Below are 72,089 nucleotides of genomic sequence, written 5' to 3'. Positions count from 1 at the left end.
ATGCTGACTGGATCCCTTCTGAGAAGGCTTGTGACGTCAAGACTTTGGTTGTAAGCTTACTCTTATTTCATAATTAATGCAATCAATGATGTTTTCCTATGTCTTGTATGTAATGTACTTGATAGCTCATGACTTCTTGACTTTGTGAGTAAATAGATCATTTGTTGTTCCGGTTACGTGCTTTGTTGTATTTCCTTTGCATTGTTTCAGGTTGATTACTCATTAGGAGAAGGAAGCAGAAGCTAGAGTAGTGCAACGGAACTTCATCGACCATCGGTTGAGGTAGGCCTCCAACTATGACTGTTTAAGGAAAGCTATCGTTGATTTGTCCTTGTTTGTGACTAGACCCACTCTAGGGCTAGAGGTGTTGCCTCTGTCCGCAGAGGGAAAACTTTCCTGCATCACTGTCACTAGAGAGTCTTAGGCTCCTAGGGAGGTTGGTTGTGTCCGCACTATCGACTCTTTCCATAATCCCCTCTTTGGATGGGATAGCTCCCTTATTGATGGGATAAGTTCCTCTTTGGTAGGGGTACATGAACCATCTGGAGGCACTCAACACACGTCGAACAATCTTCTAGAATGCTCTAGAAATGACCACAAGTAACTTTTTAAAGATGAAACTTGCGCATTTTGACTTTTACAGGGGGACACACCTGCCCCTTTACATACAGAGCGTACAAGTACGCAGCTTTTGTGAACATTGGGTGCGTACCCGCAGGTAAGGTTGAGAGAACCTGCGTACCCAGAGATAAATACATTTATAAAGACTTTCTCTCTTTTTGGAGTTTGACATGGAGAGCAGAGGCATAATACTTGCCTAAGAGGATAGCATGACTGTTGATAGAGCCATACTAACTGTAAATAGTCATGGTGACATTTTTTAGTGTAACAGATTGCCCCCTAAAGTGCGAAGCCTGTAATAGATTAGGGTTTTGTTTTATCTAGGAAGGGTGAAGCGCTTTATCATTTCAAGGATTATCTCGTGGAGAGCCTGGTCATAACCTGCAATTTTCAACACAAAATACATGTATAAGATTGTATCATCACTGAGGTAGGCATTCCCATACTCAGATCAAAACTTTAATTAACAGACTAACTACTCTGATACAGGAATGATCTTGTAGTACATCATAATCATAGACTTTTGTAGACACAGTATGGGCGCAGCCATCTGTTTATGATTAGTCTACTTAGATAATGAATACAAAACTCCTCGCAGCCTGGATGGTGGAAACTAGATCCAGGGTCTTTATTTCTACTTCCTAAATTGGTACGATTCTAGCCATGCGAATAAATGAGTTGATGTCGAACATGGTAGAAACCACTTGATTACTAGTCGATGATGTAAACTGTTAACAAGTGTGAGAGAGGCCACCAGTAATGTCAATGGTTCTCAAAGTACCCAGTACAATCCATGAGATGTGAATGAATGAGTTGATGTCGAACATTTCACGGAATCCTTCGATCGAAAGTCAATGATGTAAACTGACGTCAAAGGCGAGAAACCTACCATTGATGCATGCAGACTTCAAGGTACTGACGATTTCTAAGTCATCTCTCTAGATAATGTGCTGATGTCGATAGAAAGCGACTCATTGCAGGTAAGCCCACAACATGAAATCATTGTTCAAGTTGACGAAATGTTGCTGTAAGGACTGACTCAGGGATGGTCAAATGGATGACAAGTATTTTGCAGATGAAAGTTTTGCTTGCAGACCTCTTGAACACATAACGACACAACAGATGGCTTGGTGATAAACGACTCAAAGTTAATCCCCGGAACCCGGCTGAAGACTTTCAATGTGGTTTGATCAACTGTGAGGTAAAGGATTTCCCAACCCAGGTGAATGAAAAGTGTCATGTCCAAGAGTGGTAATAAAGTTTCTTCTGAGACAAAGGATAACAAATAGGCTCATTCCTCTCTCTTTTCCCCCACCATTTCTGGCAAGTACCTCTTTATTTTTAACAAGCTTGAGGAGGATAACATATGCTTGATTATAAGCTCATCCTTCGGATGAGTCCAACCTAGTTTTGATTCGAACCCTAGGAAGGAGTGGTTCGTTCCTGTTTGTAATTGAACAAGTCCTTTACTGTGAAATTTTAACGAGCCCAGTATAGGAGAAGCTCGGCGTTTTTCAATTTTAGAGAGTCTGAAAAACTTAAGAAGACTCCAAGTTGAACTTTTTCGTAGATTTGTGTCCCCCAAGCCCGAAAAAGTATAAAATAATACCTGGGAGAACCGCTTGATCTTGCGACCAAGGAGTACTTTCATGATTAGTGTCTCTGACCTGAAAAGTAAAAAGCGATCAAGGACACGTCGTTTTATTTCCAGTATCGAGTTTGAAACGACAAAAACCCGGCAATCTTTTCCTGTTTTTACGGTCAGAAAAGGGCTATAAGGGGACCGTCTTTTAATTCCGTTTTAACGAGTGTAAAAGAAACGCTCGGCAATCTTTTCATATTTTAGGAGTCAGAAAAGGGCTTAAAAGATGACTCTGATATTTTGGTTCGTGAAAAATGACAATTTTCCCCCTAAATCCCTTTGTCCTGCACAAAAACGACACATTACTCATACTTGTTTAAGATAGGCAAAAATACATTGAAAAATATCCTTCCATGGTGAAAAATAAACAAACCTAGCATTCATTCATCCAAAAAACCTATAAAAAGACTTTTTACCATGTCATTTTTACCATTTTACTGTTAAGGTTGAGAAAAGGGCTTTTGGCAAGAAACTTCCCGTGGTCATTGCGGAGAATCCGACCGTCAGAATCGAACGCCGTCTCTTCCAGGTATTTCACAACATCCTCCTCTTCAATTTCATCCGATTAAAATTTTGTTTTAGGTTTTAGTTTTGGTTTTTGGGGGGTTTTAGGTTTTAAAAACCGCTCTGCGGGGTACGCAGGTGCCCTAAGGGTGACTTGCGTCCCCCGACCTTTTCCTACACAGGAAAAAGGTCGGGGTACGCAGCCCACCTTCAGGCCAGCTGCGTACCGGCGCTCTGTGTCCTAAACGCGGGGTGCGTACCCCGCGAAGGGCGGAATTTGAAACCCCAAACCCCAAAAATAACCATTTAAATTTTCCCAAATTAATTCTAACCTTTATTTCTTGGTGTGTAGGGCACTCACCATGTTGGATTGGAGAGAAAGAGAGCACGAGGACGTTGATTTAGCCGCAATTGGTCACCAACCTTCCATTGATGCCCTAAAAGCATGCGGACTATATAAATACTGGGCCATACCTGGCATGAGGGCTCAGGTGAGATTCTTGGAGTGGCTGGTTGAGAGATGGAACATTCATGAGCAATGTTTTTACATCGGAGGGCACCAGCTCGAGATAGAGCCCTCTGACATATGCTTTCTCACTGGCTTGCCAAATGGGCGAGCAACTCAATCTAGCCGGGACTAGGCCGGGTGGCCAATCCCTTGCTAGTCTCCGGGCAGATTGGTGCATACCCAATCAAAAACATGCGAAAGGCATAGAAATCAAATACATCTCTCGGCGTGAACTCATGGTTATAGCTTTCACGGTTACCAGAATTTGCGGCGCAGCCGCTCTACATATTGCCACCGGGTCCCAAATGCGGATGGCAATTGACTGTTTTCGAGGCACCATCTTCAACTGGTGCGATGCTGTGTCGGCCAACATGAAGGGCCAACTGACTAGGGCAAAGAACGGACAACTGAAGACCTTTGGATATGGGCCTCTAGTTGTGAGCTTTGCCTTAGAGAGAGTTCCGATGCTGATCCCTCAGCATCTCACTGTTGATATCTTGGGTCCTCGGGAGCCAAAGCTGATACGATGGGTTACGGTGATGGCCCGGCATCCTGACGAGGGCGCGACAGTTGTTCGATTCCCTGCTGGTTATTTTCACTGGTTAGAGGACCAGGTTTTTGCGATCCAGGACTTTCCGTATGCCGGAGTAGATTTTCGAGGTGATCCGGACATGGTTCTTCCACAGGGAGAACAATGGGACGACAGAGGTACTTCATTTTCCACGAGTTTTTAAATTATGTATTTTTTTTTTTTGTTTTTTATATCGCCTCAAAACTGACAGCACAAATTTTCAAAATGCAGATGTAGGTCCACGGCGTCCAGCCAACCTCCGGGCTTTTGAGAGGAGAGTACCAGCTGTACCAGCGCCAGCCCCACAGGATGCGGCCGCAGAGACCTTAGCCGAGCTGGAACAGGATCTAGAGCGTCTGACGACGGATATACCAGAGACCACCATAGATGATATTCCCATTCGACTCCAGCGCTATGTTGTCGCAGTCCCAGGACCTTTTAGGAGGTTCTTGTGTAGGGTAGCGCGGGCAGTGGTCTCGTATAGAGAGCACCACCAGTGATTGGCTAGTCACTTTTGTAGACACATATGACATTTTTGGTTTTTTGTACTTATCATTTTTGGCGATCATAAGGTGTTTTTCAACCTATGATCGAAGACGATGTATATTTTTTGACACACTCCTATCTATATATATATCATTATTACCGGCTTATTTTGTTTAACATATGTGATGAGATGTTTTTAAATTTACTTGCATGATTATCGTAAATGTCTGTCCAACATTTGAGAAGCAATTGCATCTGCTAATGTATTTAAAGACCTTGGAATATGCTGATATTCAATGTAATCAAATTCACGTTCCAAGAGACACACTCTCAAAAACAACCTTAATAACACATGATTTCTAATGGCATATACTCTATTAAGCTGTAATACAACGAGTTCAGAATCTAACCTCACTATCAAACGTCGAATTCCAAATGTAATAGATTCAGACAATAATTCAACCACTGCATTGTATTCTGCAATGTTGTTCGTCGTTTGACCGAGGCTTACCCCATGCATAGAAACTAACTCGTCAGAGGGCGAATAGATAACCCAAGCTGCGGAAGAGATATTCCGTGTACTACGACAAGCACCATCAGCAAATCCAATGTATGTTTGGAGAGGCGTCGACATCTGCAATATTAAGAGTAAAACCAAGATAAGCCAGAATAACGACTAAAAACACACTTTCCAAGCTAAGCACACTATCTAAACTAACAAACATACTAGCTAGAAAGAAAACCTAACCTAACTAACATTCTCCATACCCATCATTTAAGCATAATACCTCTTAAGGTAAAGTCCATTTCTGGGTTTACCCAAAGAGTCCCCATCAAAATCTACCAACTCATAGGCCCCTTTTGCTAGCTTTTGCTTTACAATGTAGGGTCCATGCCACATAGGAACGAATTTCCCAGCACCTAGTTTATCGTTAGCTTGATCATATAATAGTACTAGGTCTCCCTCCGAAAAACTCCGAGGGGTCACATTTCTATCATACTGAGCTTTCATTCGCTTCGCGTGAGTCTCGATTGCCAATGCAGCATCACGTCGAGTCTCATCTAACTGAGCTAAGTATAATAAACGTTTCTCCTCTTCGGAAGTGGCTGGGAGTAATTCGACAGCCATTTGAAGTGATGGGATTTCGCATTCAATGGGTAACACCGCTTCCAAGCCATAAACTAGCTGGAAAGGAGTGAACCCTGTTGAAGTTTTCACTGAAGTTCGGTATGCCCATAGCGCTGAAAATAACATGTTGTGCCAATTCGACCGATGAATACCAATGGTTCGTCGGATCATGATAACCAGAACTTTGTTGATAGACTCAACCAAACCGTTGGCTTGCGGATAATAAGGAGTAGAGCTATCGTGGCGCAAACTAAGCTGGCTTGTAAGGTCAGTCATCATGATGTTTCGAAAATGGCTCCCATGGTCAGTGATGATTGCTTGTGGGACACCAAACCTAGTTATAATATGATTGAATACGAAAACTACAGCTGTTTTGCCGCTTGCGTCGAATGTAGGCATCGCCTCGGCCCATTTAGTAAAATAATCAACCGCGAGGATGATATACGCATGCCCCCCGGCCGAGTGAGGGTTACAAGTAATAAAATCGATACCCCATTTGGCGAAAGGACCAACGGCAATTATAGGATGGAGAGGAGCAGGTGGTGCGCGCATCTTGCGATCAAACACTTGACAGTTGTGGCACTTCCGGACCGCAATGATACAATCTTTAAACATGGACGACCAGAAATAGCCAGCGCGCAACACCTTCTGAGCTGTGGCATACCCAGACATATGACCGCCACATGCTCCAAAGTGACAATCATTCAAAACCCTCTCAGCCTCTTCGTGAGTTAAACAACGTCGAAAAACTAAGTCCGCCCCCCGGCAGTAAAGTGTATCTCCAATAATCTTGTATTGCTGGGATTGAAACCGATTTTTTCGACGTTCTGACTTTGAAGCTTCAGGCCGAAAGGTTTGGGTTTGGAGATAGATGATTATATCCCCGTACCACGGATCTAAAGTACTGATAAGAAACAAAGATTCGTCCACAATGGACTCCTCTGCCACAGTCTCTGTGTCAGCACACGGGAAATCACACATCAATTCCGCAAAAACTAAGGATTTCTTAGACTTGGACTTCTCAAACTCCAAGTCGAACTCTTGCAGGATAACGATCCATTTAGAGTACTTGCCCCCTAGCAGTTGTTTTGTCAAAATATAAATCATAGGGTTGCAATCCGAAATAACTGTAGTTTTACGAAGAAGAATGTAGTGACGAAAACGCTGGACAACTTGAACGGCTGCCAGGGCCAATTTCTCCACATGCGAATATTTTAGCTCAGTGGGGTTTAACGTCCTACTAAGATAATATATCACATGTTCTGTTCCGAATTCATCTTCTTGGACTAACACCATTCCAATAGTGGAATGCGAAGCTGTGAGGTATAAGAAGTAGTCCTGGTTGTAGTTGGGAGGATGCAACAACGGTGCATGGGTCAACGCGTGTTTAAGTGCATCAAAAGATTGTTGGGCAATCTCGTCCCAAAAGAATTGAGCGTTCTGTTTCAACAACCGTGTAAAACCCTTAGTGACCTCGGCGTAGTTTGGAATGAATCGGCGTAAAAAGTTTGCTTTCCCTTGCAAACTTTGGAGTTGGCGCAAACTCGAAGGAGGAGGCAATTTGATGATGGCTTCGACCTTCGAGGGATCGACGCGAATGCCGGCTTTTGAAACAACAAATCCCAGCAATCGACCCGCTTCTATACAGAAAACACACTTGTGTGGATTCAACCGAATACGATAATGCCGACACCTCATAAAGATTGCTCGTAAGTGGACAAGGTGATCAGCTCGATGTAAAGAATGAGCAGGCAAATCATCGAGGTACGGTTGCACAATGTGCTTGATGTCATGAAATGCGTAAGACATCGCCCGTTGAAAAGTGGCTCCGGCATTCTTAAGCCCAAAAGGTAATTTGCAGTAAGCAAATGTCCCCCATGGACAAATGAATGCCATTTTTGGTTGATCAGCAGGTAGAATATTGATTTGATTATAGCCCGAAAAACCATCCATAAAGGAAAACATTTCACTTCCGGCACAATCATCAATTATTTGATCGATATAAGGCGTTGGATAGTTGTCTTTTGGACAAGCTCGATTTATATCCCTGTAATCGATACAGATTCTTATTGTTCCTTGTTTCTTGTTAACCGGAACAATATTCGATACCCAATCCGTTAACGGGATCGGATAAATGAAACCTGCTTCTCGACTTCTGCTTTAATCGCAGCCGCTTTCCGAGGGTGAATCTGACGCAACCGTGGCCGGACGGGTTTAGCGTCCGGGTAGGTCTTTATTTCATGAACAACAATGGCAGGGTCGATTCCTGGCATTTCCTCGTAAGACCAGGCAAACACATCGCGGAATTCTTGGAATAGGGCCTTGTAAGTTTGAATTTCATCTTCTGTACATGAGGCGCCTATATGAATGTTTTCCTCAATTCCGGGCTTCACTGAAATGTCAATGGGAATAGTACGAGAAATATTCCCTAAATTCAACTCTGAATCAGGATGTTTCGTTGGATTCTGAGCGTCTTTGACATATTCAGCGATAAAGATAGATGAAAAATCGTTTTCAAAAGCATCATCCTCAGGTAAAAACGAAGATCTATGATGAAGATCTTCCCATGGTAGATTGTCTACACTTAGGATTTCGCGAAGTTGCTCGTCAGATGACACGACTTCGGGAAACGCTATCCGTTCTAAGGTTGATGTGAAAAGTGACTCTTCACTGACCACATTCATTTGGTCGATTTGGGTTGAACGCGAGTCGGTAAAAGACATGAAGGCTTCATAAGCAATTTCATATGGACTCAAAGGCATAGCATCACCGAATGAGTCTATCTCAGATTCAGATGTGACAATCCAAGGATCATCGTAAATAATGGTGTATGATGTGATCATATGAATTGATGCAAATGAAGGGTCTGCGTTGATTGGAGGGAAAGGAAAAGTTCCCAGTAAACCGGAATCTTTAACTAAACCTACGCCAACGTCCCTATAAGGAATTGTCGTCTTACCGACATGCTGGATACTCTCTGAAGAGGCTGGGTCGGATGAAAAGTATGTCAGCTGATCAATTGTCACGATCTTACCGTTATGTGGAAACTTTATTATTCTGAAGACCGATGAAACGACCGCTGTCATAGCATATGACCAACTTCGACCCAAAAGAAGGTTGTAGTCTAGAGGGGCATCAACCACCTCCACATCCAGACTAACGGTTTTACCTTCTACCCCTATAGGCAATTCCTGTAGAATACCAAACGGACGGAACCCACAGCCATCAAAGGCCTTAAGGATGGTCGGGGATTGGTTCAGCGAAGGAGAACCAAGCGATCTCCAACACTGAATCGACATAATACACGTGGAAGCTCCCTCATTAATTACAGTCCGATGAATAGGCCTGTTTTTGACTATCACTGGAATTTGGAAAGCCATTTGATGGGGTAGACGCGGTGTACTATTTTCTAGATCGAAGATTATCAGATTCGGGTCCTGAACATCAACAGCTCCGATAGCCGACAAAAGTAATTTCCGTTGTGCTGGGCATGATTGCAGCACTTCTAAAGCCGACATTGCTGAGGGTGAAACAGCTAAGTCCTCAACAATGTTGTAATTCTGGGCCGCTCTCGCATGTGGATTGAAAGCAGACCTTCGAAGTACACCCTTAGCGGGCGGTTTGATTACTAAGTCCGGGTTAGGTTTTTCGATCTGTAGTGGATCGGAACCAGGAGCTGAGGTTGATGGATTAGAATGAGAAGATTCTGCTTCCTTACCATCAACAGGATTCTTACTACCATAATCTTGCGACCGAGTCGCAATCCTCACATGAGACATCATCAAAATGGGTTCTTCACTGGCAGTCGAGGAAGAACCTATCATCTTACTCTCCTAATTTGGAAATGGATCTTTCAACACAGCAGGAGTGGGAGAACCTTTGACTATTTTCACAACCTCGGCCCGATGAGGGCAGTCTCTTGTAAAATGATCCTCTTCACAAATAAGACAAGGATATCGAGGTTTGCGCTTTTCGTCATTGGTTTCTGACTTTTCTGTTTTCTCCTTCGGAGCCTTGTCTGCTTTAGCCTTCTTCTTCCCTTTCTTCTTTCCACCGTTTTTTGATTTGGCCGTAGATGACTCTACAACGTGAATATCGGCGGAAAGTTCAGGAGAAGACTCTCCTGTCGGGGAATCAGGAAAGGTGATTATAGGAGTAGTAGAACTCTTGGAAGACTTCTTCTTACTCTTTGTGTTCACCGTACCAATCATACCATCAGCGGCATGAGATCCCGAAGGAGCAGCAGCGATTTGATTCGATTTTGGAAGATCTGGGATCTTCTCGTGTAACGTACCTGACTGAGTATAAACTAAGTCAAGGTACTGCGCCTGAGCAATGACTTGCTCCTCAGTAACTACTCCGGCCTTAGCTACATCTTCAGTAATCTTCGGTAATAATGATTTAACAAACCATTCAGCTAAGATTTGGTCCGGAATAAAAACTTTCACTAACCTCCTTCGACGTCTCCACTCATGAATGTGATCAGAAATATACGTGGACGTCGATTGTTTTAGTGAAGTTAATAACTCCGTGCCGTTATCTTATCTGACCGGCAACTGAAAGTGAGTTAAGAACGAGGTGGCTAACTGGCTAAAATTGTAAAAAGAGGCCCGTGGCAACTCAATGTACCACTTGGCCGCGAGACCAATGAGTGTACGCTGGAAAAGACGTAAGCGGATCGAATCATCCGAGATAGAATTTGAAGCACACCAGAGGTGGTAAGTCATCACATGATTCGACGGGTCCTCTCCAGGCTTACCTTCGAACTTGGGTATATCACTGGGCAACTTATTTGGCATTGGCGGCCATAACTGAAGATATTGAATTGGATCATTCGTTAGGCTCGTCAAATCTGGTAAATCCAAAGTTGCGATAAACGGTAATTGCCGGTTAGGATCTCTAAAACTCTGGGTCACAAGACCAGTCCCAGGAGGAGGATATCCAGGATAACTAGGAACAGGAATCGCATTAGGGATATTATATCCTCCTGGAAAACCAGGATTAACCGGACCGTACTGGGGTTGTTGAGGTTGTTGATAAGTGTACCCAGGATACGGTTGATACTGGTAAACCGGCTGTTGGACAGCTTGCCCTTGTTGGTACTGTCCCTGGTACGGTTGTTGAAAAAATTGAGGTTGGGTAGTGACAACCGTGCTTATACCAGGCTGACCTATAGGCATCTGGACCGTGGTTTGAATCGTAGATCCAGACAACGGTAAAGATGCCTGAGGAGTGGTTGCAGAGACAGTAGAAACCGGAGCTGTCGATACTCCAGAAGTAAGTGCGGCAGATGTAGCGGTAGTTGCAGCAGCCGTTTGAGATGGAGTACTAGGTGCAATTGGCGGCTGAGTAACTACCGAAGTTACAGAAGTTTGAACATTTGACTGGACAGGTTGCGGTTGCTGGGGTGAACCAGAAACTACGGGTTGTCCAGCTTGAGGTAACAACTGTATACTTGGCTGCAACACCTGTTGACCTTGGGATGGATCCCACACTATCATTCCGGGGTATTGACCCGTAACAGGTTGAGGATACTGAGATCCGTAACCAGGTTGAGGGTAGGGTTGATAATTGAAAGGTACATTTCCCGGACCTTGAACATAAGACTGACCCTGAGGTGGTTGATAACCTTGACTCGAGTATTGACCTTGAGGTTGATAACCTTGGGGTAAATACTGATACTGGGGTTGACCTTGACCTTGAGGTTGATACCCTTGAGGTTGATACCCTTGAGGTTGATATTGATACTGAGGTTGACCCTGGGGTACATATTGAGGCTGGGGTTGACCTTGAGGCATGTATTGTACCATAGGTACATACTGGCCTTGAGGTTGCCCCCCAGACACAATTTGTGTACCTTGAGGTTGCCCCCCAGGCGTTAATTGAGGCTGCCCCCCAGGCGGTAATTGGCCACCTTGAGGTTGAGAAACGGGAACTGATCCTGACATCATGTAAATGTCCCCTACACCCAACGGTCTATTACCATTGTTTCCAGCTAATAACCCATGATCGACGGGTTGAGGAGATGCCCCCGCAAAGGTACCAGAAAGCGACTGATACCCAGTGGGAACAGAAGGACCGCCGTGTAAGAAAGATTCAGGAGTTTGAGTAAACACGGACGACTGACCATACATATTTACAGGAGTATAAATACCTCCAGGTGGAAAAGGAGTGCAAGGTGGAGAAAAACTTAACCCTGAGTTGTCTAAATAGTTAGTTAACGAAAGGTACCAAGTAGTACTTCTAGGAGGACTGTAAAAGATAGATTCACGCTCCCTTAGATCAATAGTAAGTTGATCTTCAAGGTTAGAGACGCCTATTTCTTCCTCTGGAGCAAGTTCTTCAATAGCAATCAAACCAGTAGGAAGATTTTCGGTGATAACTCGTTCTACTCTTGGTGAATCTGGAACACTAGAAGTCGGAGTAACAGGTTCAGATATTTCAGGTTCTTCGCCTATATCACTAGTAGACGAAAAACTACCAGCAAGCTCAGAAACTGTAACAGCTTCGGGATTATAACCTGTCTCTAGACTTTGGTAATCTGGATGGACTACCAAGGAAGATTCTCCTTCTTCAGGTGATCCTACTCTACTGCCACTAGGAGGAGTTACAAGGACCTTCAATCCTTCGTACTGACCCGGGACGTCTTCGGGAGATCCACCCCGTGATCTACGGAGTTTCCTCAACAAATCAGTTCCGGTAACAATCTCAGGTGACTTGCCCCGAAGTCTACGGGACTGTCTCGGTAATTCCGCCACAGCTAAAAACTTTTAACTACTGCACACGAAAACAAAGTAAAATCTCAAATCAAACCACCTAAAGTCGCTAAAGAACCAAACAAATTTGAATCACACGCCTAAAGAATCTAGGGCGTCAAACCAAGCACAAACAGTAGCCTTCCAGACCGAAAACGCTAGTTGGAGATGAAACCCAACATCGCCGGATTCAGTACAGAAGTGGCGGGTGGAACAGTTACCCTAGCAACCTGCTTAATGAATAGACCGGCACAAGTTCCTTCACTTTAACCATCTCGAGTGAAGTGAACCCCCCGGAAAATCCAAGTGAGTCTAGCCGACGTCTGCTCCAGGTACAGTGGGATCTTCCCTCCACCGTCACCTCGGTAGAATCCTAAAGATAATGGTCACTAAGGTTACCAACCGCAACAAATGCACCTGGGGGAACAGTCTACACTCCGACAGCACGCAAGGGCAGAGTATCAAGCTCAATCCCCTTGCCGGTTCCTTGACAATAATCCAAGGTTTACCAACAAGTGACCCCTGGCTCCTCGACAATGGTTAATCCGAGGTTTACCGTTTGTAATACGTGCGTGTCTGGCGTCGTTCCCAACGAGGGAGGATTGATCCCCTCACTGGTTCGGACACGAGCTCGTGCTTCTCCTTTAAGAGGAGCTTTCCCAGAGTACAAATGAGACAATTGGATTTATTCTATCACAAGATAAGCTACTTGTTTGGTTTTGTTGTCTTGGAGAGTTAATTACTCTCCTACTCCAAGACACTAGCCTGATCTAAATTGGTGTTTCAGAGCCCTAGTAAATAAAAGTTACTACGTTGATTTTACTTTAAGCGTTAATTTTATGGTTTTTCTTAAAGACAAAAGGTAGCGGAAGTGAAACCAATGGTGTGTAGACTCGACTCAAACCACTACAAAAATGCACCTAGGATGATTTACGCTACTTTTCTCTTTCAATGAAATTCCTAACTAAGAGAGTTGAGAAATGCAAATTTTATAGAAAACAACTTTCTTAGTAAAGACAATCAAAGAAACAATTCTCTTTATCTTTCCAAGCATAAAAACATGACCACTCCTTACGTGCACGAAAAATTCTTTTTCTCTCAAAATCCCTCAAAGCTACTTGAAACAAAACTTTTCAAAGGAGATGTTTTTGTATTTTCTCTTATTTAATAAAGCATATAAATCTATTTTAACAAAAATCAATCTCAAAAGCTATAAAATCTATGAAAACTTGACTCACAAGCAAATCAAAAAGAAATTTACTCTAAGCAAACCTAACGAGGCAAAAGCCTACAAGGATGATTCTAGGTTGTTTTACTTGACCACAATCAAGTCAAGGACCAGCTAATGCAGAATCCAAAACCAGTCAAAACAAAACTCAAATCTTTTTGTTCTTTTTGTAAAATGGAATTCAATACTCAATCAACAAGTATTTCGAAATTTGCCAAAGAGACAACTCAAAGGTAAGTTGCTCTCACAGGTAGACTTTATGACAGGTCCGACTTCTAAGAAGGCTGACAAAACCAGAGAGATCTAAGGCTTGACAACTTCTACCGCCAAAGTCACTACAAGACCTACTCAAAAATCAAACCCTAGGGCTTAAACTTCTATGAAATCCACTAAAACACTCAATGCTATCGAAACAAGTTCAGGTGAAGATCTTTGACAAGAGACTAATGGATCTGGGCAGTAAAAACTAATAAAAAGCAAAATCTAAGAGAAAAAATGCAAAAAATGGAATTTTCTTAATTTTTAGCAGGGTACGCAGGCAACCGGTTAAGCCAGGTGCGGGCCCGCTCTGTGCACACAGCAACAGTGCGTACAAGTACGCACTGTGCAATACTCAGAGGGTGCGTACTACTGAAAAAACCAAAAAAAAAAACTAAATTGAATCTAACCCTAAGCTAACCCACCCAAAAACAAAGTCACAGAGCCAAAAACCAGAAAATAAATGACTTTTCTCAGATCAAAGTTGCATACAAAGGAAAAGACTTTCACATCAATGGATTCCCCAGCGGAGTCGCCATTTTGTCAGGCGGAAAGAGTCGATAGTGCGGACACAACCAACCTCCCTAGGAGCCTAAGACTCTCTAGTGACAAACAAGACAAATAAGAGCAATCCTTCTCTAAACATGCATTTACTATATAAGAAATCAAGTGTTTAGATCCTACCTGTAATCCAACGCTGTTGTAGCAGTCCAGCTCCGCTGATCCGGATGAGCTCCTCCTTCACTTTGAAACCTACATCCACTAACAATCAAACAATTAAATAGCACTTGATAATCTCATAGAATAAAACATATTTAACACATAGACCAAGGAGTACATGAAACAACTCATAAATAACAAGTTATTGAGAAGAATGGACTCATTTGCATTAATAGGAAACAAAAGGAACAATTACAACCTGAGCCTTGGTGTTGTGCAAGTCCCTCCCAGGGTCCATCAAGAGTTCTCCTTTACTTTGACAAACCTCACCCACTTCCAAATAGAACAAGCAAAGATGGCAATCTCTCCTCACAAGCTTCTAAATGGGAGTCCTAATTCCAGCAGCATCTACCCTTAGAAATGTTTAGCTTCCAACCTCCCCTCCTTCTGGCCCAATGCCTGTATTTATAGTGCTCTAGAGGAAGTTATTCAGGTCCACCATCAATGGGATAATCCCCTCTTTGGATGGGATAGCTCCCTTATTGATGGGATAAGTTCCTCTTTGGTAGGGGTACATGAACCATCTGGAGGCGCTCAACACACGTCGAACAATCTTCTAGAATGCTCTAGAAATGACCACAAGTAACTTTTTAAAGATGAAACTTGCGCATTTTGACCTTTATAGGGGGACGCACTTGCCCCTTTACATACAGAGCGTACAAGTACACAACTTTTGTGAACATTGGGTGCGTACCTGCAGGTAAGGTTGAGAGAACCTGCGTACCCAGAGATAAATACATTTATAAAGACTTTCTCTCTTTTTGGAGTTTGACATGGAGAGCAGAGGCATAAGACTTGCCTAAGAGGATAGCATGACTGTTGATAGAGCCATACTAACTGTAAATAGTCATGGTGACATTTTTTAGTGTAACAATCACAAATTGGCGACTCCGCTGGGGATCCCTTTGTTCTTTTCTTGTTTACTCTTGTCTTGATTTTTGTTTTGGTATCTTTTGAAGTTTTGGGGATTAGTTACCAGTCCTCTGAGTTTCCTGGCCTGATCTGGAAAATCCCCTTATTTGATTAAAGATTGATTGTCTCTGGTTTGGGAGTTTTTGGTTCGCCTGTTACTGATTTGAACATCATCACGGCTTTTAATTTAACAGTCGCGTTGTCATCGTGTCACTCCTTTTGTAATATCCTGTTCATCGTGTAATTACGCTTAACAGTTGCGACGGTTCTGTAAATCGGACCATCACGGAAAAGTCGTGTACTTCCGCGCTGACATCGCTTTGTTGCTGTATATTTTTCTTTATCATCACTTTATTGCTAGTGTATTTCCCGCGTTGATTGCTGTAGAATTGAATTTTTTCAATTCTGCCTCCTGAATCTGTCAGCCTTGCTAGTCCCTCGCTATTCTCACTTGTTTGATAACTTGTTTTTCACTGTTCAGAGGTTGAGGCACTCTCTTGTGAGCTTTGTTAAAAGAATCTTGTTTTTCTTGCTTTGTGACCTAGTTTCATTGCTTCAATTCTTTTGGATCAATTTCGCTTGGTTGCTTGTTTGCAAAGATTCGTTTGCTGCTTGCTGTTGGTTTGATTGAGCCTTCCCCTTTGCTTGCTTTTGGTTGATTGTTTAGTGATTGTTATTGGACCAATCTCGGCATTGATTCAATTTCTCTTCACTACCTGGACATAGATTACAATTGTTTGGATCAACCGTTTTTCCACATTTGTTTGTTGCTTATTGGTTTCATTTAGATTAGAGGCATCGAAATAAAAAAGATTGCATTTCATTTAGCATGTGAAAGTGCAAGTGAATTTGCATTTCAAGTTGCATATTGAAAAGCGAATGATTAAATATCTCATTAGTAGTATCCGTGCACTTTAGCAATTGATGTCTGTTTGCATTGAGTGACTATTTTGTTTCCTTGGTCTTCTTGGTTTGGGAATGATCTCTCTACCCTCCCATAGGTAGGTGTTCATCGAAGAAAAAGGATATTTCATTCATTCTAGCTGCATCCTAGGTTCTGTTATATACATACGGTAAGGCCTAAAAACTGAAACATAATCCAAAGATCAACTTTAAAATGAACTGAATAAATCTAACAACGCATTGGAACATAACGCACACATTTAAAGGTCTAGGCTAGAGACGTGCTCCGGCGTCGGTAAACCTAGTCACTTTTGTTTCCACTCAAGGTTGTGTGATTCATCCTTTTGTGACTCAATAGTGGTCTAGCACGGAATTGTGCTCCCACGTACCGTCGAGTATATGAGGAGACCCCACTAGGTTATCATCCTTTATCCATAGGAAGCCGTGTTTGCCGCCTTACAAGCCGTAATGCACTGAACACAACATTTGGGAAGATTGACTGCCGTACGGAAAGTCCTTGGTTTTCATATGATTGCCAAGGTGTATATGCAGTTTTACGGATTTGTCTGGTAAACCTTTTGCCTAGTTCTCCAGAGTAGTCACTTTCGTTCCTTTTCGGACTCCCTAAAAGAAAAGGTCCATCTGAGCACTTGTCACTTTAGGCTCATTAAATATTCGAAGGCGACTAGAGTCATCTTTTGTCCTTTTCTCGACTCTTTAAAAATGAAAAGGTCAAGTTTTGTTCCTGTGTCTTAAAATTTATTTGGCCACGATTCACATTTACTTGGTTAGATCTTGTTTGCGTTAGCTTGAGTAGGGTCCTTTCTCGTTAGTTTGCCTAGGATCTTTTGAAGTCATCATCCTGGCGGAATCACCGATCTCGTCTCCCATTCCGAGTGACCAAGGGTCTCCTTCTTCTATTGCTCCTGAGGTACCGGTTGTGAGTGATACTCTCCCTGTTATTCCGAGTATCCAACCGATTAACTCTCGCGCTCCAGAGGACGAGACTTACGAAATTCACTGGAACCCCGTTTGGGAACCTTCCGAAGAAGATATTCCTGGTACTCCTCCTAGTGTTTCAGTCCCAATGTCTTCTTCTGATATGGAGGACACATCCCCCGTCACAAGTGAAGAATCCGTTGCGACGAGCGGTGAAATTCCCACCTCAACAAAAACTCCACCTTTTCGTATCACCCCTCTTGGTGTTACGTTGCCTTTACGCTATAAGGCATTGAGGGATGTTATGTCTTCTAGGACTCCCCCTATGAGTTCTATATGGTCACACACCATCACTCCGACCTCGGAGTTCTTTATTCCTCAAATTCACAATATGCCTGTCACTTCCGTCCCGACTATTCGGACTGTTTGTGTGGCTTCTTCAACCCCCGTTTTCAGTGCCGTTACTTCATCCTCAGTTGTGACCGCTGCTGCTGGACCTTCTTCAGGGTCAGCTTATAGTGGCCCATCGGCATCCGTACCCGGAGTTGTTGACCCTACACTAGGTGCCCCACCTTCTTCTGGCTCTATCCCAGTAGGGGGGCATACGATCAATATTTGCATGCTCTTCAGAATGCGGATCCTCAAAATCCATTTCATTATTATGATTCTAAAGGAGCTCATATCTATTACCGCGGACCTCTCCCACCTCAGCCTGCGGTCGACGTCATGGTCCCATTATCCGTTGCTTGGACCCCCACTGGTTATGGCGGTGGCCAAGTATCGCCTGCACATCTTCAAAGACCACCTCAACAAGGCCAACCGTCTTACATGCAAACCTCTTATGGGCAGTAGTATTACGGGCAGTCTTATCCAGGGAAACCTGGAGGCCCACAAGGACAACCCTTCTAGGGACAACCTTTGGCCTCTGGTGGTCCATCTTTTACCTATTTTGCGCAACCTTCTGGTAGTCTGGGACAACCTTACATGCAACAAGGTCAACCTGGTGTCCAGCAAGCATATCCTTCTGGGCAAGTCGGTCAGCCTCAAATCCAATCATGTCAACCAACTGTCCAGTCCACTCAGCCATCCAGTCTATCAGGACAACCCTCAGTTGTGCAAGGACAACCCAACACCCAGCAAGCTCAACCTTCTGGGCAGATGGGTCAATCTCAATCTCAACTGGGTCAACCTTCTGGCCAGATGGCTCAGCCTCAGTTCTCTCAAGGACATCCTTCTGGGCCTGCTCAACCGGGCACTCAAATGATTGTTGCTTCTCAAGCTCAACCCAGTTTTCAGCCCCAGGCTGGGCCCCAGACCCAATCCGGTCTTCAAATGTAGGTTGGACCTCAATCCCAACCGGCCTATCAAACACAGCCTGCCTCTTAGGATCAGTTTGGAGCCCAACCGCCTTATAGTTTCCAGCAATCCCAGGGGCAAACTCAATTTGCCCCGTATCAAAATTATCAACAACTGCAGGTGAGTGCTTATCAGAATTACCAACAACCTTATGTTTCTCCTGCAGGCCAAGTTGGTAATCAATGGAATGCTGGGGGGCAAATCCAGGGACAACCATCCTATAACCCCTATGGACAAAACCCTCCGGGGCCAAACCCACCTAGACAAAATCAGTGGGGGCAACCGCCAGCTGGCTGGAACTCTGGTACTCCTTCCTACCCGCAGCCTCAGATGTCCTTTAACCCTCAATTACCCTTTTTAGCAACATTGGAATTACCGGATGTGTCCAAATTGACAAATGATCCTATTCTTCATAATCCGTATTGGCCACCGGTTCCAACTAAGATTCCCGGTGATTGTCCCAAATTCGATGGTAAAGCTGGAGAAGATCCCCAAGCTCACGTCATGACTTATCATCTATGGTGTTCATCGAATTCGTGGCTTGATGATTCAATCCGGCTCTGCCTTTTTCAAAGGACTCTCACTGGCTCTGCTGCTAAATGGTATATTGAGTTATCTCGTGGATCTTTTCAGGATTTTAACTCATTGGCTATGGCATTTTTAACTCATTTTCAGTTGCCGATTCGATATGAAATGGGCACACACCTCCTGACATCCTTAAAACAGACAACGACTACGCATATCTCTGATCATATCCATGAATGGAGATGGCGTCGTCGTTTGATTAAGTTTTGGATTCTCGATCAGCTTCTTACCAACTGGTTCACGACCACATTCGTCGGTCCGATAGCATGGGACATTGCTATGGGGGCATGTGTAACTGAAGAGTAGGCTATTGCGCGCGCTCAGTACCTTGACTTGGTTTACTCCCAGTCCGGTACTCTATATGATTATTTGCCTGATGCCCCTGAGGCCAGGAACTTCCAAAGCCCCGCCAACACCATCTGTTGACGGTATCATCGGTTCCGTTAATCCGCCTTCAAAGAAAACTTTCACGAACCCTGGGAAGCAAAAGTCGCATGCTCCGAACGAAAATATTTCTCAGGCTGTATCCAATTCTGGTAGTAATTCCGAGGTTAACGCCGTCCAGTCCACCACGACAAACAAAGCCTCGAAAGGAAAGAAGAAGGGAAAAGGAAAGAATAAAGCAGACCAACCTAAGCAGGATTCCCCTAAACCTCCACTCGAGGAAGGTGCCAAACACAAGCCCAAGTACTCTTGTCTTATCTGTGACAAGGATCACTATACCAAAGACTGCCCCAGGTGGTCTGAAGTTAGTCGTTTGTTGAAAGGTGCTCCCGGGACTCCTGTTGTGCTCAAAGAACCTTTTCCCTCACAGCAAACTCAAATGGTGGCTGATCCATCCCAATCCTCTTCTCCCTTTTGTTCTCAAGTATTTATGGCTGGGACTGTTGTGGAGGTAAATCCCCTCCGTGGACAGAGGCGATCCCTACTAGCCCAAATGGGGTCTAGCAACAATCAAACAACGCTAACACGCAGGTTCCTAATTGCAAATCAAAGACCGATGGTGAGGGCCTACCTGGATTCTAACGCTAATATTTGTAGAAGAGTCGTCGCTCCTGTTCCTTTGCTCCGACTAGTCACAATCCCCACGATCCTCGTGAACGGACACCTGCACATGCAAAGAATGACACAAACACAAGCATAAAATCCAATAAATGAAACTATATATCAGTCAGAAAGGATATAACTCAATCATCATTACAAAGACAATAAGAGTGGAACCATAATGATAGTCGTCTATTATTGATAAACAACAAAGAAGAATACAACCATAGTTCTGACGTCAAATCCTCCTTTGGATAGGTGATCAGCAACACATGCCTTGCAAAGCTTGTTGGGAATGGGGAACAAGCCTCTCTCTCCTTGGTCACTTGGATAAGAATCTCGTCACCTAAGATTTAGCCTCATGGGAATGAATAAGACTCCTTGTAGCATGAACTTGGCAATTCTCAGACTTTGAGACTTAGAATTTGGAACTTGGAGACTAACTTGTCAAAGGAAAAAGGACAAGCTTTTATAGATAGAGGAGAAGGAGTTAGGGTCATCCACAAGATTCATGGGATTGGCTTTATCACTAAGAAGCTTCCATGAGAGGTGGAGAACTACTTCCCTTCTATGGAGATTCGAAGCCCAACTGAACTAACTCAAGATGGAATCAGTTCATGAATAGGTTAGGAAGAACCTTCGTAAGTTTGTTTGTTAAAAACTTTACCCAACTGGGTTGGCGCGAGTGCGACTCTGAGACAGAGCGCCAGCTGGCGCACCCTCTTTGGAGGATTTCCCCATTGGTGCGAGTGATACACAGTGGAACCTCGCCAATGGAAAAAGGGCTATTTTTATGGGTATTTTGCAGAAGGTGTCTTCAGGGCATATGAAGTACATACTCAAGGGGATACAATGCAAGTGTTTTCAGGATATGTCACTTCTCACAGGTCCCGAAATAAGTCCTCCAATGTGCGGGAGAAGGGGTAACAGGGATGGTGACAAATTATTGTGTAACAGATGCCCCCTAAAGCATGAGGCCCGAGAGAGAGAGAGGGGTGAAATGCTTTACAAGAACATGGCCAACTGAAAACACTGCCGCCGGAGAACCTGCATGGAGAAGTACAACTGATATCTCAAGTACACGATGTATGTGGTATGGGCGTAGCCATCCATAGCAGAGTACATAAAAATCCAGATCCAAGGTATGGGTGCAGCCATCCAGTAAGGATCGATAAGTAGACTCAGGCATGGTCGCAACCATCCAGTGAATGAGTCATGTAATGATCATAATAATCCAAAAAATCACAACCTGGATCTCAATAGACAAAATCCAGGGTCTTGCGCTCCATCTCGACCTGAACAAAGTACAAGTTCAAGCATGCGAATATGGGAGTCGAAGTAGAACATGCAAGAACATCATCTGATTACCAGTCAATGATGAAAACTGTTAACAGACGCGAGAGGTACCACCAATAATGACAATGGTCCTCAAGGTACTATAGGTACAATCTACGGCGTGCGAATCAGTGAGCCGGTGTCGAACACCCGTAGAATGATTCGATCGGAGGCCAATGATGAAAACCTCGCATCGAACACGAAGAACCTGCCATTGAGGCAAGCAGGCTCCAAGGCACCTAAAGGGAGTCTCTAGGTCAACTTCCTGGATAATGAGCTGAAGTCGACAGGAAGTGACCTTGATCAAAGGTGGGCCATAATGTTTCCCACATCATCGACATGAGACAGAGAAGGATAAAATGTTTTGTGTGAGGTATCAGAGGGAGGTTGAGTATTCTGTAGAGGTCAACTTCTCTTGAACATATTGGCGGCATGACAGTGGACTTGGCAGTATTTGACATCAAATGATCATGGGTCATGGTGACGAGGTAATGAGCAGATGAGATGTCAAACAGGATAACCCAAACCCACAGAGGCAAGTGTAAAAACAAGATGAGATGTCCCCACCCAGACACGAATGCAGACAAGTGCCATGTTCAAGAGCGACATACTGCCGACACGACAATAATTGTGGTTCCATTTTCCCCACCATTTCTGGCGAGTACCGCGGTTATTTTTTGATGACAAGCTTGACGGGGATAGCATATGCTTAAAAGGCGTCATTTCGACGGAATCCAATGTCATCAAGTTTTAGTGAGCCTGACAGAGGAAAAACTCGACATCTTTTCATGTTTAGAGAGTTTGAAAAGACAACAGAAAAGTAAACTCCAGGGGGGGTCCTTTTTCGTAAATTTGTGTCTCTCGAGCCCGAAAAAGTATAAAACAATGCTCAAAAGAACCACCCGATCATTACGATCGAGGAGCACTTTTCATGAGTAGTGATTTCGACCTGAAAAAGTAAAAAAGTGATCGAAACCACGTCACTTTGTAACCATTAACGAGCCTGAAACGACAAGGGCCCGACGATCTTTTCATCTTTACACGGTCGGAAAAGAGTTTAAAGGTGACCGCCTCTTATTTATGTTTAACGAGTCAAGAGGAATAACTCGGCAATATTTTCATGTTTATACGGTCAGAAAAGAGCTAAAAGCAGACCGCCTTTTGTTCCATTTTACAAGTTAAAAGGGAAAACTCAGCAATATTTTCATCTTTAAATGGTCGGAAAAGCGCTGAAAGAAGACCTCCATTTTTATTCTCTTTAACGAGTCAAAAATGGGAAAAGTACTCGACAATATTTTCATCTTTTACGAGTCAGAAAAGAGCTTAAAGGAGACTCGTCCTGGAGGAACGAGTGGTATAAAGGGTAGCAACTGGTTCCGGTAATGGTGGAACTGATCAAAACATGTAATGGTTAAGAGGCTGGCTAATAAAACCACTCATCGTTGCGGTTCCTCGGGGAAGAAAAACAACCGAGTGAAAGCATATGATCAGCCAAAGAGATGGTGGCAATGGGATGAAAATAACCAAGGCTCATCTAACAGAATTTAGCGGATAAAGCGGCAATCACAAGATATAAATCAGGTGTGGGTTCATTTTTACACAAGCTTGAACCATGGAGAACTTTGCTTGGATTCAGTTTCACGTTTACACAAGCTTGAAACGAAAAACTATGCTTGTTATAAGTTCGCATGCCCCCAACATAATGATGCAAAATGAGGTACATGCCCCCCAAGCTTCATTGCATTCAACAAAGTGGATGGAATGAAGGTTCACTTTCGAGATCTTGGAAAGACTCGACTTGGATTTTACGAGATCTTAATCAAAGACTCCATTTGAAAAGGGAGTTGTTTCATTTTTTGATGAGGTTGACACAGGAAAAGAACTATCCTCATAACCCTTGTTTCATTTTTTAATGAGCTTGACATAAGATCAGGAACTATGCTCGAACACCTTGTTTCGTTTTTTGACGAGGTCGACACAAGATCAACAACTATCCTCGGGACACAATGTTTCGTTTTTTAACGAGGTCGCCACAAGATCAAAACTATCCTTAGACACCTTGTTTCGTTTTTTAACGAGGTCATCACAAGATCAAAACTATCCTCGGACACCTTGTTTCGTTTTTTAACGAGGTCGTTCACAAGATCAAAACTATCCTTAGACACCTAGTTTCATCTGTTAAGGAGCTTGACACAGGGAAGGAACTATGCTCCGCCCGAACTTCATCATAATGAACAGGAAGTCGGGGCTTCCAAGAGTGCCACACTCAATGGAAGGGCAACATCTTAGAAGTCACGACCCAATGCCCCTAGGACACTATGCACGACGGCATCATCACTGGATACAGGCATGGGATAAGTAGCCACGTAGTTGACCTGCGGTGGGGCAGATACAACTAGTGGATAAAAACCAGGAGGGGATGACCACTACGGAGGAGGCACCGGGGGACTAAAGAACGATAGTTGATCGATAGTCACGATTCTTCCATCGTGTGGAAAACAAACCACACGGAAAAGTGAAGAGACGAGGGCCCCCATGGCATAAACATAGTCACGGCCAAGGAGAAGACTGAAATCTAAGGCACCTTGGGTAACCAGTACGTCTATATAGACGGTTTTGCCTCCCAAAGTAACAGGAAACTTCGGGAGGATCCCTAATGGTTGACTGGTTCCTCCGTCAAATGCCAACAGATTCTGCGGGACGGGCACAAGCTGTGGGGAGCCCAAAGCTTGCCAAGTAGTGAAAGGCATGAGACTAACAGATGCACCCTCATCCAAGACAGTGCCAGGTACTGCCTTATCATAGGCATATACTGTAATCTGGAAAGGCACATGGGATGGAAGGAGGAATGTAGTCAAACGACTCCAGTCGAAGGAAACGACTGAACTACTTGGTGGGGGAATCGTATGATTGCCCCCCTACTCTGCAGGAGCCGAAGGAGGACCCCCTTGATCAGCGAGGATAGGAGGGTCATTCTCGGACTTAGGAGAATCTGACGAGACGAGAAGAACATGAGCAGTAGAATCATGATGCTCCTCTAGAACAGAGTAATCAACAGGTGGTGAACCCAAGTCAACACTCTCTCCGACCAATGGTTGGTCTGGAGCAGGCTTGGCACAGCCAGGTTCGGAAGGAGGAGGACAGACAAGAGAAGAATCTAAGTCGATCTCGTTGTCCACAGGGAGTGAGTCAGAAGAGAGCTTCTGATAACCAACAGGAAGTTGGGGTGAAGAAGCTGTAAGACTTTCCAAAACAGCGGAAGCTTTATCCATGAGCGGACAAAGGTGAAGGGGATGGTTGCCTTCACATAGCCTATAGGGGAATCGAATCTTCCCTTTCTTCTTACCACTACTCGTTGATAGGGTGGCATCGTCATGAGCTTCAGAGGACGATGAGGGACGAGCCGGATCGCGAGACCATACTTCTAAGATCCTGGGAATGCCAGGACAATCACAAAGAAGGTGGTCATCCTTGCACAACTTACAAGGAAGCTTAACCTTCCGCGGGGGGGGGGCGAAAGGTGTTTCGACTTGGGATGGATTTGGAGCAGTAACTGCACTTTTAGCCTCTCGCTTATGAGACTTCTTCTTCTTCATCTTCTTCTTCTTCTTCTTAGCCATCTGGTTACTTGAATCCAGACTTTCAAATTGTTGTGGAGGTAAATCCCCTCTGCGGACAGAGGTGATCCCTACTAGCCCAAGTGGGGTCTAGCAACAATCAAACAACGCTAACACGCAGGTTCCTAATTGCAAATCAAAGACCGATGATGAGGGCCTACTTGGATTCCAACGCTAATATTTGTAGAAGAGTCGTTGCTCCCGTTACTTTGCTCTGGCTGGTCACAATCCCCACGATCCTCGTGAACGGACACCTGCACATGCAAAGAACGACACAAACACAAGCATAAAATCCAATAGATGCAACTATATATCAGTCAGAAAGGATATAACTCAATCATCATTACAAAGACAATAAGATTGGAACCATAATGATAGTCGTCTATTATTGATAAACAACAAAGAAGAATACAACCATAGTTCTGATGTCAAATCCTCCTTTGGCTGGGTGATCAGCAACACATGCCTTGTAAAGCTTGTTGGGAATGGGGAACAAGCCTCTCTCTTCTTGGTCACTTGGATAAGAATCTCCTCACTTAAGATTTAGCCTCATGGGAATGAATAAGGCTCCTTGTAGCATGAACTTGGCAATTCTCAGACTTTGAGACTTAGAATTTGGAACTTGGAGACTAACTTGTCAAAGGCAAAAGGACAAGCTTTTATAGATAGAGGAGAAGGAGTTAGGGTCATCCACAAGATTCATGGGATTGGCTTTATCACTAAGAAGCTTCCATGAGAGGTGGAGAACTACTTCCCTTCTATGGAGATTCGAAGCCCAACTGAACTAACTCAAGATGGAATCAGTTCATGAATAGGTTAGGAAGAACCTTCGTAAGTTTGTTTGTTAAAAACTTTACCCAACTGGGCTGGCGCGAGTGTGACTCTGAGACAGAGCGCCAGCTGGCGTGCCCTCTTTGGAGGATTTCCCCATTGGTGCGAGTGATACATAGTGGAACCTCGCCAATGGAAAAAGGGCTATTTTTATGGGTATTTTGCAGAAGGTGTCTTCAGGGCATATGAAGTACATACTCAAGGGGATACAATGCAAGTGTTTTCAGGATATGTCACTTCTCACAGGTCCTGGAATAAGTCCAATGTGCGGGAGAAGGGGTAACAGGGACGGTGACAAATTACTGTGTAATAGGGACGATTCCCGTCCACATCAGTACTCGGGCAAAAGAGTATCCGTCACCTGCCAGGAAAGAGCTTGAGGTCCCCTCTAGCACTCCTCCGTCCAGTTCTGGTCCACTCCATATCGAGAGACCTAGCACTGAGATGCCCATTCGACCCCCTCCGAAAGGTGTACTCTGGAAATATTCTTACAACCCTAATGCTTGTGCTGCCTAGCACTACAGCATCGTTGAGGACTTAGCCCAGGATCTGTCGGCTATGTCTACCTTAGAAGTACTCCAAAGCTGCCCCTCTCAAAGGAAGTCCTTGCTATCGGCCATCGGTGGCATAGACCCGGCTGTCTCGGATTTGATTACTTTTGACCTGGAAAGCCATATACTGAGACTGCCTCACCAAATTACCTTCCTCATATAGGTCATCATCAATTCCAAAACAATTCATCGTATAGTCATTGATGAAGGCGCTTCAACTTGCATCATGTCTGTTTCCTGTTGGAAGGCTATTAGTTCTCCGACTCTGAGCCAGTCTCCTACAACCTTGGAAGCCTTTGATGGGAGAGAGTCTCGCCCTTATGGTATCCTCCAACATTTGCCCATTACTTTAGAAGGGAAGATAGTCGAAGTGGAAGTTGAAGTTGTTGATGCTAATCTTATCTACAACCTCCTTCTGGGACGTAGCTGGACATACGCTATGTGAGTCGTTGCTTCATCTCTATTTCGTGTTATTCGCTTCCCTCATCAGGGGAAGATCATCACCGTAGACCAGCTGTCCTTCTTCGCCTCCTCTTCCGAAGGCAACGTGCCTTTTGTGGAGCATACCTCCATTCCATATGAGAGTGTGGGAACTGGACTTTTTAAAGATCCTGCCCTCATGGGTGTGTTTTCACTCCCACCTCCTAACGTCGCTCCTATCAATATGATTTCCGTTCGTTCTGATCTGTGGGTTCTTCCCCTCGTTGATCAGGTAGAAGCTTGGGGCGATGAGATGCCGTTGAGTCCTGCCGAGCTCAACTACGTCGAAATTATTTCTGCATCGGCTCCACCTTCTGAACCTGCTCCTTCGAGCAGGGCTCCTGACTCGTACGCTCATTCCCCTTGGCTTGGAGATGACGCTTCTTCGGATCCTTTAAAGGAAATATTTCCTTTTGATGAAGCCATCATCAAGACCATGTCTCTCGAGGAACCCCCTTGGTCTGATCATCACCATCGTTCCTCGTTCCTCCCTGCCCATCAGGAAATGCTTACCTGTCTCGAGCGGTTTGCTCCTTGTCTCCCATCCCAACCCCTTCAGACACCCATTCAAGTTTATCAAGTGTCTTCTGAAGGAAATATGGGAAACATCACACAGACCCAACCCATCGACATCTCTGTGAAACTAGGGATTGTTGAGCATATCCATGTTGGAGTAACTTGTACTCCAGAGGGAATTCAGCTTTATACTGATATTTTTCGTGAATTTCGTGATATCTTTGCTTGGTCCTACAAAGAAATGCCCGACATTGATCCTAGCATAGTGGTGCATGAGATACCTACGTATCCGGGTGCTAAGCTTGTTCGCCAACGTCTATGCCCCGTGCACCCTCGAAAGGCTGTGGCCATTAAAATGGAAGTTGAAAAGCTTCTTAAGGCTGGATTTATTTACCCCATCCCACTCACAGATTGGGTCTCCAATATCGTCCCCGTGAATAACAATAGGGTACCATTCGAGTCTGTGTTGATTATCGTGATATTAACCGGGCCTGTCCTAAAGATAACTTCCCAACACCCTTCATTGACCAGCTCATTGATGAGTGTGCTGGGAGCGAAATGTATTCATTCATGGACGGTTTTTCTGGGTATAACCAGATCAATATTGCGCCCGTAGATCAGCACAAGACTGCCTTTATCTGTCCGTGGGGCACTTTCACCTACAAAAAGCTCCCTTTTGGTTTGAAGAACGCTGGTGCTACCTTCCAACGTGCAATGTCCTATGCATTCCATGACATTCGTCACATTGTACAACTGTACCTGGATGATCTACTAGCTCATTCAGCAAAACGCCAGGACCATCCCGCTCATCTTCGCGAAATCTTTCTCCGCTGTCGACACTACCACATCAGGCTTAATCCTCATAAGTGTGTCTTCTGCGTTGAGTCAAGCAGACTGCTCGGGTTTATCGTCTCCCGAGAGGGCATCGATTTTGATCCCCTTAAAGTCGAAGCTATTCTGAATCTTCCTCCCCTTGCTTCTTTGTAGCAACTGCAGAGCTTGCAGGGCAAAGCGAATTTTCTAAGATGATTCATTTTGAACTATGCCGAAGTGGCTAAAGGTTTCATGTGGTTATTAAAGCGAGACACCCCTTTTCATTAGGATGCCGCTGCTCAAGAGTCCTTCGAGCGTCTCAAGGGTCTCCATGTTTCCGCTCCATTGTTGCATCCTCTGAATTATCATTGCGACTATACTCTGTATTTGGCTCTGCCGATACCACTGTTGGTATGGTTCTCATTCAAAATGACGATGATGACACTGAGCATGTCATATATTATCTTAGCCGCAATCTTCTAGATACGGAAACTCGATACGCTTACATCGAGAAGTTGGCATTGGCCGCCATTTGTGCCGTCCAACGTTTCCGCCATTATATCTTGTTGCGTACTACGACCATGGTTTCTGATTGCAACCCGATGACGTACATTCTGTCACGTCAGTTGTTGGGGGACAAGTACTCGGAGTGGATCATTATCCTCCAAGAGTTCGACTTGGAATTCACCACCGCCAAGTCTAAGAAATCCCTTGTCTTTGCTGAGTTACTTTGCTCTTTGCCATCTCCTACCGCGCCCTCTCGGTCAGAGGACCATATCCCAGACGAAACTCTATTCCTAATTAGCACCCTCGATCCCTGGTACGGGGATATCATTGTATATTTGCAGACGTCCTCTTTTCATCCCGATGTGTCTAAGGATGCTCGGTGATGGATTCGTCATCAGTCTCAGCCCTATCATATCATTGGGGACACCCTGTATCGTCTTGGCGCCAACTCCGTTCTCCGCCGATGCCTAACTTTCGAGGAAGCTGAGCGAGTTTTGAATGACTGCCATTCCGGCACCTGTGGTTGTCACATGTCCGATATGCTACTTCTCAAAAGATCCTCCGCACCGGTTATTTTTGGCCCTCAATATTTAAGGATTTCATTCTTGCCATCCGCTCCTGTCACGAGTGCCAGATATACCAGTGGAAGATGCGTGTGCCTCCCGCTCCATTGCACCCTATTGTTACCATCGGCCCTTTTGCAAAATGGGGCATTGATTATAAAACCTGTAACCCTCACTCGGCCGGGGGGCATGGGTATATTATCGTTTCCGTTGATTACTTCACAAAATGGGCCGAGGCGATGCCCATATTATCTGAAGACAGTCACACAGCAGCGCAATTTTGTTTAATCATGTTATTTCACGGTTCGGAGTCCCTCAGGCTATCATCACTGATCACGGGAAGCATTTCCGTAATCACATGATGACCAAGCTAACAACCCAGCTAGGCTTATGGCATGATAGTTCGACTCCATACTATCCTCAGGCCAATGGCCAAGTTGAAGCCGTCAACAAGGTTCTAGTTACGATGCTTCAACGTACCGTTGGCATGCACAAGTATAACTGGCACTTGATGTTGTTCTCCGCCTTGTGGGCCTACCGAACCTCTGTGAAGGATGCCACCGGTTTCACTCCATTTCAATTAGTTTACGGACTGGAGGCTACCCTTCCAATTGAGTGCAAGATCCCTTCTTTGAAGTTGGTCATCAAATTACTTCCCAACACTACTCCGGTAGAAGAACGCCTTCTTTACCTAGAATGGCTAGACGAGACCCGTCGGCTAGCCTCTCTAGCTATCAAAGCACAAAATAAGAGAGTGAAAACTCACTTCGATCATATTGTTCATCCTCGTTCTTTTGTTGAGAGAGATTTAGTCCTACTCTACGATCAAGTGAATGATAAGCTGGGGGCAGGCAAACTCGAGCCCATGTGGCTTGGGCCTTATATTGTAAAGAGAGTTTTGCAGAAAGGGGCCTACGAGCTAATTGATTATGAAGGGAATCCTCTTGATAAGCCCCGAAACGGGTTGTACTTGAAAAAGTACTATGCGTGAATTCCATGCATTTTGATTTGTACATACGTGTGTTTTAGCAGGTGTGTTGTGTGTGTGTTTTCATGTTTTTGGCTTGGTGTGAAGGCATGATTGCTGCTTATTGTGTCTTTTTCTTCTTGTGTAGATGTCTGGTGCACCTTACGTTGGTTTCACCGATGGTGCCTGCTGCAGTACCCGCAACTTGTCCTCTGCGACGTGGGTGATCTACGATCCTCATGGTGAGTTGATAGATCTTCAAGGTGTGTGTTTAGGTTGTACCACAAACAATGTCAATGAATATAGTGCTGTGATTGAGTTACTCGCCGAGGCGATTAATCTCAATATTCGTGCATTGGTTGTGAACCTAGACTCTCAACTTGTTGTCCACCTGCTCAATGGGCGACATTCCGTTAGAGACCATCGCATTTTAAGGTTGTATTTATGTGTTAAATTGTTAGAGAGGAATTTTGATTTCATTACATATCAGCATATTCCACGATGATTAAACACGTTAACTGATGCATTGGCTAATCATGTATTAGACAAACGTTTGCGTAACATGTAATCAAAACATCATACAAGAAAGCATGTAAAGCACAATAATAGACCATAGGAATATGTATATGTATATATATATATATATATATATATATATATATATATTGTGTGGCGCGCTGAGGCGCTCAAAAATAAGTGTACATGTCCAAATAGAGTCTGTGTTCTCCGTACATCTGAGACACATGTCTCTCAAAATCACCAGCATGAAATAAAAACCTAGGTGTCTACTGCGGTGGGTTGTGCTCCCTATAGTACACTGCCGCTTGTGTCACCCGCCTCAATAGGCGGTGCATCCTGGGTTTCACTCCTACTCTATGGAATCCCTGCTAGCAGGCCCTCAAGGTTCTGGATCACTGTCTCCATCGTATCATCTTCTGGAGGAGCCAGGGCTAGTGCTGCAATGCCCTATGCATCCCCCTGCGCCTCTGGAGCCAGCCCGAGGGGTCTCACTGGTCCTATATCTGCATACCATAGTGTCCGTCATTAGGACATGTACACGAAAAAATAAAAAAACATCATAAAAATCAAAATGCAAAAAATATGATCGAGTGTCTTACCACCGTCATCCCACTGCTATCCAGCAGGCAGCTTCATGTCAGGATCTTCGTGGAAGTCCATGCCGGCATATGGCTAATCCTCCACAAAGATTGTCTGTCGCTCCAACCACTCTCGGAAAAATGTCCCCCACGCCACTGGTCGTCCGCCACCTCCTTGTGGCATGACGTGAGTCCATCACGTGGCCCTCGTCTCATGTGCACTGGGTAAGTCCAAATCCATGTCCTGTAACTGCAATGCCGACACCCGCTCCAGCATGAGCGGGACTAAGATGGATCCATAACCAAACTGCTTCGTATCTCCTCGACGGCAGTTGGTGAGTTGCCTCTTTATGTTCACCATAACCATCTCTACCCAGTTAAACATGGTGGGATTGAGACACTCGAGAGCCAGCCGGAGATGGGTCTTCGAAGCCTCATGTTGGGCTTGGGAGCCCGCTGCCCGTGTCACCATGAAAAGCATAACACGAAGAATTATGTCCTCCACTGTTGGGATTGCCACCTTCCCACTCCTTGAGTTGCATGCCTGTGGGCACACTTGAGTCATCAGCATATCTAAGGAATCATCCCTGGGTCGCTGCCCCTCCAGAATGGGCCTCTCACCTCGACAGGACATCACAGTCAAAAAATAGATGTTTGTAGAGTCAAACTTGATATCCCAGCCTCAGATGATAAATTTCCCATCTGTGGGATTCCAGGCCCTGATCAGTAGCTCCAGCAAGTCAGGTTGTGACTGCAGGTGTGGAGTTAGGAAGAATTTGAGGAATCCGCATGCCCGTAATGCATTTCGGCACCCCACATCGGCAAAAGCTTCTATATCGTTGTTATCATGCACGCGTTCTTTTCAGACGAATGCCATTATAGCTTGCAGGATGAGAAAAATTGGATTAGCACTTCATTTGGAAATTTCAACGCCGAATTTGCATGAAAACATAAGTTCGCAGCGTCATCGCATCTGTTTTAAAAACAGATGCGATGGCGCGAGGTCGCTAGTTCAGGTTTTTCCGATCATTGCGGAAGTATACCACTTTCCCGCGATGATCGGAGCGCGCCTTGTGTAAAATTTTTTTCGGCCATCGTGGACCCGATAGGGTAAACCTACGATGACCGAGCGGCGGAACCCGGTTTGAAAATCCGCCTAAACTAACACATGGAACATTCAAAATGCATGAAAAGAGTATTAAATTGAAGCGCAAGGCAACGTGTGTCTACCTGGAACCAGTTTCAGGACGAATGATGCACGAACAGGGCCGAATTTCACTTGTTAACTCCAAGGTGCTCCATGGTGAATTGAATAGTACTATGGTAAAAAGGAATGGGTTAATCCCTTTTTATAGTGATTTTTGTAAATTAAAAAATTACATTTTATAAATGTGGGTTTTTCTCATTATTTTGCCACATGGTTAGTCAAAATATGATTTTTTTAACTATGTTTTTATGAATATTGTTCATTTTATATCGAATGGAGTTACGTGTGACGTGTTTTTGTGCAGAGCTTCGGGTGGTGGAATTATGACAGTTTCATATACACTTGATCCCGAAAATTCGTCTTTAAGCTCTTTTCCGACTTGAAAATTAAAATATGGGATGCCCACATTATCTGAAGACAGTCACACAACGGCGCAATTTTGTTCAATCATGTTATTTCACGGTTCGGAGTCCCTTAGGCTATCATCACTGATCACGGGAAGCATTTCCGTAATCACATGATGACCAAGCTAACAACCCAGCTAGGCTTACGGCATGATAGTTCGACTCCATACTATCCTCAGGCCAATGGCCAAGTTGAAGCCGTCAACAAGGTTCTAGTTACAATGCTTCAACGTACCATTGGCATGCACAAGTATAACTGGCACTTGATGTTGTTCTCCGCCTTGTGGGCCTACCGAACCTCTGTGAAGGATGCCACCGGTTTCACTCCATTTCAATTAGTTTACGGACTGGAGGCTACCCTTCCAATCGAGTGCAAGATCCCTTCTTTGAAGTTGGTCATCAAATTACTTCCCAACACTACTCCGGTAGAAGAACACCTTCTTTACCTAGAATGGCTAGACGAGACCCGTCGGCTAGCCTCTCTAGCTATCAAAGCACAGAAGAAGAGAGTGAAAACTCACTTCGATCATATTTTTCATCCTCGTTCTTTTGTTGAGAGAGATTTAGTCCTACTCTACGATCAAGTGAATGATAAGCTGGGGGCAGGCAAACTCGAGCCCATGTGGCTTGGGCCTTATATTGTAAAGAGAGTTTTGCAGAAAGGGGCCTACGAGCTAATTGATTATGAAGGGAATCCTCTTGATAAGCCCTGAAACGGGCTGTACTTGAAAAAGTACTATGGGTGAATTCCATGCACTTTGATTTGTACATACGTGTGTTTTAGCAGGTGTGTTGTGTGTGTGTTTTCGTGTTTTTGGCTTGGTGTGAAGGCATGATTGCTGCTTATTGTGTCTTTTGCTTCTTGTGTAGATGTCTGGTGCACCTTACGTTGGTTTCACCGATGGTGCCTGCTGCAGTACCCGCAACTTGACCTCTGCAGCGTGGGTGATCTACGATCCTCATGGTGAGTTGATAGATCTTCAAGGTGTGTGTTTAGGTTGTACCACAAACAATGTTAATGAATATAGTGCTGTGATTGAGTTACTCGCCGAGGCGATTAATCTCAATATTCGTGCATTGGTTGTGAACCTAGACTCTCAACTTGTTGTCCACCTGCTCAATGGGCGATATTCCGTTAGAGACCATCGCATTTTAAGGTTGTATCTACATGTTAAATTGTTAGAGAGGAATTTTGATTTCATTACATATCAGCATATTCCACGACGATTAAACACGTTAACTGATGCATTGGCTAATCATGTATTAGACAGACATTTGCGTAACATGTAATCAAAACATCATACAAGAAAGCATGTAAAGCACAATAATAGACCATAGGAATATGTATATATATATATATATATATATATATATATATATATATATATATATATATATATTGTGTGGCGCACTGAGGCGCTCAAAAATAAGTGTACATGTCCAAATAGAGTCTGTGTTCTCCGTACATCTGAGACACATGTCTCTCAAAATCACCAGCATGAAATAAAAACCTAGGTGTCTACTGCGGTGGGTTGTGCTCCCTATAGTACACTGCCGCTCGTGTCACCCACCTCAATAGGCGGTGCATCCTGCGTTCCACTCCTACTCTATGGATCTGGGACGCTCTGGGGACCTCCTCGATCCCCATGTAATATGGAATCCCTGCTAGCAGGCCCTCAAGGTTCTGGATCACTGTCTCCATCGTATCATCTTCTGGAGGAGCCAGGGCTAGTGCTGCAATGCCCTGTGCATCCCCCCCCGCCTCTGGAGCCAGCCCGAGGGGTCTCACTGGTCCTATATCTGCATACCATAGCGTCCGTCATTAGGACATGTACACGAAAAAAATAAAAAAACATCATAAAAATCAAAATGCAAAAAATATGATCAAGTGTCTTACCACCGTCATCCCACTGCTATCCAGCAGGCAGATTCATGTCAGGATCTTCGTGGAAGTCCATGCCGGCATATGGCCAATCCTCCACAAAGATCGTCTGTCGCTCCAGCCACTCTCTGAAAAATGTCCCCCACGCCACTGGTCGTTCGCCACCTCCTTGTGGCATGACGTGAGTCCATCACGTGGCCCTCGTCTCATGTGCACTGGGTAAGTCCAAATCCATGTCCTGTAACTGCAATGCCGACACCCGCTCCAACATGAGTGGGACTAAGATGGATCCATAACCAAACTGCTTCGTATCTCCTCGACGGCAGTTGGTGAGTTGCCTCTTTATGTTCACCATCACCGTCTCTACCCAGTTAAACATGGTGGGATTGAGACACTCGAGAGCCAGCCGGAGATGGGTCTTCGAAGCCTCATGTTGGGCTTGGGAGCCCGCTGCCCGTGTCACCATGAAAAGCATAACACGAAGAATTATGTCCTCCACTGTTGGGATTGCCACCTTCCCACACCTTGACTTGCGTGCCTGTGGGCACACTTGAGTCATCAGCATATCTAAGGAATCATCCCCATGTCGCTGCCCCTCCAGAATGGGCCTCTCACCTCGACAGGACATCACAGTCAAAAAATAGATGTCTGTAGAGTCAAACTTGATATCCCAGCCTCAGATGATAAATTTCCCATCTGTGGGATTCCAGGCCCTGATCAGTAGCTCCAGCAAGTCAGGTTGTGACTGCAGGTGTGGAGTTAGGAAGAATTTGAGGAATCCGCATGCCCGTAATGCATTTCGACACCCCACATCGGCAAAAGCTTCTATATCATTGTTATCATGCACGCGTTCTTGTCAGACGAATGCCATTATAGCTTGCAGGATGAGAAAAATTGGATTAGCACTTCATTTGGAAATTTCAACGCCGAATTTGTGTGAAAACATAAGTTCGCGGCGTCATCGCATCTTTTTTAAAAACAGATGCGATGGCGCGAGGTCGCTAGTTCAGGTTTTCCGATCATTGCGGAAGTATACCACTTTCCCGCGATGATCGGAGCGCGCCTTGTGTAAAAATTTTTCGGCCATCGTGGACCCGATAGGGTAAACCTACGATGACCGAGCGGCGGAACCCGGTTTGAAAATCCGCCTAAACTAACACATGGAACGTTCAAAATGCATGAAAAGAGTATTAAATTGAAGCGCAAGGCAACATGTGTCTACCTGGAACCAGTTTCAGGACGAATGATGCACGAACAGGGCCGAATTTCACTTGTTAACTCCAAGGTGCTCCATGGTGAATTGAATAGTACTATGGTAAAAATGAATGGGTTAATCCCTTTTTATAGTGATTTTTGTAAATTAAAAAATTACATTTTATAAATGTGGGTTTTTCTCATTATTTTGCCACATGGTTAGTCAAAATATGATTTTTTTAACTATGTTTTTATGAATATTGTTCATTTTATATCGAATGGAGTTATGTGTGACGTGTTTTTGTGCAGAGCTTCGGGTGGTGGAATTATGACAGTTTCATATACACTTTATCCCGAAAAGTCGTCTTTAAGCTCTTTTCTGACTTGAAAATTAAAATATGGTTGAGTTTTCCTCTCGAATCGTTAAAAGAAACGAGTGGCAATTGCCTTTAAGCTCTTTCTTCGACCGTTTAAACACACAAAAAGATCGTCGGGCTTTTGTCATTTCAGGCTTGTTATTGGTTGCGAAAAGACGTGCTTCTGACCGCTTTTCTACTTTGTCGAGGTTACTATTACGAAAAGTACTCCTCGATCGTAATGGTCGGGCAGTTCTTTCGAGTACTATTTTATACTTTTTCGGGCTCGAGAGACACAAATTTACGAAAAAGGACCCCCCTGGAGTTTTCTTTTCCATGTCTTTTTCAAACTCTCTAAATATGAAAAAGTCTCTGAGTTTTACCTATGTCGGATTCGTTAAACCCTGACGACATTGGACTCGTCACCATGACGAGACTTGAGCTTCTCCTCCCTAGGGCTCGTTAAATTATTACTAGGTTGGACTCAACGACAGGTTTATCATTGATTGTCTATGGAAGCTAGTCACTCTTGAACATCGATACTTTTGCTTCTTGTCGGGTTGGGACATCCATACATCGTCATTTGGCCTTCTGCGTGTTTGGGTTATCATTCTAGCCTCATTCCATTCGATTCATGCTGTCTCCTTCGAGCCTCTGATCCCTTGGTGCCTGAACGCTGCCACCCCCCTCCAGAGTCGTGTCGCCGACATGTTCGAGAGTATAATCCTTCTGCAGTTTACACCCTCGCCTTCTCCTCTGGTACTCTGTTTCGCCATCTGCCACTTGTTACTTATCTCGTGTCATTGATGGGGGAAACATTATGGCCCTCCTGCGACGGGTCGTCTCCTGTTGACATCAGCTCATTATACAGGAGATTGATCTAGAGATCCTTTTGGTACCTTAGAGCTTGCATGCCTCAATGGCAAGTTCTTCGCACCTGACGGTCGACTTTCATCATTGGTCGTAAATTAGGTGATTCCACGAGTGTTCAACTCCAACTCCTTTTTCACACTTTGTGGATTGTGCTGGACAGTACCTTGAGAGCCATTGGCATTATTAGTGGTTTCTCTCGCGCTTGTTAACGGTTGTCATCATCGACCGGTAATCAAGCGATTTTCTATCATGCTCGACCTCAGCACATCTATTCACATGTTAGGATTTGTACTATGATCGGATGGGTTCAAGACCTCGGACTCATATTACACATGTTCGGGCTACGTGGATTGGTTTATGATTACATGACTCATTGATGGATGGCTGCGCCCATACATGAGTCTTCATGGATGGCCGCGACCATACCTTTGTCATCATCATGGTCTCATTCGCTGGATGGCTGCGTCCATACCAGAGACCTATTTTGTATGTCTTTTGGATGGCTCCGCCCATGCCTAGACTACATGTAATTCATTATCAAATATATCAGTTGTACTTGCATGTAGGTTCTTCCAGATGGTGTTCCAGTTCAGTCAGTTTCGTAAATCATTTCACCCCTCCCACTCTCTCGAGCTTCATAATTTAGGGGGCATCTGTTACACAGTAATTTGTCACTGTCTTCACTCGAGTCTTCCTACTGTGTCATGTGTCCAAGATGTACATGCTAATGTTAGACTAATTCTCTCTGATGTTTCCAAATGACCCACTTTTCCAAAGGTTTCTGCATCATTGCGTCTGTTGGCTAAATAAACGCACTGATGGGCGCTCCAAAACAGTCCAGAAGCGCTACCATTGCGGAAGTACACGTGATTCCCGCGATGGTCCAATTTTATGTGCCAACACTACTGTTGCTTGTAATATTCCACGATGATCTGACTAGCTCCGTTATTCAATAGCAATGTCAGTGCGGTAGACCAGTTATGTGCCCGCGATGATCCAGATTAGGCGACTTTGTTCCAACAGTCGGTCTTCCAGTTGAATCCAGACCTGGTTGTTGGCCTAGTTTATGTCGCCCTCCTTTCTCTAGCATGGATTTTCCTTCATTTGTGCTACCTTCCCTTGAGATAAGCTCATCCTCCCACCTTTCATGGAGACTCGTTCTCTTATTTAAACTCTCACCATTGCTATGTGCTGCTAGTTTTGGAATTCTTAGTCTTTGGAGTGATAGTACTGTTAGTGTTTGTGAGTTTGCTAGATAGCTGGTGTGAGTGTGACAAGTGTGGGATTGTTGATAGCTTGAGGAAGGTTGTGAAGTGCCCTTAATCTTGTGTAAAACTTGTGAGTGAGAGAGACTTGTATGTTGGGAGATCCATCTTCAAAGAGTGAATGCTTGAGGAACATGCTGGCTGGATCCCTTCTGAGAAGGCTTGTGACGTCAAGACTTTGGTTGTAAGCTTACTCTTATTTCATAATTAATGCAATCAATGATGTTTTCCTATGTCTTGTATGTAATGTACTTGATAGCTCATGACTTCTTGACTTTGTGAGTAAATAGATTCATTTGTTGTTTCGGTTACGTGCTTTGTTGTATTTTGTTTGCATTGTTTCAGGTTGATTACTCATTAGGAGAAGGAAGCGGAAGCTGGAGTAGCGCAACGGAACTTCATCGACCACTAGTTGAGGTAGGCCTCCAACTATGACTGTTTAAGGAAAGCTATTGTTGATTTGTCCTTGTTTGTGACTAGACCCACTCTAGGGCTAGAGGGGTTGCCTCTGTTCGTAGAGGGGACACTTTCCTGCATCACAGCGCTGACATCGCTATTGAATAACATATCTAGTTAGGTCATTGCCAAAGATTATAAACAACCTCGCGCTGGGACATGAAATTAGACCATCGCAGGAATTAGGTATACTTCCGCGATGGCAGCGCTTCTGGACTGTTTAGGAGCGCCCTTTAGCGCGTTTATTTAGTCCACAGATGCAATGAGGCAGATAACTTAGGAAAAGTGGGTCATTTGGCAACATCAGAGAGCATTTGTCTAATGTGAGCATGTTTGACTTGGACACATAACACAGTAGGAAGACTGGAGTGAAGACAGTGACAAATTTCTGTGTAACACATTTGATGTCTTTATTTTCCTGAATATATCGCAGCCCGGATGGAAGAAACTAGATCTAGGGTCTTCAAACTCGTTCAATCTTCGCCCGATGTACAAGTCGATCCATGTGAAAAATATGTCCTGAAGTCGAACATGGAAAGACATCCCCTGATTACCAGCCAATGATGTAAGTTGTTAATAGGCGCGAGAGGAATCACCGATAATGATAATGACCCTCAAGGTACTACAGTACAATTCACATGGTGTGAATATAGGATCTAATGTCGAACACCACGCAAAATCTTTCGGTCGAAGGCCATTGATGTAAACCTGTCGCTGGAAGTGAGAAACTTGCCATTGAGGCATGCAAGCTTCAAAGTACTGAAAGGGTTGTTCCTAAGTCAACTTATTGGATAATGAGCTGATGTCAACAAGAAGTGACAAGTCGTAGGAGGGCCTTAATGAATCCCATTTCTGATGGTGAAAACGATCTGATGATACAAGGTTCAGGGTGGCGGTCATGAAAAATGGAGCGTGAAGGTATTGCAGTGGATGAGGCGTTAGCTGGGTTGGTGAATTCTCTGAGCGATTTCTCTTGAACATATCGGCGACACTGTGATGGATCGGTAGCGTTAACCCCATGGATGGTACAAAGGACCAATGGTGATGGTGAACGGAATAACCCAACCTGACTCAATCATGGCGATGGAGTGAAAGTGTCATGTTCAAGAGAGACCTGCTACCAATGGAGTTCTTCAAGTTTTCTTCCCTTTTTCCCCAGTCATTACTGACCAGTTCCTCTTTATTTTTGTCAAGTTTGAGGAGGATAACATATGCTTGTTCTGTAATTTTCCCTTCGAGCAAACCTATCACTCTATTTTAGCGAGTCTAGCGACAGTGAAACTCGCTTTTGCCCGGATAGACAAGTTTGTCGCTATTGTTTTAACAAGTTTAACGACAAAGACAACTTGGTCCTTTTCAAATTTAGAGAGTTTGAAAAGAGACAGAAAGGAAACTCCAGTAGTCCTTTTTCATAGTATAATCCCTTAAGTCTGAAAAAGTATAAAATAATACAAAAGGGATGACTTTTCAATAGTTTTAGCGAGCCGAACAAGACAAGCGCTCGATCTTTTTGTGTAATGATCCCTCAGGTCCAAAAAGATTAAAATATAGAGGAGGGATGACACTTCCCTTTACTTTAACGAGCTGGAAAGGCCAGTGGCTCGGATATCTTTTCATATTTTACGAATCTAAAAAGAGCTTAAAAGAGACTCGTTTTTGAGGAACGAGTTATGTATCCGGGTAGCAACTGGTTCTAGGTAAGTTTGGAACTTCTCAAACATGGCAGTGTAATGAGGGTGGCTAATAGAATCACTCGTTGCAGCTGTTCCTCAAAAGGGTAAATAATCAAGTGGAGGCGTATGATCGGCTAAAAGAGTGGAGGTGATGGTAAGAACACGACCAAGGCTCAAAAGGCTGATAACAATGTGATCAAAAAGGTTATTTACTGAGGGTGGATTCATTTTTTAATGAGCTTGAATCTTTAGAAACTATGCTTAGCTTCGGTTTCATGTTTACACAAGCTTAAAATGAAAAAACTACGCTTGTTATAAGTTCACATGCCCCCAGAATAATGACACAAATCGAGGTGCATGCCCCCCAAGCTTCATTTCATTCAACGCGGTGGTTGGAATGAAGGTTCACCTTCGAGATCTTTGAAAGACTCAACTTGGATTTTACGAGATCGTAATCAAAGACTCGATTTGGAAAGGGAGTTGTTTCATTTTTTTAATGAGGTTGACACAGTAAAAGAACTATCCTCGTAACCCTTGTTTCATTTTGTAACGAGGTCGAGACAAGATATGAACCGTCCTCGGTGACCCATAGTATCAAAATGGTCAGATTTCTTCTTAATCTTTGATGATGTAGAAGATATCATATGACAGGTTTTCACTGTGGCCACTTCCGCCAGATTACCTAGAGGCGGGAGGGCCAAAATACCCATTAAGGAAGGGTCTTCTAGGAGACCTACTCTGACATTTTGAAGCGATTGATAACTTACATGGATCAATGGAATGCTTCCAATAGCTTGTGAACTGTTGGGGAAAAATGTTAGTTGGTCAATGATTGTAATTCCACCTTGGAAGGGAAATGCAATATTTCTAAAATATGTTGACACAACGGCAGCCATAGCATAAATCCAGGGCCTGCCCAGTAGGATATTGTAGTCAAGGTTTCCATCAATGACCTCGACTTCAATTTCTATTGTCTTGCCCCCCAGTTCAACTTGAAAGTTACTTAAAATCCCATACGACGTGTATGTTCTTCCATCAAATGCTTTTAATGTCGTTGATGATCATGACAAGGGTGGCAAGCCTAAAGTTTTCCAGAAACTCATTGACATAATACAGGTAGATGCCCCCTCATCAATAATTGTTCGATGAACAATTTTGTTGAGGGTTTTTACCTGTATAAGCAAAGCGAGTTGGGCCAGTAACTGAGGTTTGTATCCCTTGTGGTTAAAGGCCACACGATTGGAATCCGTTGGGTCAATCCCACCTATTGCTGATAATAAAGCTTGCTTTTGGGAGGGGAAATTCTGCAGTACTTCAAGTGTCGACATAGCGGATGGCGATTGAGCCTGATCTTCCACTATATTATAATTCTGTGCTGCTTGGGCACGAGGATTAAATGTTGATTTATATACTACTCCCTTAGGCAGCTTTATAGTTAATTCAGGAATGATGGGTGGAACAACTTCTGGCGAAGTTGTTGTCGAACTACTGGGTTGATCTGTAGCTTTGTTGTTCGACGACTATGGATTCCCATAATCTTTATTCCTTGTTGATATCAAGGCATCATTTTGTTGTTTCAAGATGGATAACATAAGCACTTGGTATTTGTAAGCATGATCAGTAGCAACCAGGTTAGTTTCTGGGTTTGGAAACGGATCAGTCAACACCGCTGAGGTAGTTGAAGTCTTTAAAAATTTCGCAACCTCAGCTTGATGTGGACAATCTCTCATGAAATGCTCATCGTTACATATTAAACATGGATAACGAGGTTTCTGTTTCCCAGTAGGGTTTCCAGAAGATTTCTCAGGAGTCGAATCTTCCTGTTTCTTCTTTTTGTTTTTCCCTTTCTTCTTGCCCCCTGGTTGCTTCAGTTCCTCGCCTTTGTCAGGTGACACGACATTAACCTCCGAGGCAGGAAGTTTGTCATTTTCTTTTTTGCTAGAAACTGCAAGGGCTTTACTAGTTTGGGCCTTTGCGGTTTGCGTACTTGAGGTGCCAATCACGCCATCAACCGCATGAGAGTCCCTGTTTGATTTAGGAGGGGGAGGAACGGAAAATTCTGGTTTATGAGCGTCCGTAATTTTGTCATAGAGCGTGCCAGACTGAGTATAAATCAAGTCCAGATATTGTGCACGAGCAATGACTTGCTCTTCAGTGACAACTCCTCCTTTCGCCACATCTTCTGTAATAGAAGATAATAACGACTTAATAAACCACTCAGCTAGAAGCTGATCAAGAACATAGGTCTTTACCATTCGACGACATCATCGCCACTCATGAATATGATCAGATATGTGAGTGGCGATTGTCTGCTTGAAATTGGTAAGGAGTTCTGTTCCTGTTTCATACCTTATGGGTAATTGAAAGTGGGTTAAAAAGGTAGTGGCAAGGGCACTGAAGTTATCAAATGATGCTCTAGGCAATTCAATGTACCATTTCGCTGCCGGACCGATTAACGTTCGCTGAAAAAGGCGAAGCTTAATCGAATCATCATTGAAGGTGTTGGATGAACACCACAAATGAAAGGTCATTACGTGATTCGATGGATCTTCACCTAGATTTCCATTGAATTTAGGAATATCTGATGGAAGTTTATGAGGAATCGCCGGCCACCAAGGTGCATAGGCAATTGGATCATTGGTTAACCTTGTTACATAGTAATTTGTCACTATCCTCATCTCAGTCCCTCTACTGTGTCGTGTCAAATAAACATGTTCATATCTTCCCACCAGTGTAAGAAGATTAAGCAAATGATCTCTAATCATGAAGATTGACCCTTTTTGACTAAGTTTCTGCATCATTGCTAGTAAGCCCTCAAAATTCGCGACGATTCCCTGTGATGCACTGTGTCATTGCGACGTCATTGCTAGTCCCTAGTTCATGACCTACGACGATCCAGATTTGGCGAATTAGTTCAAACAGTTGGCCTTTTGGATGTTTCTAGAGCTGGTTGTTGGGTCAGTTTGGGTCGCCTTTCTGCCTCTGGGATGGTGGTTCCACCTCTTGTGCAACCTCCCTTGAAGATAAGCTCCCTCTCCCTCATTTCACAGAGGTTCCTCCTCCTATAAAATCACTCACCATTGCTATGATTTGCTAGTTACTTAGTTGCTAGTTCTTTTGGTTGTACAGTGCTGCTGCTGCTTTTGAGTTTGATAGATAGTTGGTGTGAGTGTGACAAAAGTGAGATTGCTTTGTAGTTTGCAAGAAGGTGTGGAGTACCCTTAACCTTGTGTAAAGCTTGTGAATGAGAGAGAGATATATATATTGCTATTTGCGAGACCCATCTTTGAGAGTGAATGCTTGAATAAACACACTGGTTGGACCCTTTGAGAAGGCTTGCGACGTCAAGACTTGGTTGTAAGATTTACTCTTGATTCATTATTAATACAATCAATGATGATTCCCTATGTCTTGTATGTAATTTACTTGATAGCTCATGACTTCTTGACTTTATGAGTAAATAGATCATTGTTGTTTCTCGGTTACATGCTCTGTTGTTTCTTTGTGGTGTTTCAGGTTGATTGCTCATTAAGGAGAAGGAAACGGAAGCCGGAGCAGCACAACAGAACTTCATCAACCACCGGTTTGAGGTAGGCCTCCAACGATGACTGTTTAAGAGAATTAATTGTTGTTTTGTCCTTGCTGTGACTAGACCCACTCTAGGGCTAGAGGGGTTGCCTCTTTTTACACAGTAATTTGTCACTGCCTTCACTCCACTCCTTCTACTGTGTCATGTGCCCAAGTCAAACATGCTCATATTGAACAAATTCTCTCTGATGTTGCCAAATGACCTATTTTTCCTAAGTTATCTGCCTCATCACGACTGTGGACTAAATATACGCGCTGAAGGGCGCTCATAAACAGTCCAGCTGTGCTGCCAGCGCGGAAGTACATCTGATTCCTGCGATGGTCTGATTTTATGCTCGAGCGCGAGGTTACTTATTATATTTAGCGATGACCTGAATGGCTACATTGCTTACTAGCGATGTCAGCGCTAAGGATCAGTTATTCCCTCGCAATGATCCAGATTGGGCGAATTTGTTCCAACAGTTGGCCTTCTAGATAACTCCAGACCTGGTTGTTAGCATAGTTTATATCGCCCTCCTTTCTCTGGCGTGGCAGTTCCATCAATTGTGCTACCTTCCTTGGGGATAAGCTCACTCTTCCACCTTTCATGGAGACTCCTTCTCCTATTTAAATTCTCACCATTGCTATGCATTGCTAGTTTTTGATAGTTGGCTAGTTGAGCAATGCTGTTAGTGTTTGTGAGTTTGCTAGATAGCTGGTGTGAGAGTGACAAGTGTGGGATTGTTGATAGCTTGTGGAAGGTTGTGAAGTGCCCTTAACTTTTATGTAAAACTTATGAGTGAGAGAGAATCTTGTATGTTGGGAGATCCATCTTCAAAGAGTGAATGCTTGAGGAACATGCTGGCTGGATCCCTCTGAGAAGGCTTGCGATGTCAAGACTTTGGTTGTAAGCTTGCTCTTATTTCATTATTAATCCAATCAATGATGTTTTCCTATGTCTTGTATGTAATTTACTTGGTAGCTCATGACTTCTTGACTTTGTGAGTAAATAGATCATTGTTGTTTTCCGGTTGCGTGTTTTGTTGTATTTCCTTTTCATTGTTTTAGGTTGATCACTCATTAGGAGAAGGAAGTGGAAGCTAGAGTAGCGCAATGGAACTCCATCGACCACCGGTTAAGGTAGGCCTCCAACCATGACTGTTTAAGGAAAGCGATTGTTGATTTGTCCTTGTTTGTGACTAGACCCACTCTAGGGCTAGAGGGGTTGTCTCTGTTCGTAGATGGAACACTTTCCTACATCACACCTCTGTCTGTAGAGGGAACACTTTCCTACATCACAAACCGGTTCAAATCTGGTAATTCCAAAGTTGCTACGAAGGGAAACTGTTGATTCAGGTTTGGCGAAGCGTACCTAGGATAAGATGGGATCACTTGAGCAGTGGGTCTTTGCATACTAGCATAATGTATCTGACGTTGATAACTTTGATAAGGTTGATGGATATAACCAGTGTAGAATGGTTGTTGATAACCATTTTGACAATGTGGTTGTCCATTACCTAAAGCGCCTTGTTGCTCAGGTGCTCGGTAAACTTGCTAGAATTGGGGTTGTTGATATTGTACTAGCCATTGTTGTTGAACCATTTGCTGTTGCTCAATACTGGATGACAGACCAAGATGTAGAGTCATAACACCTGTTTGAGCCTCAGTCGTTCCGGTTAAGGAAGCACTAATCTGAGATTGTGGTGGAGCCATGGAGACAAGAGGTTGTTGTATTGCGACCTGAGTAATTTGAGGTTGACATACAACAGGCTATGCTTGTACTTGCGACACAGTGACAATAGCAGGTGTAGTGGTGATATTCGACACAGGTAGGGTTGGTTGCATTGAATATATAACCCTTGGTTATATATTCAATGCAACCAACCCATCCAACCATCAAATGTAATTCCAGTTTGACCCGAATTTTGTTGTGAACTCTCATATGGTTGTTCTCCAGGAGGGTACAATGAAAAAGAATACTGCCCCCTGTATGGCAGCAATCCAATGGTCAAAGGATAGATGGTTCTTTGAAGACTGGGCTGCCTAAATTGAAACTGGTATGCAGGATTAATTTGCTGAGCTTCAACATAAGAAATTCCAGATAGGGTCGCGAAAGAACTAATGGGAATAGACCATGTCATCGAAACAGTCCCTGGGTGGACTCCATCTAGTGATTAATAACTAGTTGGGATAGATGGTATACCGGCAAACATCGTAGGAGTGGTAGCAGGATGTTCTGCTGCAACTGTATCGGATGACACAGTCCTAGAGGTTGACAGTTGTTCAGACATATTCAGTCTATCAAAAATATTTCCTAGCGATTCGACAGGAACTTGCAATGAAGGATGATTGAAAGAACTAACTTCAGGAACAGAAGGGTATAAGTGGATCCCAGCTCCAAAATGCAATGGATTACTGGACGAAAGATCCTCTATAACTTCTTCTGTAGCAATCAGTCCTGGTGGAAGAGGTAGACTGTCAGGTTTGTAAAATATTTCTGGGGCTGAAGAAGGTATAGTTTCTGCAGCGACAGATACTGGAGGGGTGACGCCTCCTGAATTCTGGAACTCAACTCCCAGATGTTCAGGTGAATGAACTTCAGTTTCTGGACCAGCTCTAGATGGAGCTGTTTCAGGTATTGAGGCGTCTACCATTACACTAGGATCAGTTCTAATGTCCTCTTGTAACCGTGGAACTTCTTCTGTAAAGGCAGATGTACCGGAAATAATTGGAGTAACTGGAGTCTCTGCTGATGTTGAAACACAAGTTTCAAATAAACCAGGAGATTTCGACCGAGTTAAATGAAACCGTTTCGCCCGGAATGGTTTCACTTCCGGAATCAAAGACGGTTGACTCGTTAGCCTCCGCGAACGACGGGGTTTCGATTGACTTTCTTCCACGATTGTGAATTACTTGATCAACTCAAAATTAAAAGGGGAAAATGTTATTTCGAATTAAATGAATTTTATGACACTTTGAGACAACTTGCTTTTTCAATTTCTATGAGTTGAGAAAAATCTAAAGGTGATTCTAGTCGCCTTCGATTTTTAATGACCCTTAAGTGACAAGTGCTCAGATGGACCTTTTCTTTTAAGGAGTCGAAAAGGAACGAAAGTGACTACTCTGGAAATCTGGACAGAGGGATTACCAAACCGATCGCAAAACTACAATATACACCTCGGTGGTAAATTAAAGAGAAATTACCGAGGATTTTACGTATGGCAGTCAATCTTCCCGAATGCTGTGTTCTGTGCATTGTGATCTATAGGGCAGTAGAAACGGCTTCCTAAGGATAAAGGATATCAGCCTATTGTGGTCTCCCAATATATACTCGACGGTACGTGGGAGCACAAGTCCATACTAGCACTTGTCGTATCAAAGAGGAGGAATCACCCAACCTATGATGAAAACGATAGTTACCAGGCTTTACGATGCCGAAATACGTCTCTAGCCTAGACTTCTAAATGTTGTGCATTAGGTTCCAAAGCGTTTTTATGTTCATTGAGGTTTATTTTATAGTTGATCTTTCTTAAGAAGTTTGCCTTTCAAGGTTCACCGCGTGATGTAGATGTATAATTCCTAAATATGCAATCTAAAATGATAAACAATGATTTGTTTTCTTTTAGCAATGAAAATCCTAGCTACTAAGGAAAGAAGAGTACGATTCTTTCAACAGAAAGTAGAGAGCACACACTAAATGCACTTTTTCTAAATCAATTTCCGTATGTAGTCTAGATGCAAATGCACATGCATGTATTTGTTTTTCCGTTTCTTTAATGTGAGAATGCCAAAAAGAAAACTAAGTATAGATCTGAACTATTTTTCTTCAAAGCGACACTTTAGCAATTTCTTTTCAAAAAATGAAAGGAAGTCTAAGATGACACTTTCAGTTTCGAATGGAAACTGCTTTCGACACTTCAAATACTGACAAATTCAAATAAAATTCAATGGCAAAAGTACAATCGACTATCTGAAAGAGGAAGACTTTATGACACTCTTTTCTTGACTCAAAACGACAGTTGCGACACTTTGGAATCAAAAGACGACAGTTCGATTAAGCTACTATTTGCAAAGGAGGATTGTAAATGATAAAAAATACATTAAAAGACATTCACAATTCTTTATCAATGGAGGCTGAATAATGTGAAGGAAGAAGGTTTCAACAATGATACACTGATCATAGGCTGCAAAACCACTGAATAGAGTTGAAAACAATGAAGAAAAAACAATTTCTGGAGAGAAAAACAGTCTCATTCAATCATCGCACCTGTCCTTAAGGGAAACAGGGATGCATCTCACCTGCAGCACACGGGAGGTGCGATGGATCTAGACTACCAATGAGAGATAGTGCGATGGTCCAGAGAATGAAATTGAGCTTGGTTTTTGCTCAAAATTTATAGCTAAGTCCAGCTATTTCAGTCAAGCTATGATATACAGTAAACACAAAGTATAGGGGTATGATCTTATGAGGTTATTGAGCTACCACCAGGGCACTTAGGATGTTTGCAAGTCAGATGTTCAGTTCATAAACCAACCCGGAGATTGACTGAAGCAGCGTTGATCTACTTTGCACTTGCATAGCAAGTGTAGTTCAAAGGCTAGCTGGCTTAACTTCAGGCTCCGTTTGTAGTTTATAAAGCAAACAACAGTAACAAACAAACAAACTATTCGCTCCCCAGTGGAGTCGCCATTTTTTTTCCGGGAAAACTAGTGTCTCTATTTGATCTACTAGTCCCACTAAGACGGGTAGCTATCTTAGAAACAAACAATTCAAAGCAACTTGTGTTTTCCTTTATGGATGATAGATAAGAGAGAAGCAGAGAGCACCAACCTCAGTCTTTCACTTGGCTCCTTGCTTGTTTCCTCTCTCCTTTGATAGAGCTTTGCCACTCCTTTCTCACTTGTCCCGCTTCAAAGAACACCTGTAGAGGTAAAGCAGCAAAATACCATCAAAGCATAGAGATCTATAATACCATAAACAATGTAGAATCAGATGTACATTAACCATACAATTGCATTCACAAATACAAGATTTACAAGTACAAAAGTATATGGAGGAAAACTCAAATAGCTTTATTGATAGTAGAAGTAGAAGAGAGGATTACAACCTAGCTGTCTAATCCAGCATCATCCTCCCAGCATGAAAGCCATCTTCACCTCATGAAAAGCAAGATCACCCAACAATACAATGTCTCAAAGAGAAACCAACAACACTTCCTTACAAATTACAAAATTCCAGCCTCTGGATCTCTGGGATGAGGGATCCATTTATAGATATTTGCAGAGGGGTGAGTCAGCTTCTGGGTTTTTGATTAGTGTCATTTCACTGATAGTTCTTGGTTCCACTTGGAGATTTCATGATCTCTTAATCATCCCTGGGCGAATTCAGAGAGGCAAGTGTCATATGAGTAGTTTTTAGAAGATTCTTTGAGTTTCCACCTAGCAAACTGCCTCTGCCATTTGTCTGCTCTCACTCATCGCACCCTACAGAAGGGCTTTTCAGTATGCATCGCACCCCTTGTGTGTAACAGGTGAGATGCATCGCACCCTCAGCATGGAGAAGTCTATATGGTCCAGTTTTGACCAGTTCTGAGTAGTTTTTTAGGGAGAACTTCTGGGAAATGATGTAATCAGTTGACCTTGATCCTTTAGGGTTTGAAACAACACTTTTAGGGGTTTGAGAGCCCTTGGTTTATCGACATATGTGATTGGGGTTGCAGTGCCCAAATATGTCTATAACAACCCCAAATTTACACTTAACCAAATTTACATTCATCGGCAAACTCGATTGCCTAGCTCGTCGACACCTTCAAACGGTCGCCGCACGTTCTGACAAACTCTCCGTTTACTCCAGAACGCCTTCGTTCAGCTCACCGAATGAACCGTGTCTTTTGCCCAACTTGGGCGCACTCCCTGTGTCCGTGTGATCCAACTCGGGCGCCCTCTGCACACCTCGTCGCACCTTCCGTTTGCAACCTTCAACACTTCGTTTCATTCACACGGTGCCCGACGCACCCAACTGTGGGTTGCTCTCTGCACGAGTCACCATTCACCGTCCAATCATTCGGCAGGCACACCTCCGTGTCACCTCGCATGAACTATCGTTCACACGAACTGGGGGCGCCCTCCGCGGGTCGCTCGCTCACTAGGTCGTCGAACATTCACCCGACGCCAAACCTGGGTTGCCCTCCGTTCACGTTCCATCTACCTGGTTCACCCGTCGTGTGGGTTCATTCCACCGTGCCCTGCCTTAACCGCAGAACCACAGAACTTTTCACACTTCGCACTTGTTGTTCGCTGTCCAAGTGATGCCTCCATCCCAGCTTGCCTCCGCTTATATATAAGCTCACTCGCTCCTTGTATGGTCGCCCGGCCGACCTGCCAATCCATCGCACAACCGTCAGCCTGTTTACTTGTTTACGCCATCGGCCCACACGTTATGATGTGTGGCTACCCCACCAACACGTCGGCCCGTCCATACCATTGCCCAACCATTGTGACTCTCGCCCATCACTCAAGTCGGCTCGTGGGCTAGAGCGTTCGCTCGCCCACTATAAGTCTGCGACGTTGGCATTCTCCACGCTCGCCTGCTTGCCCATTTCATCTGCAGCTCACTCGCTTGTCGTGCCTTTGCCAACTGCAGCTCGTCCCTCCGTCGTTCAGCTCGCCCGGCGGGTCGCCCGTGCCGCCCGTCTGTCGTGACAAATGCAGGGCGTTACAGGTGACTTCCCGGGAAGTCCTAGTGTTGCATCGGGGACTATTCATGTCATTGTAGCAAAGACATCATGAGGAAAGTAGGTTAGAGGTTCAAGTCATACGCTCTCTCTCTTTATGAATTCAGATTTTGGAAAAGTGCATGGATCATCAATGGAAAGCCTGGCGAGCTCTGCACAGTGTCATCTGTGGCCGCGGAGCTTACGCCTTCTTCTCCGTCGTCCGGGTGACCCTGTGGGGGCTGAGGGCCGTGCCGAGTCGGGGAATGTACTGTGCGGGGGGAAGGGGAGCAAACACCGTGTCGAGCCGCTTCAGATCGAGGGTAGTGGATGGGCCGCGAGCACTCCCCGTGGCTCGCGGTGATCCAGGTGGAAATTTGGTGGCCACCCACCTATCCCATTTGGACCCCCACAACTGTCTCTTTCAGTTTTTCAGTTTCCTTAATTATAGCACAGTTTACTAGTTTTAGCAGTTTTTTGGGTCCTAAACTTCCGGAGCCGTTTTGAGGCCCTAAACGATGTTTTTTTGGGAAATCCACCCTAGCGACTTTTTAGTTAAAAATCATCTTTTTCGTCGTAGTCCTCGGAGAGATCTTTCCAATGGGCTATCATGCGCGTCAAACGGAGATAATACGACCAATTCGCGACCTCGGGAATTTGGCTGTCCAACTCACCCCAAAACGGGGCCCACAATTTGGCGTTCATCTTCTAGGGTTAGGTTTTGGAATGTGAAGGGTTTTCCATTGTTTCTCAATAATAAATAGGCCTTCGAGCCTCATCGTAAAGACAGTTCAGGACAATTCAGAGGCATGTAGCCACCACATCTCTTCTCAGAGATAAGCTACAATCGCCCTAGCTGGTTTATTTCTATTACTGTTTGTAAGCATATTTCAGTATTCTCCATTAATGAAATGAAGTATTATTTCCGCTGCATCTCTGTATTTATGGTTATCGCATCTCTATATTTATGGTTATCTCTGTAATCTATTGCGTTCTTGTTTAAATTCGGATCACGCGGGTCTTCGTTGAGGAGGGGGAGGGGGCGAGATCCTTGCGGGTGTGATCATACTAGCGTTAATGCACTGGATCCCATCAGAACTCCGTAGTAAAGCGCGCTTGGGCTAGAGTAGTACTGGGATGGGTGACCTCCCGGGAAGTCTTAGTGTTTCACCCTCTTGCCCCTTTTCTCGTGCGGTGCCCCTTGAACCTCAGGGGGCGGGGGCGTGATCATACTAGCATTAAATGCACTGGATCCCATCAGTGGTTAAGAGCGCTCAAGGGTAGCACTGGGATGGGTGACCTCCCGGGAAGTCCTAGTTTTGCACCCTCCACCTTTCCCGGTGCGGTGCCCGTTGAAGAGGGGGAGGGCGTGAGGTCCTTGCTAGTGTGATCATACTGGCGTTAATGCATTGGACCCCCTTAGAACTCCGCAGTTAAGCGCGCTTGGGCTAGAGTAGTACTGGGATGGGTGACCTACCGAGAAGGCCTACTGTTGCACCCTCCACCCTTTTCTCGCGTGGTGCCCATTGAACCTCAAGGGGAGGGGGCGCGATCATACCAGCGTTAAACGCATCGGATCCCATCAGCAGTTAAGCGCGCTTGGGCTAGGGTAGCACCAGGATGGGTGACCTCCCGGAAAGTCCCAGTGCTGCACCCTCCCCCTTTTCCTGCTCCGTGCCTGTTGAAGAGGGGGAGGGCGCGAGATGCTTGTGGGTGCGATCATACTAGCGTTAACACACCGAATCCCATCAGTAGTTAAGTGCGCTTGGGCTAAGGTAGCACCGAGATGGGTGACCTTCGGGAAGTCCTAGTGCTACACCCTCCCCCTTTTCCTGTGTGGTGCCCGTTGAAGAGGGGGAGGGCACGAGATCCTTGCGGGTGCGATCATACCAGTGTTAACGCACCGGATCCCATTAGAACTCCGCAGTTAAGCGCGCTTGGGCTAGAGAAGTACTGCGATGGGTGACCTCCCAGGAAGTCCCAGTGTTGCACCCTCCCCACCTTTTCTTCGTGCGGCGAGGCGGTTCATGCGGATTCATAGAAATGTTAACGACAAAGAGATCGTGTGCAATTAACTCGGAAGAGCCTCTTCTTTGGTCGTGATGAATCACGGAGGTTCGAGTTCAGAAATGAGACGCCAGTTTATCATCCTAGTTGGGAGTCACAGCGGGGATTCTAGGGGCAACATAGGTGACGTATTGTGAGAGTGGAAGATGAACCGGGGACTATTCACATCATTGTAGTGAACACGTCATGAGGAAAGTAGGTTAGAGGTTCAAGTCATATGCTCTCTCTCTTTATGAATTCGGATTTTGGAAAAGTGGATGGATCAACAATGGAAAGCTCGACGAGCTCTATGTAGCGTCATTGGTGGCTGTGGAACTTACGCCTTCTTCTCCGTCGTCTAGGTGGCCCTGTGGGTGCCGAGGGCGGTGTCGGGTTGGGGAATGCGGTGCACCGGGGGAAGGGGAGCAAACACCGTGTCAAGCCGCTTCGGATCGAGGGCCGTGGATGGGCCGCGAGCACTCCCCGTGGCTTGCGGGTCTCTGTTGAAGAGGGGGAGGGGGCGAGATCCTTGCGGGTGCGATCATACCAGCGTTAATGCACCGGATCCCATTAGATCTCCGCAGTTAAGCGCGCTTGGGCTAGAGTAGTACTAGGTTGTGTGTCCTCTCGGGACATCCTAGCGTTGCACCCTCTCCCCCCTTTATTTGTGCGGTTCCCGTTGAACCTCAAGGGGAGGGGGTGTGATCATACCAGTGTTAAATGCACTGGATCCCATCAGCGGTTAAGCGTGCTCGGGCTAGGGTAATGCTGGGATGGGTGACATCCAGGGGTCATAGTTCTGCACCCTCGCCCTTTCCCGGCGCGGTGCCCGTTGAAGAGGGGGAGGGCGCAAGGTCCTTGCGGGTGGGATCATACCAGCGTTAAATCACCGGACCCCATCAGAACTACGCAATTAAGCGCGCTTAGGCTAGAGTAGTACTGGGATGGGTGACCTCCCAGGAAGTCCTAGTGTTGAACCCTCCCCCCTTATCCCTTGCAGTTCCTGTTGAACCTCAGGGGGAGGGGGCACGATCATACCAGCGTTAAATGCACCGGATCCCATCGGTAGTTAAGCGCGCTTGGGCTAGGCTAGCATCGAGATGGGTGACCTCCCAGGAAGTCCCAGTGCTGCACCATCCCCCTTTTCCTGCGCGGTGCCCGTTGAAGAGGGGAAGGCGCGAGATCCTTGCGGGTGTGATCATACCAGCGTTAACATAGAGGATCCCATCAGAACTCCGCAGTTAAGCGCGTTTGGCCTAGAGTAGTAGTGGGATGGGTGAACACCCGGGAAGTCCGAGTGTTGCACCCTCCCCCCCCTTTTCTTCGCGCGGCGAGGCGGTCCACGCGGATTCATCGAAACATTGATGCCAAAGAGATCGTGTGCGATTAACCTGGAAGAGCCTCTTCTCCGGCCGTGATGAATCACGGAGGTTTGAGTTCAGAAATGAAACACCAGTTTATCATCCCAGTTGGGAGTCACTGCGAGGATTCTAGGGGCCACAGAGGTGACGTATTGTGAGAGTGGAAGACAAACCGGGGACTATTCACGTTATTGCAACGAACATGTCATGAGGAAAGTAGGTTAGAGGTTCAAGTCATACGCTCTCTGTTTTTATGAATTTGGATTTTGGAAAAGTGCATGGATCATCAACGGAAAGCTCGACGAACTCTAAGTAGCGTCGTCGGTGGCCACCAAACTTACGCCTTCTTCTCCACCGTCCGAGTGGCCCTAGGGGTCGGAGGGCGGTACCGGGTCGGGGAATGTGCTGCGCCGGGGGAAGGGGAGCAAACATTGTGTCGAGCCACTTCGGATCGAGGGCTGTGGATGGGCCGCGAGCACTCCCTGTAGCTCGTGGGTCTCCGTTGAAGAGGGGGAGGGGGCGAGATCCTTGCAGGTGCGATCATACCAGCATTAATGCACCGGATCCCATGAGAACTCCACAATTAAGCGTGCTTGGGCTAGAGTATTACTGGGATGGGTGACCTCCCGGGAAGTCCTAGTGTTGCACCCTCCCCCCCTTTTCTCGTGCGGTGCCCATTGAACCTTAAGGGGAGGGGGCGCGATCATCCAATGTTAAATGCACCAGATCCCATCAGCGGTTAAGCATGCTTGGGCTAGGGTAGCACTGCAATAGGTGACCTCCCGGGAAGTCCTAGTTATGCACCCTCCCCCTTTCCCGGCACGGTGTCCGTTGAAGAGGGGGAGGGCGCTAGGTCCTTGCGGGTGCCATAATACCAGCGTTAGTGCACCAGACCCCATTAAAACTCCACAGTTAAGTGCGCTTGGGCTAGAGTAGTATTGGGATGGGTGACCACCCAGGAAGTCCTAGTGTTTCACCCACCCCCCTTTTGTCGTGCGGTCCCTATTGAACCTCAGGGGGAGGGGGCATGATCATACCAGCGTTAAACGCACCGGATCCCATCGGCAGTGAAGCGCACTTGGGCTAGGGTAGCACTGGGATGCGTGACCTCTTGGGAAATCCCAGTGCTGCACCCTCTCCCTTTTCTTGCGCGGTGCCCGTTGAAGAGGGGGAGGGTGCGAGATCCTTGCGGGTGCGATCATACCAGCGTTAACGCACTGGATCCCATTAGAACTCTGCAGTTAATCGTGCTTGGGCTAGAGTAGTACTGGGTTGGGTGACCTCACGGGAAGTCCTAGTGTTGCAACCCCCCCCCCGTTTTCTTCGCGCGGCGAGGTGGTCCACGCGGATTCATCGAAATGTTGATGCCAAAGAGATCGTGTACGATTAACCTGGAAGAGCCTCTTCTCTGAACGTGATGAATCACGAAGGTTCAAGTTCAGAAACGAGACGCCAATTTATCATCCTAGTTGGGAGTCACAATGGGGATTCTAGGGGCAACAGATGTTATGTATATTGTGAGAGTGGAAGATGAACCGGGGACAATTCACGTCATTACAGCGAACACATCATGAGGAAAGTAGGTTAGAGGTTCAAGTCGTACGCCTCTCTCTTTATGAATTCGGATTTTGGAAAAGTGCATGGATTATCAACGAAAAGCCCGACGAGCTCTGTGCAGTGTTGTCGGTGGTTGCGGAACTTACGCATTCTTCTCCGCTGTCCGGGTGGCCTTGCAGGGGCCAAGGGTGGTGCTGGGTCGGAGACTGCGCTGCGCTAGGGGAAGGGGAGCAAACACCGTGTCGAGCTGCTTCAGATCGAGGGCCAAGGATGGATTGCGAGCACTCCCCGTGGCTTGCAGGTCTTCGTTGAAGAGGGGGAGGGGGCGAGATCCTTGCAGGTGCGATCATACCAGTGTTAATGCACCGGATCCCATCAGAACTCTGTAGTTAAGCGCGCTTGGGCTAGAGTAGTACTGGGATGGGTGACCTCTTGGGAAGTCCTAGTGTTGCACCCTCTCCCGCCTTTTCTCATGTGGTGCCCGTTGAAACTCAGGGGAGGGGGCGCGATCATACCAACGTTAAATGCACCGGATCCCTTCAGTGGTTAAGCGCGCTCGGGCTAGGGTAGCACTAGGATGGGTGACCTCCTGGAAAGTCCTAGTTCTACACCCTCCCCATTTCCTGGCACGGTGCCCATTGAAGAGGGGGAGGGCACAAGGTCCTTGCGGGTACGACAATACCAACATTAATGGACCATACCGCATTAGAACTCTGCAGTTAAGCGTGTTTGGGCTAGAGTAGTACTGAGATGGTTGACCTACTGGGAAGTCCTAGTTTTGCACCCTCCCCCCTTATCTCTTGCGGTGCCCGTTGAACCTCAAGGGGAGGGGGCACGATCATACCAGCGTTAAACGCACGGGATCCCATCGGCAGTTAAGCGCGCTTGAGCTAGGGTAGCATCGGGATGGGTGACCTCCCAGGAAGACCTAGTGTTGCACCCTCCCCCTTTTCCTGCGCGGTGCCTGTTGAAGTGGGGGAGGGCGCGAGATCCTTGCGGGTGCAATCATACCAGCGTTAATGCACCGGATCCCATCAGAACTCCACAGTGAAGCGCGCTTGGGCTAGAGTAGTACTGGGATGGGTGAACTCCCAGGAAGTCCGAGTGTTGCACCCTCCCCCCCTTTTCTTCGTGCGGCGAGGTGGTCCACGCGGATTCATCGAAATGTTGACGCCAAAGAGATCGTGTGCGATTAACTCGGAAGAGCCTTTTCTCTGGTCGTGATGAATGACGGAGGTTCGAGTTCAAAAACGAGATGCCAGTTTATCATCCCAGTTGGGAGTCACTACAGGGATTCTAGGGGCAACAGAGGTGACGTATTATGAGATTGGAAGACGAATTGGGGACTAGTCACGTCATTGCAGCGAACACGTCATGAGGAAAGTAGGTTAGAGGTTCAAGTCATATGTTCTCTCTTTTTATGAATTCGAAATTTGGAAAAGTACATGGATCAACAACGGAAAGCCCGACAAGCTCTACGTAGCGTCGTCGGTGGCCACTAAACTTACGCCTTCTTCTCTGCTGTCCGGGTGGCCCTGCAGGAGCCGAGGGCGGTGCCGAGTCGGGGAATGCGCTGCGCCGAGGGAAGGGGAGAAAACACCGTGTCGAGTTGCTTCGGATCGAGGGCCGTGGATGGGCCGCGAGCACTCCCCGTGGCTCGTGAGTCTCCGTTGAAGAGGGGTAGGGGGCGAGATCCTTGTGGGAGGATCATACCAACGTTAATGCACCGGATCCCATCAGAGCTCCGCAGTTAAGCACGCTTGGGCTGGAGTAGTACTAGGATGGGTGACCTCCCAGGAAGTCCTAGTGTTGCACCCTCTTCCCCCTTTTCTTGTGCGGTGCCCATTGAACCTCAGGGGGAGGGGGCGCGATCATACCAGCGTTAAATGCACCGGATCCCATCAACGGTTTTTAACACGCTCAGGCTAGGGTAGCACTAGGATGGGTGACCTCCCGGGAAGTCCTAGTTCTGCACCCTCCCCCTTTTCCAGTGCGGTCCCCGTTGAAGAGGGGGAGGGCGCGAGGTCCTTGCGGATGCGATCATACCAGCGTTAATGCACCGTACCCCATCAGAACTCCGCAGTTAAGCGCGCTTGGGCTAGAGTAGTACTGGGATGGGTGACCTCCCAAGGAGTCCTAGTGTTTCACCCTCCCCCCTTTTCTCGTGCAGTGGCCGTTGAACCTCAGGGGGAGGGGGCACGATCATACCAGCTTAAACGCACCGGATCCCATCGGCAGTTAAGTGCGCTTGGGCTAGGGTAGCACCACGATGGGTGACCTCCCGGGAAGTCCCAGTGATGCACCCTCCCACTTTTCCTGCACGATGCTCGTTGAAGAGGGGGAGGGCGCGAGATCCTTGCGGGTGCGATCATACCAGCATTAACGCTCCAGTTCCCATCAGAACTCCGCAGTTAAGCGCGCTTGGGCTAGAGTAGTACAGGGATGGGTGACGTCCCGGGAATTCCCAGTGTTGCACCCTCCCCCCGTTTCTTCGCGTGGTGAGGCATTCCACGCGGATTCATCGAAACGTTGACGCTAAAGAGATCGTGTGCGATTAACCAGTAAGAGCCTCTTCTCTGGTCGTGATGAATCACAGAGGTTCGAGTTCAGAAACGAGATGCCAATTTATCATCCTAGTTGGGAGTCACATTGGGGATTCTAGGGGCAAGAGAGGTGACGTATTGTGAGAGTGGAAGGCGAACCAGGGACTATTCACGTCATTGCAGCGAACAAGTCATGAGGAAAGTAGGTTAGAGGTTCAAGTCATACGCTCTCTCTTTTTATGAAGACAGATTTTGGAAAAGTGGATGGATCAACAACGGAAAGCCCGACGAGCTCTACGCAGTGTCATTGGTGGCCGCGGAACTTATGCCTTCTTCTCCGCCGTCCGGGTGACCCTGCGTAGGCCGAGTGTGGTGCCAGGTCTGAGAATGCGGTGCACCGGGGGAAGGGGAGAAAATAGCGTGTTGAGCCGCTTCGGATCGAGGGCCATGGATGGGCCTCGAGCACTCCCTGTGGCTCGTGGATCTCTGTTAAGGAGGGGGAGGGGGCGAGATCTTTGCGGGTGCGTTCATACCAGCGTTAATGCACCGGATCCCATTAGAACTCCGCAGTTAAGCGCGATTGGGCTAGAGTAGTACTGGGATGGGTGACCTCTCGGGAAGTCCTAGTGTTGCACCCTCCGCCCCCCCTTTTCTAGTGTAGTGCCTGTTGAACCTTAGGGGGAGGGGGCGCGATAATACCAGCGTTAAATGCACCGGATCCCATTAGCGGTTAAGCGCGCTCGGGCTAGGGTAGCACTGGGATGGGTGACCTTCTAGGAAGTGTTGAAAATGCAACAAGACGATGGAGCTTAGTGGAAAGGAGTCACCTTCACTAAGTGGGCCCGCAGGCTATTTTTGGCGCAAAGTCTATTTTAGACTATGTCTATTTTTAGACATATGGATCATGGTCTATGAGTTGCAAGATGTTGTTTATGGATGATTGGTCATGTTGGAAAAAATAGATGGACCTTTATTTTTGGTTCACAGCGGAGTGATCAGAGTCTATTTTTAGACTGCCAGGCTAAAAATAGAAACAGTCAAATATTATTAGCCCTTAGTAATATTTGGACTCTAAACATTATCTTATTCTCTTGGAGCACTTCAGTTCGAGCTATGGATGTGGGACATGCAGCTCACAGAAGGAATCATGTGGTTTCTTATGTGTTAGTTGAGCTATTGCATGGAGGACTTCAGTTAGAACCCATGCATGTGAGTTCTGTGGAGTTGGATGTGGAGTTGTGTTCAGTTTGACTTAGTTGAACTAGTTGTATTTAGTCTAACTAAAGAATACACTAGTAATGAGTTGTGTGAATTGATTGTTAATTAATTCACTAATTATTAACTCATAAAGCAACTAAAGAATACATCAGTTAACTCAGTGCATGGACAGTTCAACAGAGACAGGTGTTAGAGGTAAGTGAAAGGGTGAGTTGTGACTATCATTGTGCATGAGATTGTGCACATGCATGGATTGAGTTATGCCAATGAGGACTGCACAGTGTGGGCCAATATCAAGGCAATTGTAGCCTGTGCTCACGTGATTCTCTTGCAATATTGTACAGTGGAGGCAGGAAAAGCAGCGAAGGAGATTTGAACCTGTGACTTATTCGGATCTGAGCTAGTTTTGTGTGTAACAGGTGGGGATAGTACTGAGTACTTGTGAGGAGTATTGTACTATGTATTGTTACATGTTCTCAATCATTATAATATACAGATAGTGTGAGGTTTTCAGCTATATGCTTTCCCCGGGTTACATACTGTGTTAATGTGCACATGCGATTGATGTTTCAATGTTTTTAATGCTGCTAAATTGATGATCAACATAGAGGAGGTTATGTATTATGCATGTATTCCACAATAGTGTATAATCGGGATAATCTCTGTGAATAAGTGCCATATTATTCAAAATTTATGCATGGTATCAGAGCTGGTTTATTTGTAGAAAAAGTTCTACATGGTATCAGAGCTGGTTGATTTGTAGAAAAAGTTCTACAGGATATCAAAGCGGGATTGACCATCAGATCTATTATTCAAAAAGTGTTTACATTTTATTTCTTCAGGCAGAGTCTGTAATCGGGCCAGTTAGCTTCTGGATTCATCCTTCTTTTGGAAGGTGAGATATCCGATGAATGCCCATACAGTTGATCTCTGTACAAGAAATGCTTTGTTCTCACGAATTTTAGATCAGAAGCGGTTGAGTTTTGAGCTGGTGAAATGGCGCTCAAGGATAAACTCAGAAACATCAAAGCTGAGAATTGAGATGCCACAGATTGTCCGCAGAAGAAGAAAAATAAGCAAGTTGTTGGATCTGCAATGGGAGAGGCCTTAGCCTCGTAGTTTGAGCTGGATTTTTCGCTGATCGCATGCTTGGTATCAAGTGTGATGGGATCGGTATGGTTCTTGGACAGTGGTGTGTATTCTCACATGACAGGAGATCGAGATTTGTTTTCTGATCTGGATGAGAAAGATCTTGGAGTGCACATCGAGATGAGCGATGATGGTAGATACAGTGCGACCGGTATCAATACCATTTCCTTTGAGAGGGAGTTTGGTAAACCCTTCAGATTGAAGGAAGTGATGCATGTTCCAGGATTGAAGAAGAATCTTATCTCTGTGGCAATGTTAGAAGACAAGGGATATGATGTCTTCAGTGAGGGAAAGGCTTTCCTGCGCAATAAGACAACTGGAGAAACCCGGAAGGTAGGGGTTCAAGTCAGGAACCTTTATCAGTTGCATGTAGATGCATGCAAAGCCTTGAGCAGCGAGGCAACTGATGGAGACTTGGTGGTTTAGAGGGAGTGTATATTACCACTCAACATGCAGAGCCAGAAGAAGTCTCAAACGATTGTGGAGGAGCCACGATTGGTGCAGCAGCTTCAGGAGGTTGTGGAGCAGCCACAACAAGGGAAGCTGAGAGGAGATTGAGTAGAGACATCTACTCATGCAGAGACCTCCAGTAGCGGGAAACTTGGAGCCAAGTGGGCTGAGGGATCACATGCAGCCATACCTCCAGGTTGGAGGTGGGGTGATGTGGATTGATCGTCCCAAGGAGGAGGGGCACGATCCTTGAGGTAGCCAACCTCTTGGATGAGACCTTGCTACGAGAGCCCCGATGTGGAGTAGCGGGAACTGACTGATTGGGTAGAGACAAATGCGGATGGAGCAGCAGAGAGAGCGACAGTGTAGGGAATCCCAAGACAACGCATAGCTAGCAGGCTGCAGCAATGCGAGAGGCACAAGTGTTTTACACAGTGCTAGGTGGCACAGAGAAGTGTGCAATGGTTCGAGATGCATGGAGATGTTGCAGTAGCGCAGATGTCATAGAGGGAGCACTTGTCAGCAGCAGGTAGAGCTTCAGCATCAGAGTATGTTCCTAGCCCAACAAAGTGGTCAGTTGGGAGTGTTTTTTGTTCCAAGTGTTGTTGGAGCAAGTGGACCGGGCAAATGTGTTGCATGCAGAACATTCCAAAGTTGCAGGATAAGGGTTGTTACATAGCAATTTGTCACCGTCCCTGTTACCCCTCACCTGTACACTGCAGGACTCATTCCGGGACCTGTGAGAAGTGACATGACCTGAAACCACTTGCATTATATTCCTCTGAGTATGGGCTTCATTTGCCCTGAAGACATCTCCTGCAAAATACTCATGAAAACAACTCTTTTTGTATTAGCGCAGGTCCACAGTTCACTGCCCGCGCCAATGAGGGAAATCCTCTAAAAAGGGTGTGCCATTGGCACTCTGTCTCAGAGTCACACTCGCGCCAACCGAATTGAGTAAAGTTTTCAACCACCAAACTCCCGAAGGTTCTCCTCAACCCATTCACCAACTGAATCTATGTTGAGCTAGGATGGTTTGGCTTCGAATCTCCATAGAAGGGAAAGTAGTTTGCCACCTTTAATGGAAGTTTCCAAGTGATAAAGCCAATCCCATGAATAATGTGGTTGATCCTATCTCTTTCCTCTCTATCTATAAAAGCTTGCCTCTATGCCTTGAGCAAGCTAGTGATAGTGGCAGTAGTTCTAGTTCCAGCATAGTGATAGAGAGTTTGAAGCTACAAGAGCCTTCTTTGGACCCATAAGGCCAAATCTAAGTAAGGAGATTCTTGTCACCCAAAGAGAGAGAGGCTTGTTCCTATCCTACCAAGCTTTGCAAGACTTGTGTAGCTGACTACCCAGCCAAAGGAGGATTTGACGTCAGAACAATGGTTGTATTCTTCTTTGTTATTTATTAATAATAGATGACTATCATTATGGTTCCACTCTCATTGTCTTATGTTTGATGTTGAGTTATATCTTTTCTGACTGGTATATAATTGCATCTACTAGATTTTATGCTTTTTTTTCGTGTTGTTCTTTGCATGTGCAGGCGTCCAATCAGAGAGATCGTGAGGATTGTGACTGGCCAAGGCAAAGGAACGAGGGCGACATCTCTTCGACGAACACTAGCGTTGGAATCCAAGTAGGTTCTCACCATCTACTTTTTATTTGCAATTAGGAACTTGCATGATAGCATTGTGTGATTGTTGCTAGACCCGGTCTGGGCTAGTAGGGATCGTCTCTATCCGCAGAGAGGATTTACCTCCACAACAATTTGGCGACTCCACTGGGGAGATCTTGTTGTTTGATTTGTAAACTTTAGACGGAGCCAGAAGTACGGCCAGGTAGCCTTCGAAACGCTATTGCTTTGCATTAGCGAAGTAGATCAACGCCACTTCAGTCAATCTCCGGTTTGGTTTACAGACTAAACAACTTGGAGTTTGTCTTGTCTCTTTGGTTTTTCTTGCTTTGATTGCTTAGATAGCTTTCTGGGTTGGATTTCTTGCTATTTCTTGCTTTTTGGTTTGCCTAGATACTGTTCTCAAGCCCTGAGTTGCTTGCTTTTGTTTTTGATTTAGAAAACTTGATTAGCGCGTTTTTTAGCCTTACAGTCGTGCCAATTGGCGCAAGTTGCTCAAAAACAACCCACGCCAATCCCATAAAAGCGCGAGTTGCAGCCTGACAGTCGCGCCAGGCCTGTCAACTTTTCAGTTTGCTTGTCCTTAAGCCCTCTGAGCTTGGATTTGTGTCTTGCTGTGTCTTTTTCAATTACTGGAGTGTGTTTGATCCTGGTTTGACTGGTTTTAGACCTTCATCTTTCGGGTGTCTGCCTTTTTCTATCGATTTCACATTTTAGCCCTAGGGCATCTAGTGGCTTTGTGCGTCGAGCCTCCCGTAGGTGTTTTGTGTTCTTTGATCATCCGGTCAACATTGTGATTATCTTTTTGCATTCGCTCAGTAGTTGTCAAAGTTTTTTCTTGTTATTCAAGTGATTTGCTTCTTCTTCGCTTGGGTTTCACTTGGCTTCGTTTGGGCTTGGATCACATAGCTCATAGAGGTCTTTGTACTTTCTTCTTGGTTTGAAGGACTGTTTTGGTGTTTTGGGGATTCGATTGTGTTCTCATTGAGTGAAATTGATCTTTGCTCGGTGTTACTGTCTCTCAAAATTTGTTTAGTGCACTTTGCCATTGAAAAGAAAAAACGAATAATCTCTTTTGCATTAGTTAATTGAAATTAGAAGCTTTTCATTGATTAAGTGATTTAAAACAAAAGAAAAGTTTCATTTATTTGTCATTAGCTGCATTAGAGTGCTTCTTGATTGTGGTCATTTTGTTTGAAAAATTCTCAACTCTCCCGTAGTTAGTATTCATCGAACGAAATGATATTCTTTGGCATATAGCTTGCATTTAGGGAATTGTGAGAGATTACATACAGTAGGACCTGGAAACTGAAACTTAACTAAAGATCAACTGTGAAATGAACTGAATGAACTTAAAAACGCATTGGAACATAACGCTCATTAATTAGATGTCTAGGCTAGAGACGTGCTCCGGCGTCGTTAAACCTAGTCACTGTTGTTTCACACTACGGTTGGGTGATTCCTCCTTTTGTGACTCGATAGTGGTCTAGCACGGACTTGAGCTCCCACGTACCGTCGCGTATATAGGGGAGACCCCACTAGGTTATCATCCTTTATCCACAGGAAGCCGTGTCTGCCGCCTTACAAGCCGTAACGCACTGAACACAACATTCGGGAAGATTGACTGCCGTACGAGAAGTCCTTGGTTTTCATATGACTGCCAAGGTGTATATGCAGTTTTACGGATTTGTTTGGTAAACCCTTTTGCCTAGTTCTCCAGAGTAGTCACTTTTGATCCTTTTCAGACTCCTTAAAAGAAAAGGCTCACTTGAGCAGTTTGTCACTTCGGGCTCACAAAACATTCGAAGGCGACTAGAGTCACCTTTTTGTCCTTTTCTCGACTCTTAAAACATGAAAAGGTCAAGTTCTGTCCTTGCGTCTTAAAATTTATTTGGCCACGATTAACATTACCTGGTTAGATCTTGTGTGCGTTAGTTTGAGTAGGGTCCTTTATCGTTAGATTCCCTTAGGTTTGTTTGAAGTTTGTCATCCTGGCTAAACCGTCGACTCCCGTTCCAAGTGATCAAGGCTCTCCGTCTTCCACTGCTCCTGAGATACCGGTTGTAAGTGATACTCTTCCTGTTATCTCGAGTATCCAACCGATCAACTCTCGCGCTCCAGACAATGAAGGTTACGAAATTCATTGGAACCCCATCTGGGAGCCTGACGAGGACGATATTCCTTTTACCCCTCCTGGTGTTTCGTCTCCAATGTCTACCTCTCACATGGATGAGACATCTCCTAGAGTAAGTGAGACACCTGTTTTGTCGAATATCGACACTCCCATCCCAGCTACTTCTCCCCTCCCCCCACGCTACCAGTCGTTGAGGGATAGGGTAAGTGCCAGGACCCCTGCTTCGACCATGTGGGATCCCCATATCACTCCCACCACGGGATCTTTTGTTTCACAAGTCCACACTACACCTGTCACTTCAGTTCCAACGAATCCAACTGTTTGTGTAGCACATTCAACTCCGGTTGTGAGTGCCATTACAGCGTCTTCAGCTCTGAATACTGGTACTGGTCCCCCTCACGGTCAAGTGAGTAGTGGCCAGCCGACACACTCACCCAAAGTTGTTCACCCTGCACAAAATGCTCCACCCTCTTTTGGTCCCGTCCCAGGAGGGGGGCCATATGATGCTTATGGACAAGCTGTTCAGGATCTGAATGCACAAGGTCCATTCTTTTATTACGATTCTAATGGTCAATACCTTCAGCTTTCTCAACCCTTGCCTACTCAACCTTTTGTTGAGGTTTCAGTACCATTATCCATTGCTTGGAACCCTGGTACCACCTCCTTCCATGGGGGCCAAGCAATGCCTGCACAGCTTCAGGGACCACCTAACCAAGGCCAGCCATCTTATGTGTAAACCCCCCAGGGGCAGCAATATTATGGCCAGTCTTACCCAGGACAACCTGGAGGCCTACAAGGACAACCCTATCAGGGACAACCTTCGGCCGCTGGCAGTCCATCTTTTACTTATCTGAATCAACCTTCTGGTTATCCGGGGCAACCTGGTACTCAACAAGGTTACCCGTCTGGACAACCAGGACAACCTTATATCCTACAAGGCCAACCTGGTATCCAGCAGGGTTATCCCTCTGGACAAGCTGGACAAACTTATATTCCACAAGGTCAACCGACAGTCCAACAGGGGTATCCTTCTGGGCAAGGGGGGCAGCCTTACATCCAGCAGGGCCAACCCACTGCCCAGCCTAGTCATCCTTCTGGGCAAACGGGCCAGCTCTCTGCACAGCAAGGCCAACCCACCACCCAGCCTAGTCATCCTTCTGGACAGGCTGGCCAACCTCAAGGTCAACCGGCCGTTCAGCCCACTCAACCATCTGTTCCGCAAGGACAACCCTTGGTTGCTCAAGGACAACCTGGTACCCAGCAGGCACATCCTTCTGGGCAAACAGGTTCGTCCCAAACCCAACCAGGCCAACCTTCCGGCCAGATGGTCCAAGCTCAACCTGTTCAAGGACATCCTTCTAGGCCCCAGACTCAAATCGGTTATCAAATGCAAGGCGGGCCACATCCCCAACCTTCTTACCAAGTGTTTGGTCAATTTAGTGTTGTCTAAATTGCTATCATTAATTTTCAACCCGGGGCTCGTAAGCTGATGAAGTGAAGTGTACAATATATACTTAAGCAACCTTTCCTAGTTCTTTTTGTCGTTTTTGGATGATGTTTATGGTTGATTTAACTTCTCAAGATGGAGTGATGGATTTATAAACAAATGAGTGCGTGTGTGTGCATATGGTGGTTTCTAAATGCTTCTAGAACTTTTTAAAGAGAAAGCTTGAAAAGTGACTTGCAATGGAATTGAAACTTCAAATGAAAGCAAAGCATTAAACAAAGTGACTAATGGCACTAGTCCACTATCTATGCTGCTGATAAGAACAAAAATAACATCTATGTTAACTCAATGGAAAGTGAAAAACACTACTTTAACTGCAAAACTTAAATGACAAATCATAACACTTCATTCTTCCTTAACATTCTGCCTCTAGCTGAAATTGTTCATGTGAAAAATAGTTAAGAAGGAATCAGTAATATGAGTCCAAAAGCTAATCAAACCAAGCTGCCACTCAATGATATTTTGGTCCAATAAAGGTTAGTCAATTATGATGAGAAGACCATCAAAAGGTTAGTAAGCAACTTGTCAAAAACTTGATAAAGTAAACTAGCAATGAAACTAAGTAAGCAAGGTAAAAATCAGCAGCTAAGACAAGACAACTTCAAATACCATCAGTGATAAAAAGAAATAAAAACACACTATCCCGGGCTCCTAACACACCTGCATAAACAAACTGATCAGTTCTGAAAAGTGCTAGAAATGTAAAGGCATGAAATCAAATTGTACATTATTATACATGTTCAAAGAAATGAAAAACTGCAGAAATCAAACTATACATTATTGTACATGTAAAAATGAAAACAAAGAAAGGCAGGAAAATAAAGTTAAATGCTACTGTACATAGGTTGTGGCAGATGGGGGCCCTCCATCCACTCAACCAGCTAAAGATCAGTTACGTAGAGATGAACAGGAACAATCTTCTTATATTAAATCAGCATGTCAAAATACAGTGAAAAAGTGCTGTAAAAACAGTCTTTAAAACAGAGTTTGATAACCAAAATAATTACAGCAATTACAATATCAAAAAGCTAATCTCTAAGCGTTGGCAAACGCTTTATTTATAGGCACAGGGACAAACTGTCCTCTGCGTAAACTAAGCAACTACAGTCTTGATTAATTAACTACGCAGCAACACGCAGGCAACTCCGTGCACGTTTGGAGGAAACAGTCATCATGGGGAGTAAATCTATGGTTAGATCCTGTCCCTTGCTGTCTTCGTGGCGTGGAGGAAGTGCCAGCTGTGGTTCCGTGTCTCAGTTGCTCACGCAGAGCCGTGCCACCGTCTGGAACTTTGCTGTTTGACCGTGGGTGCACCTGCGTTGACCGGGGGTATATGTGACCGATTTGGCCCAACTAATAGCATACGAACCATGTATGCATCCATACCAACGTGCCCATGTGGCCCGTTTCTTGAGAAGACACGTGGAGTATAGCAAACAACAAAAAGGCTGCGGAATCTCTGAACAACTGCGGAATTGCTGAATAGCTGCGGAATTGCAGAACATGTACCAAAATTCTAAACCAACAGTCAATCATTAGCACAGTCAACAAATCATGTTAAAAAGACATATAATGCAATGAATTGAACAAGTTGATGGAGGAAATGATGACAAAAGAGAGAAGTGAATAGGGAAAAGCTGTTTGGAGGATAGGTAAATGAGTGTAAGGTTGAGGCTCAACATACCCCCACTGCGAGGGTGTTGCATGTCCTCATGCAACCAAAACTTTGTCATAATCTTTCAGTCCACATGTTCAGATGACTCTGCTAAGACATCCAACCTTCTCCTTTTCCTCCCTGTTGTCAAATGTGTTCTTGGTTTCCTAACCAAGCACCTGAATTTCAAGTTAACCAAGGCCCTGCTTAATTTCTTGCATTTCCTCTTCAATTTCCTGTTCTTTCTTTGCCAAAGACCCAAATGAAGCATTGTGTTGTCGTGGACCATTTTGCCCACATTGCTCTGTTGTTTCAATGCTTCGTTTTCCTGTTTGATGTGGCGATTCAGGACCTCTAGCTCAAATACTTCTTGCTTCAGAGATTGAACCTGCTGTTCAAGGGGCAAGACAGTACTAGGACCAGCAACAGATTGCTCTAATGTTTCCAAATAATCATATGCCTCCTGCTGGACAGGGTCAATGTCAGGTATTTGTCTTGGCCTAAATTCAAATCCTTGAAAACTGCTTTCTCTCTCTTGATGGAAAGGACTTTCCTCTCTTGGAGGACTTAGCTCAATATCTAGCCGAATTGGAGTCTTCTCAAGACTGTAGTTGCTTAGTTTACGCAGAGGACAGTTTGTCCCTGTGCCTATAAATAAAGCGTTTGCCAACGCTTAGAGATTAGCTTTTTGATATTGTAATTGCTGTAATTATTTTGGTTATCAAACTCTGTTTTAAAGACTGTTTTTACAACACTTTTTCACTGTATTTTGACATGCTGATTTAATATAAGAAGACTGTTCCTGTTCATCTCTACGTAACTGATCTTTAGCTGGTTGAGTGGATGGAGGGCCCCCATCTGCCACAATCTATGTACAGTAGCATTTAACTTTATTTTCCTGCCTTTCTTTGTTTTCATTTTTACATGTACAATTATGTATAGTTTGATTTCTGTAGTTTTTCATTTCTTTGAACATGTATAATAATGTACAGTTTGATTTCATGCCTTTACATTTCCAGCACTTTTCAGAACTGATCAGTTTGTTTATGCAGGTGTGTTAGGAGCCCGGGATAGTGTGTTTTTATTTCTTTTTATCACTGATGGTATTTGAAGTTGTCTTGTCTTAGCTGCTGATTTTTACCTTGCTTACTTAGTTTCATTGCTAGTTTACTTTATCAAGTTTTTGACAAGTTGCTTACTAACCTTTTGATGGTCTTCTCATCATAATTGACTAACCTTTATTGGACCAAAATATCATTGAGTGGCAGCTTGGTTTGATTAGCTTTTGGACTCATATTACTGATTCCTTCTTAACTATTTTTCACATGAACAATTTCAGCTAGAGGCAGAATGTTAAGGAAGAATGAAGTGTTATGATTTGTCATTTAAGTTTTGCAGTTAAAGTAGTGTTTTTCACTTTCCATTGAAGTTAACATAGATGCTATTTTTGTTCTTATCAGCAGCATAGATAGTGGACTAGTGCCATTAGTCACTTTGTTTAATGCTTTGCTTTCATTTGAAGTTTCAATTCCATTGCAAGTCACTTTTCAAGCTTTCTCTTTAAAAAGTTTTAGAAGCATTTAGAAACCACCATATGCACACACATGCACTCATTTGTTTATAAATCCATCACTCCATCTTGAGAAGTTAAATCAACCATAAACATCATCCAAAAACGACAAAAAGAACTAGGAAAGGTTGCTTAAGTATATATTGTACACTTCACTTCATCAGCTTACGAGCCCCGGGTTGACAATTAATGATAGCAATTTAGACAACACTAAATTGACCAAACATTTTGGCGCCGTTGCCGGGGATATATGTGACCGATTTGGCCCAACTAATAGCATACGAACCATGTATACATCCATACCAACGTGCCCATGTGGCCCGTTTCTTGAGAAGACACGTGGAGTATAACAAACAACAAAAAGGCTGCGGAATCTCTGAACAGCTGCGGAATTGCTGAATAGCTGCGGAATTGCAGAACATGTACCAAAATTCTAAACCAACAGTCAATCATTAGCACAGTCAACAAATCATGTTAAAAAGACATATAATGCAATGAATTGAACAAGTTGATGGAGGAAATGATGACAAAAGAGAGAAGTGAATAGGGAAAAGCTGTTGGGAGGATAGGTAAATGAGTGTAAGGTTGAGGCTCAACACCAAGCACAGCCTTCTTATCAGGCTCAGTATGGAGCTCAGCAAACGTATGGCTACCAGCAACCCCAGGGGCAAACGAAATTTACCCCTTACCAAAATTATCAACAAATGCAGGTCACTCCTTACCAGAATTATCAGCAACAGTACGTTGCACCTGCAGGTCAAGTTGCTAATCCATGGGGTGCTGGGGGGCAGACCCAGGGTCAACTGTCTGCTTATGGACAGAATCCATATGGATAGAACCCCTATGGGCAAAATCCCTATGGGCAGAACCCTTATGGGCCAGGCCCATCCGGACAAAGTCCATGGGGGCAACCACCACCTGGTTGGAACCCTGGTACTACCTCTCTTCCACAGCCACAAATGTCCTTTAATCCTCAGTTGCCTTTCTTAGCGACGTTGGAACTTCCAGATGTGTCCAAGTTGACGAATGATCCCATTCTTCATAATCCATATTGGCCACCAGTTCCAACTAAGATACCCGGTGATTGCCCGAAATTCGATGGCAAAGCTGGTGAGGACCCTCAAGCCCATGTCATGACCTATCACCTTTGGTGCTCATCCAACTCGTGGCTTGATGACTCCATCCGGCTCCGCCTCTTTCAAAGGACTCTCACCGGCTTGGCCGCTAAGTGGTATATTGAGTTGAATCGCGGAACATTTCAAGATTTCAACTCACTGGCTATGGCATTCCTAACTCATTTTCAGTTACCCATTCGGTATGAGACAGGGACACATCTCCTTACGTATCTCAAACAGGACATGGCCATGCATATATCCGATCATATACATGAATGGAGACGGCGTCGTCGCTTGATCAAATTTTGGATTCCTGATCAGCTCCTGACCGATTGGTTCACGACTTCCTTTGTCCCTGCAATCGCGCGAGACATCGCCATGGGAGCTTGTGTAACTGAAGAGCAAGCTATCGCACGTGCTCAGTACCTCGACTTATTATACTCTCAGTCAGGTACTTTATATGATTATTTGCCGGATGCCCCGAGACCCGGAACATCCAAAGCCCCGCCAAAACCATCTGTTGATGGAGTTATTGGCTCTGTAAACACGTCATCAAAGAAATCAACCGCGAACCCTGGGAAGCAAAAACAGAACACTTCTAATGGAAACACTTCTTAGGGTCAATCTAATTCTGGAAGTACCTCCGAGGTTAACGCCGTTCAGTCCACCACGGTGGATAAATCCTTGAAAGGGAAAAAGAAAGGGAAAGCCAAGAATAAATCCGAACAGCCCAAACAGGACTCCCCTAAACCTCCACCCGAGGAAGGAGCCAAACGTAAACCTAAGTATCCTTGTCTTATCTGTGATGAGGATCACTACACTAAAGACTGCCCCAGGCGCTCCGAAGTTAGTTGATTATTGAAAGGTGCTCCTGGGACTCCTGCTGTGCTTAAAGAACCTTTCCCTTCACAGCAAACTCAAATGGTGGCAGATCCATCGCAACCCTCTTCTTCATTCGGCTCTCAAGTCTTCATGGCTGGGAGGATTCCCATCCATGTCTCTACTCGAGTGAAAGAATATCCATCTCATGCCGGGAAAGAGCCGGAGATCCCCTCCAGCACTCCTCCGTCCAGTTCTCGTCCTCTCCACATCGAAAGACCTAGCACTGAGAGGACTAT

At 45.0% G+C, this 72,089-nt stretch overlaps 3 non-coding genes and 10 pseudogenes across 3 annotated transcripts; all 13 read left to right on the top strand.

The window, feature by feature from the left end:
• The first annotated feature begins 52,083 nt into the window (after positions 1-52,083).
• LOC149245070 (5S ribosomal RNA) lies at positions 52,084-52,202 on the top strand (annotated as a pseudogene).
• Positions 52,203-52,410: 208 nt separating this feature from the next.
• LOC149245069 (5S ribosomal RNA) lies at positions 52,411-52,529 on the top strand (annotated as a pseudogene).
• A 375-nt stretch (positions 52,530-52,904) lies between these two features.
• LOC149245068 (5S ribosomal RNA) lies at positions 52,905-53,023 on the top strand. Its single transcript, XR_016267508.1, has one exon. It is a non-coding gene; the product is annotated as a 5S ribosomal RNA (ribosomal RNA).
• A 584-nt stretch (positions 53,024-53,607) lies between these two features.
• LOC149245067 (5S ribosomal RNA) lies at positions 53,608-53,726 on the top strand (annotated as a pseudogene).
• Positions 53,727-54,264: 538 nt separating this feature from the next.
• On the top strand, positions 54,265-54,383 carry LOC149245066 (5S ribosomal RNA; annotated as a pseudogene).
• A 584-nt stretch (positions 54,384-54,967) lies between these two features.
• LOC149245065 (5S ribosomal RNA) lies at positions 54,968-55,086 on the top strand (annotated as a pseudogene).
• Positions 55,087-55,625: 539 nt separating this feature from the next.
• LOC149245064 (5S ribosomal RNA) lies at positions 55,626-55,744 on the top strand (annotated as a pseudogene).
• A 586-nt stretch (positions 55,745-56,330) lies between these two features.
• Positions 56,331-56,449, top strand: LOC149245063 (5S ribosomal RNA). Its single transcript, XR_016267484.1, has one exon. It is a non-coding gene; the product is annotated as a 5S ribosomal RNA (ribosomal RNA).
• A 540-nt stretch (positions 56,450-56,989) lies between these two features.
• Positions 56,990-57,108, top strand: LOC149245062 (5S ribosomal RNA; annotated as a pseudogene).
• Positions 57,109-57,692: 584 nt separating this feature from the next.
• On the top strand, positions 57,693-57,810 carry LOC149245061 (5S ribosomal RNA; annotated as a pseudogene).
• A 214-nt stretch (positions 57,811-58,024) lies between these two features.
• On the top strand, positions 58,025-58,143 carry LOC149245060 (5S ribosomal RNA; annotated as a pseudogene).
• Positions 58,144-58,352: 209 nt separating this feature from the next.
• Positions 58,353-58,471, top strand: LOC149245059 (5S ribosomal RNA; annotated as a pseudogene).
• A 583-nt stretch (positions 58,472-59,054) lies between these two features.
• Positions 59,055-59,173, top strand: LOC149245058 (5S ribosomal RNA). The gene has a single exon (XR_016267531.1). It is a non-coding gene; the product is annotated as a 5S ribosomal RNA (ribosomal RNA).
• The last annotated feature ends 12,916 nt before the right edge of the window (positions 59,174-72,089 follow it).

The sequence above is a fragment of the Pinus tabuliformis genome, chromosome 7, assembly GCF_031772625.1.
Source record: "Pinus tabuliformis cultivar Carrire ecotype Pingquan chromosome 7, CPIR1, whole genome shotgun sequence".
NCBI lineage: Eukaryota > Viridiplantae > Streptophyta > Pinopsida > Pinales > Pinaceae > Pinus > Pinus tabuliformis.
The sequence above is the reverse complement of the archived record's forward strand: the minus strand, read 5'-3'. Positions and strand labels throughout refer to the sequence as shown.